Below are 60,948 nucleotides of genomic sequence, written 5' to 3' on the forward strand. Positions count from 1 at the left end.
CCTGCCACTCCTCCGACAAGGTGACCATGTGTGGGTCAAGGACATCCTTGAGAGAGGCACAGTGGTGTCAAATGCAGGCACTCCAAGATCCTACAATGTGGAGACACCTAGGGGCACGTTGCGAAGAAACAGGTACCATCTCTCGCCCACCCCTATTGCACCAGCAACATGCACCGACTTACCTGAGGATGGTGCATCCACTGCGGTGAACACACCTGTCACACCTGCAAATCCTTGTGACTCGGGGCAGCAGACACCAGTAAAAGAAGGACCTGTCCCTTCCAGAGTGAGAGTACCACCAGTGTACCTAAAAGACTATGACTGTACCTAAAAGACTAAGTCCATGACTGAAGAGAAAAGAGAAAGTGATGTACAAATGTTGTAAATGTTGTTGATGCTTGTTAGAGTATCTATTTGTTGAAATTGAAAATGCAACTGTTTACATTTGACATGATTTCATAGTTCCAGTAAGACTGACATAAAGGTTAAAAGTTTATGAGATTAACATAAAACAGTCTTAGTTTAAAAACCTGTTTGCTTGAAAAGATGCAAGTGTTTAGTTTAACTCTCAAGAGGAGTGAAAGAAATAATTAATGTTTTATTAACAGGAGTCATTTTCTAAGACAGCATCCTTAAGTCAGAAAGGGGATGTAGTATTAGAGGTAATACGGTAATACGTTGGAACGTTCTGTATACATGTAACCTAGGCAACGAGTGGCGGAAGCCATTAAAAGAACGGAGTTCATACCATGCAGTCACGTCTCTACGAGTCTCCTTGATATCTTAATATGTGTTGCAAGGCCAACTGAACAAAGAGGATGTCTCCTTTGAGAATGAATGAATAATTCCTCCTGACTGTGTAGAATCTGTATACTGGACTTTCAATGATTAAATATGTACTGCACATAAAACCTTTGACCTTTACAACAGTTAACATCGTCGCCCTGACTGCAGTTAAACATTTATTTTTGTGCTTGGGATTTTATGATACGATAAGATAAGATAAACTTTATTGTCCCACGTGGAAATTCTTTGGGGCTCCAAGCCACTATAAAGCCACTATAAAGCCACTATAAAGCCACTATAAAGCCACTATAATCACACATTACACTTGCCAGCATTAACAAGCCACATGCAACCATAGAACATAGATCATACATACACTCATGCATAAACATGCTTAAATACACATGTCGACAATAGTTACAGTTTAAATAATAGTTGTTTATTTTTTAACAGCGGTTAGCCGCTATCGTTGTAGGAGCTTAACTGCCACTAAATGTCTGTATTTTGTGGTTGACAACCGGGGGGTTGATGGGTAAATAACCTGATGCATTGTGGTTGTTGTTGGGCTGATAGAGGGAGCAGAGATCCAAATATCTGTTTATCTGAACAGTGATATAAATAACGAAGCTCTAGCTGTAGGCCACAGAACAACTCACTGACTCTACTGCAACATTATACTTCCTGTTAACATCTCCCAAAGCATTATGGGAACAGAAGCATAACATAACAATGATTGGCCCCTGGTGTAAATGTTTTCTTGGGCCCTCTCTTGGACACACAACCTCTCCAGACAAATGGAAAGCAGCCGAAGAGTTAAATTCATCTATTCTCATCTCAGAGTCCGCCTCTGACATCTTCTAACCAATGAGAGCTAATGTTTACGTTACTATAGGTTCAAATCCCTGATCACAAAGAGGAAGCTTCACTCATCTATTAGAAGATCAGATAATCACTTTCCTCCATCTTCTTTGTTTTTGCTGACTCACTTCTCCCTCTTTGATCAATGATTAATATGGTAATAACAGCAGCAGCTAACAGATCAATAGACTGAAAGGTTTCAGCTCCTCTTCAGACGGTGTATTATTCTGTTCAGACTCAGTTAAACTCGGTCCTACCATCTCAGACTGCAACTTTACATTTATTATCTCCTTGTTGGCATTTACTCTGCACTACTGGATATTTCAATCATGACATATAGAAGATTACAATTTATTATCATATGATGACCTGTGTAGTCACATGCAGTACATACAGTTCTTATCTTTAACATATACAACACGTACAACAGTCATCATCACAGTGACTGCAGTTAAACATTTATTTCCTCACACTGGGAGATTCTGGAATTCTTTCGTTTTTTAACGGCTGGCATCAGCGTTCTCAGTGACTGTTGGAAAAGATAAGATAAGATAAGATAAGATAAGATAAACCTTTGTTGAAGCCAAGAGGGGAAGTTCAGATGGAAGGAGGTATACATAGTATACACACACACACACATATATACAGCTCTGGAAAAAATTAAGAGACCACTTCAAAATGTTTCTCTGGTTATACTATTTATTGGTATGTGTTTGAGTAAAATGAAACTACTGACAACATTTCTCCCAAATTTCAAATAAAAATATTGTCATTTAGAGCATTTATTTGCAGAAAATGACAACTGGTCAAAATAACAACAAAGATGCATTGAATAATGCAAAGAAAACAAGTTCATATTAATTTTTAAACAACACAATAATAATGTTTTAACTTAGGAAGAGTTCAGATCCATATTTGGTGGAATACCCTTGATTTACATTCACAGCTTTCATGCGTCTTGGCGTGCTCTCCAGTCTTCACATTGCTGTTGGGTGACTTTATGCCACTCCTGGCGCAAAAATTCCAGCAGCTTGGCTTTGTTTGATGGCTTGTGACCATCCATCTTCCTCTTGATCACATTCCAGAGGTTTTCCATGGGATTCAGGTCTGGATTCAGGTCTGGCCATGACAGGGTCCTGATCTGCTGGTCCTTCATCCACACCTTCACTGACCTGGCTGTGTGGCATGGAGCATTGTCCTGCTGGAGAAAACACTCCTCAGAGTTGGGGAACATTGTCAGAGCAGAAGGAAGCAAGTTTTCTTCCAGGACAACTTTGTACTTGACTTGATTCATGCGCCCTTCACAAAGACAAATCTGCCCCATTCCAGCCTTGCTGAAGCTCCCCAGATCATCACCGATCCTCCACCAAGTTTCACAGTAGGTGCGAGACACTGTGGCTTGTAGGCCTCTCCAGGTCTCCGTCTAACCATCAGAGAAGATGACCTGACTCCAGTCCTCTATGGTCCGATCCTTATGGTCTTATGCAAACCTCAGCCTGTCTCTTCTTTGCTTCTCGTTGATGAAGCGCTTTTTTCTAGCTTTGCAGACTTCAGCCCGGCCCCTAGGAGCCTGTTTCTAACTGTCCTCGCCGTGACCTTCACCCCAGCTGCCGTTTGCCTTTCTTTTTGGAGGTCACTTAATGTCATCCTACGGTTGTTGAGTGACATTGGAATGAGTTGGCGTCATCCCGGTGAGTGGAGAGTCGTTTTGGTCCTCTGCCGGTCTGTAGCTTTGTTGTCCCTAACGTCTGCTGCTGGACCGTGTTCTTATGAACCGCCGTCTTTGACATGTTAAGGATGGAAGCATCCACTTCCTGTTTAGAGATTAAACTTTCACCCAGCTGACTGTCCGATCCTCTACCTGTCAGTGGATCACAAACCTTCTGACAGACCGGAGGTAGCAGGTGAGGCTGGGGAATCACATCCAGCACCCTGACAATCAGTCCTGGAGTCCCTCAGGGATGTGTGCTCTCCCCACTGCTCTTCTCCCTCTACACCAACGACTGAACTTCAGGACACTCGTCTGTTAAGCTCCTGAAGTTTGCAGAGGACACGACGGTCATCGTCCTCATACCTGTTAAAAACTTCTCCCCTCTGGTAGACGCTGCAGAACACTGTTCACCAAAACTACCAGACCCAAGATCAGTTTCTTTCCACAGGCTGATGAACACCGAACACCAGGCACATAGTGTCAATAAACCTAAACAACCACTACCTGTGAATTATACATTATTTATATCTACAAATTAAAAGAGTATATAACTCCTGCACACTGTATACAACACTGTACACTGACATGTATACACTGTCTATAGACATACTGCATATAACCACCCACACACACACTGTCAGTTTATTTATTTATTCAAACATAAAATCTCATTACATTTCAGGACTAAACAGTGCCTCTGTTTATGTCAAAGTGTTATTAAATTAAAGATAATAATAAGTTTGAATCTTTAGTTCAAACTTCTTCAGTCGTTCAGGACGCTGGGACTCGATGTGCAGTGAGAGGACGCCCCCTGCTGGATGAACAACACCAGAGTCTGTGTCTCAAATCTATAACTGTACACACAATGTACTAAATACTGATCATATAGTAAACTCTCTCAGCAGCTGGTATACAAACAACCAACTTTATCACTTTAGAGTTAACAACATGTTGTGTTTAAAGTCACAGAGCTCACTTAAAACTGAGTGTGTTCTATTTATAGTTCCATAACTTTATTTATAAAGCATGTAGTGACAAGCTGAGAGATCCAGTTCAAAGTGCTGATGTGCAGCTTTCACACAGCATCTCATTCGTTTGTACAACATCAAACATTTATTGGTCTGATTAAAGGGCATTAACATTATTTATGTGTTCATATCTTTACTTTGCACTACTCAGTGACTTCTTCTGCACAGACCACTCTGGTTAACACTTCCTATGATCACCAGACTCTTATAAACATCAGACTACAAGTTACTCAGTGTATATCTATCCAAACCGGCTGGGAGAGATCCTGACCACTAACGAGGGCCAAAACAAAGGAAGCAGAGACACAAAGACAAGTTGGGGAAGATTCTCTGGAGTTGGAACAGACCGAGGACCCGGAAACACTGCACAGCTCTGCCCAGTATCCTGCTGGTCCATGTCCAGCCATCAGTGTCCTGGTCCGGCTCTGAGACCACAGCCAATAAGGGAAGCACACGTGAGGGATGAACTAACATATCGACAAATGTAAAGAACATGTGAATTCTAACAAAGGATACCAGCAGAGAAACATGCTGTCAGGTTAACTAAGGCAGTGAAACATAAAGAATACAGCAAATCAAATGTCCAACGTCCAATTATCTTTGAAAGCAGCCAACGGCCCCGAACAGTTTGACCTGTGTGATTCATCTGCACACAGTGAGCTGGTAACAGGGGTCTTAAAGTGTGGACTCTCCACATGGTACCAGAGGACTGGTTATGCTGTCAGTCAGTCGGTTTAACACCTGTGCAGACAAACATGAGGAAACGTTTGACCCTCGGTCACTCTGGATGATCTTTGGTATTGTAGAAGAACATGTTCTGTCTTTAAATTGTATTAACTGTATTCTTTTATATTGTCTTTGTATTCCTGCCCGTTCTCTCTGTTACAGTAACCTCTGTGAGTAGAGAGCTCAGGCCAACCCTGTAAGAGCTTTGATTCCATAAAACAGGTTTGTATCGATATTGATCAGATTAACTGATATTGAACAGTTTCATTGATATTGATCAGTTTCATTGATATTGATCAGATTAACTGATATTGATCAGTTTTCTTGATATTGAACAGTTTTCTTGATATTGATCAGTTTCACTGATATTGATCATGAGCGAATAGTCAGTTTCTACTGACGCAGTGTTGATTGTTCAGTGTGACAGCAGCAGGAAGGAAGGAGCTCCGGTTTCTCTCAGCCTGTCACTGGAGGAGAACTTTATAGAGCCTGCATGCATCGTCACAACAGCTACATGGGGTTACATTTTAGTTGCACTTTTTGTAGTCCTTCTTTGTTGTAGTTTGGCCATGGCAGACCGATGTCAGTGACATCCACCGTCACTTCATAATTACTTAATTTAGTGAAAGTGGAGTCGTATTCTCGAAGCACATTGGTTCCTAACTCCTCATGAATTCTTGTTCCCATCTTTCCTTGACCCCATGACGTTTTTCCATCGAGGTCAAGGAGAAGTGTTTAGGAAAGGACGTTAGGTCATTTTTTGACTTTCCAACTGCAGCCTTAGTCTCTTCTTTTCTGAAGAAGAAGAAGTCAAAGTACTTATACATCAGAGTAAAATACCGTGTTTCAACAGAGTAATGTAACATCAGAAGTATAGAGTGACAGTAGTCCTGATGCAGAGTGGACCCTGTTCTATTATTATATGTTTCCATTATTATATTATTGTCATGTGAATGTTGTAGCTGCTGCAGATGGAGCTAACGCTAACTCCTTATTCTACTGTTTACTAGCTGAATCAGCAGTAAAGCATCATTCAGATTGATGCCTTGTTGTTGCATGACTCTAACTTACAAAGTAATGTTTGCACAAAGACGTCACAAATGATTCCTCAGTTCCTCTTAACTCTGGGTTTTTATTTCTTTATATTATGAATGTAATATTCATCTATGCTGACATGTAAAGTTTATCTGTAGACTTCTATACTTACAGTATTACCTAGAGGTTTTACTAACTGTTTGACGCCCCCTGGTGGACACAACCTTTAATGAACCAGTAGAAGGAAACATTCCTTCCCAGTCACTCTAACGTTCAGTATGAATCCCACACACACTGGTTTTATAAATGAGACTCAAGAACATTCACATATGTGACTGGTTTCTGTAGCTGAGAGTAAACAGGAGGAGGAGTCCACAGAGAAACATCTGGAAGAAGAATAAAGTTTACAAGAAGGACAATAACAAAGATAAACTAAAGTATCAAAGCAGCCAGGAGACAGATTGTATATTTTTCTTTAATAACTTTACAACAAGGTACAAATGGGCTCCACTCCTCTGAAGGCTTCGTGGAAGTTCACTGTAAAACAAGGACGTTTGAATCAGTGAGGTTTCCCTCTGCATTCAGAGCTCACAAACAGGACGTTTACTGTTTATAAGGACACAACTAGCTTTAATCAAAGGACGAGGGCTCAGCTAAAGAGTCGGGACACGTGTGATGACACTCCAATGAGAGTGAACACTGAGGTTGAATCAATCTTTGGCCTCAGTCGTGGTGATTGAAATGATGGAGATGTGAACATGAAAGCAGCAGCGTTTGGAAGCTGCTGGAGGATCAGTGAGATGTCCATCATTTGTCAGCAGACACAAGTAAACCATGTGAAGCTGTGAAGGTTGAGGGGAAACCTCAGCGTCTGAGGAACAGTACAGAAAACGGCCAGCGGAGGGCGCCGACACCAGCAGTGTGTCCGAGCTTTAAAAAGAAAGTTTACCTTCTCTGAAAGAAAGTCACAATTCAAATGAAGTTCATGACACACCTTTGAGTCAGAATCACATGTGATCCTCTGAGTCTCATGAGGAATGTCAGGCTTTGCTTTAACACCGTCTCTGTCTCCTTCATTTGTTAGAAAACAGAGTCCTGAAGATAACCTTTTTATTTTAGCGGTAGTTAAAATCAGAAACGAAATAATGTCGCTGAAAATATTCTAAATATTCTAAATATTAAACTCATTAAGCTCGGTGTCCTGCAGAAAGTCTCAGTGTGGTGGATGAGGGGACATTTGGCCCCGTTGGCAGCTTGTTCATACCAAATATTTTTTGTACAAGTGCACACACACACACACACACACACACACACACACACACACACACACACACACACACACACACACACACACACACACACACACACACACACACACACACACACACACACACACAGAGGTTGTAAACAAAAGCTCTGTTGTTTTTTTTATCAAAGAGAGGAGTATAAAACTGCACGTTTGTGAAAAAGCTCTCTGGAGTGACAACTGCATCAGAAAAAAAGGAACAGAAACATAAAAAAGAGCTTTAGGAGTCCTGAGTTGATCAAACATAAACCCCGTATGACAGAAACACGCTAGAGGAAAAAGCAGCATCTCCTTGTGAAGTGTGAAGTTGTACTTTTTGAAGATGATAGAACGTGAGGACTTTTCAAACATTAAATGAAGAAACGGCTGAAATGAAAACCTGAAAATGCTCCAGATGAACTCCAAAGAGCATCGGCTGTTAGGAAGGACACGCTTTCAGGCCATCATCACGTCCTTCATGTAAACTTCAACCTTGGATTTATTTGTAGGTGTAAAGAGACGTGAACACACCAGTACGACCACAGTGTTCTACTGGCGGCCACTGGGACACTTGTAGGGTTCTAGTACCTTTGCTCAAAGGCACCTTGGCGGTTGCTACTGAGAAATAAGTTACTGTCTTTTATTTCTGGTAACAAAAAGGCTTCTCTAACTCAAACATTACTGGTGAATAAATAACTGTTGTTTTTTCATAATTTTCATAAAAACTTTTTTTTTTTTTTTTTTTTAAATTGGCTTCAAGCGAGTTGAATTTTTCTTAAATCAGGCGGAGCTGATAAAAAATAAAAAAAGGAGGAAAAGAAACGTAAAAACGACCGGCTGGCTCTGGATCAGTTTATTTGTGTCTGTGTGGACTTTGAGGAGAAGTGAGGTTTTCACAATAAAAGTCTGAGGTCCGGATGCACAAACAGCATGTTGAGGCAGAGCTCACACATTCCACATGGCTGCAGTGTGAATGTTTACCGGACCGCAGACCACATGAAACCAGAGCTGAGCCACTGGGAGTTTAAAAACCAGAATGATAGAAAAAACTGTTTCTCTTCAGATGGAAAATGCAACGTCTGAGTGGATCTTTGAATGTCCACCACCTTGTTGGGATGTTCAGTATGTAAAGAGCCCTTCAGGTGCAGCGGGAACAACGAGGACTGTGAGCTGCATTGCCTCTGGAACGCTGCGTCAAACAGCCTGAAGAGGTCCAACCATCCAGGATTTCACAAGAAAGAAAAAGTGAAAGTCTGAAATAATAACTCTGTATTTCCTGTCTGATCCGTCTGTCGTTTTCTTTATCAAAAGTGCTTGTTTGATGGTTTTGATGACTCAAATGAAATCCGGTGGTTTGAAGGTCAGACCGCCGTCTCGCTGGTCTCCACCACAACAAACAGACTGGGGAGTAGCACCATCCAGCGACTAACCGCTGGAAACATCTGGACGTGGGCTGGTTAATGTGAGACACTTCGGCTTCCGGTCTAAAAGTAATGAGACCGGCATGAAGGGAGGCGGTCCGGATGTCCAGAGAGCTGGACCCGCCTTTGTGGCCTCCACGGCTCCGGATCACGTGACTGACGGGCTTCATGCAGGTCTCCCAGCAGCGTCTACCGGCGGGGCTGGAGGCGGGAATGACGAGGCAAAGAGGAGGGGCTGGAGGAGGATGATGCTGGGGAGCAGGGCGACATGGAGGCCAGGGAGGCCGAGGCAGCGGCGTCCTCCGCCTCCTCCAGCTCCCCCACTCCTCCTCCTCCATGGAGCTCCTGGCTGACGCTGGACTGCAGGGCGGCCGGGGTCAGCCACTCTTTGGGCAGGCAGCTCTGGAGGAACGGCACGCAGGAGCTGAAGTAGGCCAGGCGGTTGACCCAGCGAGGGATCTCCCTCCCACACAGGATCTGAGGGGAGAAAGAAGAATGAGTTCTCATAACAGATCACAAGACTCTACAGTTTAACCCTCTGAACCCTGAAAGCTTTTCCTTAAACAATCGCCAAAACTAAACCGTTAATCACAGACAGCAGCTGTGGAAAAACAACATTCTCCTCAGATTTCCGAGGGTGTTTGAACACATCATGTGTGACGAACGCTTCCGTCTGAGAAAGAACCCTAAAGGAAGCCCTACATGGTGATCCGTCATCAGAAACATTTTATTCTACATGGACATTTGAAGCAACCAGATTCTGTAAAAAACATTAAATTCTGAGCTCCTCAGTGAAACTATGAAGTTATGATTGATTCATCTGAGACCAACAGTCATGTGACAACAAATCTGTGAAACTGTGACTGAACTGCTGCTGAACACAGAGCAGAGAGGAGATGAGAGGCTGTTCAAATGTAAATCATTTAATATATATAACACGTAGAGCCTCCGCAGGAAGCACAATCATACTCTGTTATATTTTCTGTAACTAAGCAACCGATCTCCTTCCTGTTTACGACGGCATGCACATGCCCAGTGTGCGTGAATGTTCATGTGACGTGTGTGGGGGCATGTTGTGTACGGAGATCAACGTGTTAGTGTGGATGAACCTTAAAACAAACGGTCACCATCTACACATTTTACTCTTCTTCCTGGTTTGTTAGTGTTTTCTAGTTTTGTCTTTTTTCATGTACAGCTGAGCCTCTGAGGAATATATTTGAAACAGTGAATGCATAACTGGCAAATACATCCTTCATAAAGCTACCCAATGTTTGTTGTGTGGCCTGGGTTCCTTTAAACAGACCACCATGGATGTTCAGGCAGCAGCTCCGTCACTTATCTCCGTCTGTGCTCCTGCAGCATAATGCAGCGAGCAGCTTCCAAGACACTCAGCGTTTCCCAGTCAAAGGGTTTAATTGTGCTTTTATCAAAACAAGCTGCTGACGAGCTGCTTTTTCAAAAAGCAAAGGGAGAAGTGGGCACGTGGATTTGGTTTTGACCACAAAAAAAGGTCTTACAAATCAGCTGAGTTAGCGCTCTGTGTGGCGTCACATGCAGCCGGCTGATGATACAAGAATGAATACTTTGTAACTAAGGCAACCTTCACATTAATACAATATAAACTTAACTGTATATTAAAATATGGGATGCAACTAAGTACATGTATGATACTCTAGTACTGTACTTAAGGTGGCCCTATTATGCTTTTCCACTTTTTCCCTCTTCTTTAGTGTGTTATATATATTTCTGTACATGTAAAAGGTCCGTAGAGTGTAAAACCTGTCCACGCCAAAAAGGAGTTACCCTCCCCCTCAGAAGCTCCTGAAACGGCTCCATTGAATTCTCTCCTTCACTTCTGTAACTTTATGAGGTCACAATGTAACTTTATGAGGTCACAATGTAACTTTATGAGGTCACAAAGTAAATTCATGAGGTCATAATGTAACTTTATGAAGTCACAATGTAACTTTATGAGGTCATAATGTAACTTTATGAGGTCATAATGTAACTTTATGAAGTCATAGTGTAACTTTATGAGGTCACAATGTAACTTTATGAAGTCATAGTGTAACTTTATGAGGTCACAATGTAACTTTATGAGGTCACAATGTAACTTTATGAGGTCACAAAGTAACTTCATGAGGTCATAATGTAACTTTATGAGGTCATAATGTTACAGAAGTCACGTAAAACTCCTTCCGGGTAGTTTGGCCCTCAAAAAACAAAAGAGAGAGACGGAGCTGAATCTCTGGAGGAAGAGAAACATTGACCAATGACAACAGAGCGGGCTAGCTGACCAATCAGAGCAGACTGGAGGGAGGAGCTACAACGGAGCGTTTCAGAGAGAGGGTGAGAAGAGGTGCTGCAGGACAGCCAGGATGAGAAAACAAGGAGGATTATGGGCATTAACGCATGTAAACATGTTGTAACTGGAACTGGAGATAAAAATATGCACCTGAAAAAGAGCTTAACAGGGCCTGTTTTAAAGTTACTAGAAGGAACTTTCATTTTGTGTTAATTTTGGCGGCCCCTGTGGTTCAAAGTGTGTAGTCTCTCTTTAGAATTTTTTCTACCAGAGTGTACGCCATTAGGCAAAAGTTTCTACACTAGATGTCTATCTGATAATGGGGCGGCTGTGGCACATGAGGTAGAGCGCTTGTCCCGTAACCACAAGGTTGGTGGTTCAAACCCCTCTACCGGCAACATGCCGAGGTGTCCTTGAGCGAGACACCTAACCCCAAGTTGCTCCCCGGGCGCTTCATTGCAGCCCACTGCTCCTCCGGGATGGGTTAAATGCAGAGAAATAATTTCCCCATTGTGGGACTAATAAAGGATTGATTATTATTATTATTATTAATGCTGTAGCTAAATTTAAAGAAGCGATTTCTTCAGGGTTTTATTCAGTACCATTGCTCAATATAACAGAGGACTCCTACGCTAACTTTAGTCCGTCTCAGATTGACCATCTTGTCGATAGTGCTGCATGCTCACTGAATGACACTAGACTCTATAGCTCCTCTAAAAAAGAAGCTAATAAAAGAAAGGAGGTTTGCTCCATGGTATAATCCTCAAACCCGCGATTTAAAGCAAATATCGCAAAAACTTGAAAGGATATGGCGTTCCACCAATGTGGATGAAGCGCGGTTAGTCTGGCGAGACAGTCTTAAAATATATAAGAAGGCACTCCGTAATGCTAGAGCAGCCTATTATTCAGCATTAATAGATTTAAATAAGAACAACCCTAGGGTTCTCTTCAGCACTGTAGCCAGGCTGACAGAGAGTCACAGCTCTGTTGAGCCGTGTATTCCTATAAACCTCAGTAGTAGTGACTTCATGAACTTCTTTAATGATAAGATTCTAACTATTAGAGAAAAAATGTATAATCTACTGCCCTCAACCAGTACCCATCGATCCACAGCTGTAGAACCTGAAATATATTTAGATGGCTTTTCTCCCATCGACCTTCAACAATTGACTTTAACTATTTCTAAGTCTAAACCTTCCACCTGTCTCTTAGACCCGATTCCGACTAGGCTGCTTAAGGAGGTTTTACCTTTAATTAGCAATTCTTTATTAGAAATGATCAATCTGTCTTTACTAACGGGCCATGTACCACAGGCCTTCAAACTAGCTGTAATTAAACCTCTTCTTAAGAAACCTACTCTAGATCCAGAGGTGTTGGCTAACTATAGACTATATCTAACTATAGACCTATATCTAACTATAGACTATATCTAACCTTAGACCTATATCTAACTATAGACCTATATCTAACTATAGACTATATCTAACTATAGACTATATCTAACTATAGACCTATATCTAACTATAGACCTATATCTAACCTTAGACCTATATCTAACTATAGACCTATATCTAACTATAGACCTATATCTAACCTTAGACCTATATCTAACTATAGACCTATATCTAACTATAGACCTATATCTAACTATAGACCTATATCTAACCTTAGACCTATATCTAACTATAGACTATATCTAACTATAGACCTATATCTAACTATAGACTATATCTAACTATAGACCTATATCTAACTATAGACTATATCTAACTATAGACTATATCTAACTATAGACCTATATCTAACTATAGACTATATCTAACTATAGACCTATATCTAACTATAGACTATATCTAACCTTCCGTTCCTCTCTAAGATCCTTGAGAAAGCAGTAGCAAATCAGCTCTGTGACTTTATGCATAACAATAGTTTATTTGAGGATTTTCAGTCAGGATTTAGAGTGAATCATAGCAGAGACGGCACTGGTGAAAATTACCAATGACCTTCTAATAGCTTCAGACAAAGGACTGTACTTGTATTGTTAGACCTTAGTGCTGCATTTGATACCATTGATCACCAAATCCTATTACAGAGATTGGAGCATCTTATAGGCATTAAAGGAACCGCACTTAGCTGGTTTAAGTTGTATTTATCAGACCGATCTCAGTTTGTATATGTAAACAATGAAAGCTCGATGAAAACCAGGGTTAGTCACGGAGTTCTACAGGGGTCTGTTCTTGGACCTATTTTATTAACCTTATATATGCTTCCCTTGGGAAATATTATCAGAAAACACTCAGTAAACTTTCATTGTTATGCAGATGATACCCAGTTATATCTATCAATTAAGCCAGACGAAACTAACCAGTTCTCTAAACTTCAAGCATGTCTTACGGACATAAAAACCTGGATGACCTGTAACTTCTTAATGTTAAACTCTGAAAAAACAGAAGTTATTCTACTAGGCCCAGATCACCTTCGAAATCAATTATCTAACGATATAGTTTCTCTAGATGGCATTGCTCTAGCATCCAGCACTACCGTTAAGAACCTTGGAGTTATCTTTGATCAGGATCTGTCTTTTAACTCTTATATAAAACAGATCTCAAGGACAGCCTTTTTTCATTTACGTAACATTGCGAAAATCAGGCAAATCCTGTCTCAAAGTGATGCAGAAAAACTAGTTCATGCATTTGTTACCTCTAGACTAGATTACTGTAACTCCTTATTATCAGGCTGCTCTAATAGGTCTCTTAGATCTTTACAGTTGATCCAGAATGCTGCAGCACGTGTTCTAACAAAAACTAAGAAAGGAGATCACATTACTCCAGTATTAGCTTCTCTGCACTGGCTCCCTGTTAAATCAAGAATAGAATTTAAAATTCTTTTACTTACCTACAAAGCTCTAACTGGCCAGGCACCGTCTTATCTTAAGGAACTTATAGTTCCATATTACCCAACTAGAGAGCTGCGCTCAATCAATGCAGGGTTACTTGTGGTTCCTAGAGTATATAAAAGTAGGATGGGAGCCAGAGCCTTCAGTTATCAGGCTCCTCTTCTGTGGAACCAGGTTCCAGTTTCAGTCTGGGGGGCAGGCACACTCACCACTTTTAAGAGCAGGCTTAAGACCTTCCTTTTTGATAGCGCTTATAGTTAGGGCTGGTTCAGGTTTATAGTTAGGGCTGGTTCAGGTTCTCCTTGGTCCAGCCCCTAGATATGCTGCTATATGCTTAGACAGCTGGGGGACTACCTAGGATACACTGAGCTCCTCTCTCCTCTTCTCTCCCTCCTTCTTTATGTATTAATCTCCTATTTATGCACATTACTGATTTTGCTTCTTCCCTGGAGTTCTTGTGCTTTCTCGCCTCGCAGGTTCCCAGGAATCGGGGTTATATTTGGACTGTCATCGTGCCACCTGCTGAGGCCCTGCTGACACCCACTACTACTACCACTATCATTATTAGTCACATTACTATTATTATTGCCTGTACTATTACGCTTATTAGCTTTGCTTCTACCCTGGAGTCTTTGTGCTTTCTCGCTTCGCAGGCTTCTATAAATCGTGGCTGTACCTGGACGTGCATCCTGCTACGGCCCTGCTGACACCGACTGCTACCACCATTATTATTACTAGTCACATTACTATTACTATTACCTGTGCCATTAAGTATTTTAGCTTTACTTCCACCCTGAAGCCCTTTTTGCTTTCTCGCTCTGCAGGTTTCCATGAGTCGTTGTGGTACCTGGACCGTAGTCGTGCCTCCTGCTGTGAGCCGACTGACACCCACTGCTACTTCGATTATTATTATTATTAATCACATTACTATCCCTATTTTCATAATTCTACTGTAATAATTGCTGCTGTTATTATAAGTAGTCTTATTATATGAATCATTTATGTCATATACATTGAATGTGTTGTATCTCTGTTATGCTGTTCATTCTGTACACATGACATCTATTGCATTCTGTCCATCCTGGGAGAAGGATCCCTCCTCTGTCGTTCTCCCAGAGGTTTCTTCCTTTTTTCTCCCTGTTAAAGGGGTTTTTAGGGGAGTTTTTCCTGTGCCGATGTGAGGGAAGGACAGAGGATGTGAGGGAAGGACAGAGGATGTCGCATGTGTACAGATTGTAAAGCCCTCTGAGGCAAATTTGTAATTTGTGATTCTGGGCTATACAAAATAAACTGAATTGAATTGAATAGTGTTTCTGAGCACCAGAGTCCCTTTAAAAAAACCTCTAATTTTACTGCAGCAGGGTCTTCAATACGGCCTGGTAAACTAGACGGGGTCCGTGTTTTGCGGACATTGCCGGGGTGAAGTAAAGTTGAAAAGTTTAATATAATTTCCTGTGTCACTTCTTCACAGTTTGGATTTCTCCTGCTGAAAGATCTTGTAGTGACTTCCTTTTTTCCGGTCAGTCATGTGACGTGAAAACCACAATGATCTCATGATTACAAGACAGCACGCCATGTGGTTTCAACAGTTCAGCAATCTGACCACTCTGAAAGTTGTTGCTTTCACAACTGACATTCAGAGTTCTGATGAAATGGGTTTTTGTTCACATTTTTTCTTAGTGATTTAAATTCTTCATGTACAAAACAATTTGGGGTTTGGCAAAGTCGGTCACTCACTGTAACACCAGATAATCTACTTACATAACGAGACAGAGCCAAAGTGTCGATCTGTGTTTCAAGACGACGGCTGACTTCAGAGTCGCGCACATCAGATGTTCTCTCTGGAGAATGAATCGTTACGCTTGATCTCTTGAAGCTGCAACAACCAGCCGACGTGTCCAATCGTGTTCTCTTCAGCCTGACTTTAAGTCAACCTCCCTTATTAATGAGGTAACGGCAAACATGAGAATGAAATCCCTCTGGAGTCGGCTGTGTGTTTGTTTCTCCATATTATATGTTTATGTTTCAATTAATGTGTCATCATATCCATGTGATGCATTTATTTTTGTCCACCTTTGTGTGAATATCTCCATTTTCAACTCTGTATCTTTACATGTGGTACATCTGTGTTTGTGTAGCATCAGCGTATGTTGTGTGCGTATGTGTGTGTTGGTTTGTTTGCCAGCTGGCGCTACATGTCTGGGCTTGTATCAGTGTGTCTTAATCCCCAGCTCAGTGCTAGTTGCTAACTGTAAGACTCCTTTCTCAGTAGTCACACCAGGATAAGCTGATTGAAACACACACACACACACACACACACACACACACACACACACACACACACACACACACACACACACACACACACACACACACACACACACACACACACACACACACATTCCTGTCAATGTATCAATGTGAGAGCCAGAGACATTCACATGGGGAGTGAGGACCACCCGTTCTGCTATACCTAAGAGACAAATTAATGTTGCATTTCAGCACTAGGTGGCTCCCCGACTCCCATTTGCATCTTAGTTTCTTTAAAAAACATAGCGAAAAATCGCAAATAATCAGCTTGAATTCCAGTTGGAGTGAAGACCTTTACCTAGGGGCGCTGTTGAGTTTGTTTCTGGCCAGAATATTTTAGCAACCTTCTTTCTTTGGGCTTTCTTTGCTTCATTTTATGTTTATGTACAAATAATGGTAAAATAAATCAGTCTGGAAGTGTTTGAAAAGAGTTGCACAGCTAGTTCAATCGCAAACACTACAAAGATAAAAAAAAGAAATAATTATTAAACTTTTTGTTTTTTGTATTAGTGTGTGTGTGTGTGTGTGTGTGTGTGTGTGTGTGTGTGTGTGTGTGTGTGTGTGTGTGTGTGTGTGTGTGTGTGAACCTACCTCTGACAGTGCCGAGGAGAAGTGATTGCAGTTCTTGTGCATGAGGTGGTAGGCGTTGCCTTTGTACTCCTTCCCCATCTCCTCCACGATCCGCTCCACGTCCTCCTCCGTGAAGTCTGTGCTGCCCAAGACGATGGCTTCTCTGCAGAGACAGTCGGGGGAAAAGGTGGGGAGGCAGGTGTTAATTGATATAATTATATATCTCACTGACGAAACATCAAAAACGACTTCTGAGCATTGTGGTTAAACCTTTTTTGAGGAATCAACGGGCCTCGTTCAAGAACGACTCGTACAAGCAGATTTGTTTAAAAGTTATTTTGCTGAGCAGATATATACCTTTGTTTCCTTCCCGATACCTGAACTTGTGTATCGACGTTACCCATCACAGTGTCAATAAAGTTTTAATGACGATCGTTCTCCTCCAATATTCAGTAAAACATGAGATCAGGACTTCATTTATGCTTCTCTAGTCTCTGATCTCTGATGATGTTACATTGTAAACAACCAATCTGTGTTTAAACCAACAGGAGAGCTAGTAACCACTCACCTCAGCACCACTAACGGCCAACAAACGGAGGTTCATTTCAGTTACATTATGATGCGTTCAGGTTCTGTTCAGTTAAAATGAGTATTAGTTGAAGGTAAATTATAATGTTATCATGATGTGTTCACATGTAATCTGTAAAATGTAGTGTTGGTGATAAACTAGAATAAATCCAGTAGTTTGAAGGAGCTGTTTTCACATAAATATAAAATAGATATTAAGTATTTAATATTGGACAAACAGGTTCGTCTCCTCAAAAGTTAAAAAGAAAAAATGATCTTGATGTAATTGTTTTTACACTGACGGAGCGTTTGATTCTCTTTGCATTTGGCAAAGAGACAAACAACAGCGGAGACATTTGTCCCAGATGATCCATATTTGTGGTTTAGTGGCCTGCATGGAGACAGCAAGTGTGTGTGTGTGTGTGTGTATATATGTGTGTGTGTGTGTGTGTGTGTGTGTGTGTGTGTATGTGTGTGTATGTGTGTAAGTGTGTGTATGTGTGTGTGTGTGTATGTGTGTGTGTGTGTGTATATGTGTGTGTGTGTGTGTGTGTGTGTGTGTGTGTGTGTGTGTGTATGTGTGTGTATGTGTGTAAGTGTGTGTATGTGTGTGTATGTGTGTGTGTGTGTGTGTGTGTGTGTGTGTGTGTGTGTGTGTGTGTGTGTATGTGTGTATGTGTGTATGTGTGTGTGTGTGTGTGTGTGTGTGTGTGTGTGTGTGTGTGTGTGTGTGTGTGTGTGTGTGTGTGTGCAGTCGCTGTCTGGAGCCACAGGGCAGATCAACTAGAGCAGAAGTAATTCACAGCAGCACAGGAGCTCAAACACAGAGAACCATGAGCGGAGTCATGAAAACGTATTGAACCGACTGGATGCTCTGCTGCCTCACCACCACAACAGACATGAATTCAAATATATAACATAAAATAAAATAATGCAAATGATGAGGGAGAAATATCACACATTTACAAGCTCTTTTGATTTCTCTTTTAACTCTCTGGAATCTCACAGATGGTTGTATACTGTTGGGATTTCATGCACCTTGTTTTTCTTCAACTTATTTAAAATAAGGTAAAAAAATGATAATAAACATTAAACAATGTGCTGTTTATGGTCTCCAGCTCAAATCGGCAGTGATGAAAACACGAGACCCGGGTGGACAGGATCATTTTAGTTCCTTTTCCAGCTCGATGATATTTGACAAATCAATATATAATAAATTAAATCAACCAGGATTTGGACAATTATTACAATTTATTAACCTCCAGACTCCAGTCAGTCATTTTAACTCGCTGATCATCAAAACAGTCTTGTTGGTCTTTTCACTGTTCCAACAATCACCAACTCTGGTTTGTTTGAAATAGAACTTAAATTAACAGAGTTAGATGTGAAAATAAATGATATGCTCTCCTCCAAAGACACCAGGCTCCACTGACAAAAACATGATTTGTACCTTGCTGATCTCTCAAACTGGACAGAAACAAAATAAAACGTGTTTGTCTTTCCACTGCTCCAAAAAAAACAATCCGGTTTGGTCAAAAAAAAAAAAAAAATAAGAAATTCACAGTTTGAGATGTAAAAAAAAAACCATCCATCATATGCTCTCCTCAAAGCCACTCGACTCCATTGACAGATAAGGTAATTCATCTCTCTGATCATTGTAAAACAATCAAACTTGACAGAAATTAAATAAAACTTGTTAGTCTTTCCATTGTTCCAACAATCACCAACTCTGGTTTGACAGTTCGAAGATAGATTAAATAACAGATATAAAATAAAAGTAACCACCGTAACATTTTCAACGTTTACTAATTCAGTTTTTTGACAATTTTGTGGCATTGAACATACGAGAAAGGCAATGAGAAAGGAGTCTACTGGCTTTATTAAGTGGGTTTTCCTCTTTGTTAAAAAACACATTTGGTTGGAATAAGTTACATATTTAATAGTCAAGCTGCACAGTCACAGTAGTTCATGACTGGCTGACTAGATTACTCATTAGTATTCATGCAGCAGGCGACTCACCTTTACACGCTACCTTCTGCTGTAGATGTGTGATACATGCAGCAGGTCAGTAATCAGACTCCTCCTGACCTTGTTTATTTATTCTGACTGTATTACTGTTTTTTTTTTAGTTTTAAGTTTAAGTAAAGAAGCATCTCTAGGTGCAGTTATCTCTACTTCCATCCTAATGTTCTAAAGTCTCACTGGCTATAGAGCTCAGTAGCTGAAGTACTGATAACCTGTTGGGAAACAGAGAACACACCTGTGATTCTGTGCATTCCAACACCAAACGTCTCCCACTTACTTGAACTTAAATGTCTCGCCGAGTTCGGTTGCATCGCCGGGTGTAATCTCAAAGATCCCTGAGAATGGGTACGGGTGTCCGCCGTAGGCAAACTCTAAAACACACATAAAAAAACAAAACGTTTCTCAAACTAAAAAGGTCTGTCCGTGCCAACGTAAATAATGCTTAGCTTGACGTTTGTATTATGAAGCATCCACAGGAAGTCATCTGCTGTGTGTGTGTGGTGTCATATTTCTTACCTCTTCCATAGATCTCGATCCCTGAGTGAAAGACTCCGATGCCCAGAGTGCTGGTGAACTCATTGATCCAGTACTGAAGACGGGGAGAGAGACAGAAACACACACTCAACGTAAAGTCTTCTGTTTTTGTATTTAAAAACAAATAAAGTTAAGTATGTAGTAAAAACAAAATGAACGGTATGTCTCTGAAACTAACATAATCTACTCTATATCTTTATATGTCACATGGAGCTTCTTTGAAGAAACAAAGTATTTACACTAATCTGAAGTGTTATCTGCTTTTATCTAATTATTACATTAGTAGTAAGTTAATAAAAAAGTAGTGCACAAACAAAGTCACTAACCATTATGATGTTTTTTTCTTTTCTTTAAGACAAATAACTAAGCTGAGCAAATGTTAAGCAGATTAAGTCTACAACTAATAATAATTTTCATTTTAATTAACCCTTTAGCATATAAAATGTCAGAAAGTTCCCACAGATCAAAGAGAAGTTTTCAATTTGCAAAGCTTCAACATCAATGTTGTTTATAGTCTTTGATTTGTACATGAATGTTACCTGGCTTTTAGTGTAGAGAAAATAATTCAAATAATTTTTCTCCTAAAAAGCAACAGCTGGTATCACTAAAAAAAATAAAATGTAATAGTGTTAAAATTCTGAAAATTAATTAATATTTGGGAATTATGTTCAGGACCTCAGTAAAAGCGGAAAATAATATTAACATGTAATTTTATGGCAATTTATTTGAAACGGAGGTTCATGGGTTAATTATCTGTTGATTGACTAATTGATTGTTTCTGCACTAAAGAAGACTACAAAATAGGTGAATATATATAATATTTGTCTATTAATATGTGTATGAATCTGACAGGTATGAATCTGACCTTTACTTTGGAAGCATCTCTGAGGAGGCAATGAGAGCCTCTAAACACACCATCAACAAAAACACAGGGCCACATTCAGGACACAAAATAAATCAATAACTGCAGCAGCAGTGACGTCGCGTGATTGGCCGGTCTGTTGCTAGGCAGAGCTCGTTAGGGCGAAAAAGATGAGTGATCACAGAGGACGGAGTAGAATGTGAGCTTTGATTTGACGTTCAAAGATGACAAAAAATCTGTAAAAATCAGCTGCTTTTTCTTCACCAGCTGCACACAAACAGACGCACATCGTCATTCCAATGTTTGACGTCCTAAACCATGAAATGTATGAAAGTATAATCAACAATGAAATGTTGTTGTCCGCCTCATCAGAGAAATAAATGACGAATAAATGCAGTCATTTCTACAACATCTCACCCTGAACACATCATAATGTAACTCAACTGAACCTCTGTTCTTTTAAACTTTCGAAGAGACGAACCTGTTTGTCCATTACTTAATATCTATTTTATATTAATGTATGTAATACTATACTAATACTAGTTTATCACCAACACTACATTTTACAGAACACATCATGATAACGTTATTATTTACCTTCAGCCAATACTCATTTTCACTGAGCAGAGCCTGAATGCACCATAATGTAACTGAACTGAACCTCTGTTTGTTAGCCGTTAGCGGTGCTGCTACTGTTACTAGCTCTCCTCCTGTTAGCCGTTAGCGGTGCTGCTAACGTTAATAGCTCTCCTCCTGTTATCCGTTAGCGGCGCTGCCAACGTTACTAGCTCTCCTCCTGTTAGCTGTTAGCGGTGCTGCTAACGTTACTAGCTCACCTCCTGTTAGCGGTGCTGCTACTGTTACTAGCTCTCCTCCTGTTAGCCGTTAGCGGTGCTGCTACCGTTACTAGCTCTCCTCCTGTTAGCCGTTAGAGGTGCTGCTAACGTTACTAGCTCTCCTCCTGTTAGCCGTTAGAGGTGCTGCTACCGTTACTAGCTCTCCTCCTGTTAGCCGTTAGAGGTGCTGCTAACGTTACTAGCTCTCCTCCTGTTAGCCGTTAGAGGTGCTGCTAACGTTACTAGCTCTCCTCCTGTTAGCCGTTAGAGGTGCTGCTACTGTTACTAGCTCTCCTCCTGTTATCCGTTAGCGGTGCTGCCAACGTTACTCTCTCTCCTCCTGTTAGCGGTGCTGCTAACGTTACTAGCTCTCCTGTTAGCCGTTAGCAGTGCTGCTAACTTTACAGCTCTCCTCCTGTTATCCGTTAGCGGTGCTGCTAACGTTACTAGCTCTCCTCCTGTTATCTGTTAACGGTGCTGCTAATGTTACTAGCTCTCCTCCTGTTATCCGTTAGCGGTGCTGCTAATGTTACTAGCTCTCCTCCTGTTAGCCGTTAGCGGTGCTGCTAACGTTAATAGCTCTCCTCCTGTTATCCGTTAGCGGCGCTGCCAACGTTACTAGCTCTCCTCCTGTTATCTGTTAGCGGTGCTGCTAACGTTACTAGCTCTCCTCCTGTTAGCGGTGCTGCTACTATTACTAGCTCTCCTCCTGTTAGCGGTGCTGCTACTGTTACTAGCTCTCCTCCTGTTAGCCGTTAGCGGTGCTGCTAACGTTACTAGCTCTCCTCCTGTTAGCCGTTAGAGGTGCTGCTAACGTTACTAGCTCTCCTCCTGTTAGCGGTGCTGCTAACGTTACTAGCTCTCCTCCTGTTAGCCGTTAGCGGTGCTGCTAACGTTACTAGCTCTCCTGTTGGTTGAAACACAGACTGGTTGTTTACAATGTAACATTATCAGAGATCAGAGACTAGAGCATAAATGAAGTCCTGATCTCATGTTTTACTGAATATTGGAAGATAACGATCGTCAGTAGAACTTTATTGACACTGTGACGGGTAACGTTAGACAGTGGATTTAATCCGTGAGGGGGATCAGTATGGATCACTGATTGGCAACGGTCCGTTACACCACTATTGATTAGACAGTAGCTGATTACTGACTTATCTACTCTTGACATACGTTATGAACTAGAAGGTCCTCAAGCAGAGCTGGAATCATGACTGTATCTACGCGACGCTGTTAAACCACACACACACACACACACACACACACACACACACACACACACACACACACACACACACACACACACACACACACACACACACACACACACACACACACACACACACACACACACAATGCACATAATGCCGTCTCATTAAAGCTGCCTGCTAAAGCACTCAGAGCTGGACAGGAAATCCACTTAGCCGAGACGGGGAGGACGGAGGGGAGGACGGACACATGGGGGAGATTCAGATATTCCTCCAGATATTCCTCCCTTCTATGATCCTCGGACACAAAGGGGAGTTTGTCCTTTTGAGTAAATGTACCAACACTGTCTCACAGCAGTTTGTGGAATAGTTAATTTACTCTGAAACAATTTGTTTGTGTTTTTTGGTCTCCCTCTGAATGTTTTTGGATATTATAAAGTAGTTGCTCCGACTGTTCTTTAGTCACATGGATGCATTTAATGCACGTCTCCACCACGATAAAATCTGTATGAAATGTGCCAAATAAATAAAGATTATTAGTAATATTATTATTATTAAATTCCTCTGTTGCAAAGACTTTTATTTATTTTATCTGAAAAAGGAAGGTTTTCGGTTTTGATGTATTTTTAAATGTACAGCACTTTGAGCTACATGGTTTGTATGAAATGTGCTAAATAAATAAAGATTATTATTATTACTAGAGCGTCTGTGGCGTAGTGGAGAGCAAGGTAGTTCTCCAATCAGAGGGTCGGTGGTTCGATACCCGGCTTCTGCAGTCGATGTGTCCTTGGGCAAGACACTTAACCCCAAGTTGCTCCTGAAGGCCATCGGTGTGGACTGGATGATGAATGTTAGTTAGAGTCTGATGGTGGCACCTTGATGGTAGCCTGTCATCAGTGTGTGAATGGGTGAATGATATGTAACATACTACTGACTGTAAGTCGCTTTGGATAAAAGCCTCTGCTAAATGACTCTAATGTAATGTAATACTATTATTATTAAATTCCTCTGTTGGAAAGACTATTTTTATTTATTTTATCTGTAAAAGATGGGTTTTCTGTTTTTATTTATTTTTAAAATGTACAGCACTTTGAGCTTCTATTATTATTATTATTATTATTATATTCCTCTGTTGCAAAGACTTTTATTTATTTTATCTGAAAAAGGAAGGTTTTCGGTTTTGATGTATTTTTAAATGTACAGCACTTTGAGCTACATAGTCTGTTTGAAATGTGTTGTATAAATAAAGATTATTATTATTAATATTATTATTAAAGTAGAGGAATGAATGTACGTACTGCAGCCATCACCTCTCTGTCTGCAATAAACGCTAGAACGCCACCGCAAACTAGCCAGAGCCTCGTTCCCACAGCAGCACACACACACACAAACACACACCAACACCAAAAACATGCACGCACAAGCACAAACCCACAAAATACCTTTGAAATGTGCACACTCATTCTTCCTGTTACACAAACACAGCTGAAGATTCAAGCTACATGTGTGTGTGTGATACGTAGCGTTAGCAGGCCTTTGCATGTTAGTGTGCCAAGGCCCTGCAACCATGTGAGACGGAGATGAAAAGCTCTTCAGTCTTTACCGAGAAGAAACCAAATGTGTGTCACTAGTCAAGTGGAAAACATGAGGAAGTGAAAGAAAGAGGGGGAGGGAGGAAGGGTAGGAGACAAGGGCGAAAGGAAAGGAGAGGAGAGTGAATCTATGGGTGAGTAAGTTTGGAACTATAGATAATGTTCACCGCACTACTTTATTCTTCATTAATGACTCGTTCGCTCTGTTTGATTCACTTAATGACCTTTTTAACCTTTGACCTCAGGTCTGTGACCGTCAGCTAAAAGGAAACACGACAGCAATAAAATCTGATGAGACATCGACGTTGAACAGGAGAGAGAAAGAGGAGATTAAGAGATGAGCTCTCTGGTGTCTTCTGGACTTTCACATATTTTGTATTTGGGGGCAAACGCCTGCTGAGCGTTTACGGCAAGTTTTGATCAAATGTCCACGTGCATCCTCCCAAAAACAATGGCTCCGCTTGTGTTATGACCTCTAACGGGACGTTCCACAGGGAATCCATATCAATCAATGATTCATCACCGGGTCGGTCAGTGACTCACTCACTCACTGCTGCACGGCGACAACAGTGACTCAAATACCGAACAAAGAGACGCACATTTGGATCCGTGTAGAAATGCATTCTGGGTGTAACGGCTACTTTACTTTCACATCCACTTTGGTGGTTTTAGCGGAAGTTTGTTTCGGGAGTCCCGTGTTTTCCTGTTTGTGAGCTGGATTCCTGTATGCATTATTAGAAAAGGAAACACTTAAAGAAACGGTGAAACCTCGGGTCACTTATTCTGCTTATAACAGCAGCTTAAGGAAGTCTAACCACCAATCCTGACTATGGAAAACCCAACATTGTCAGTGTTACATGTGTGAACCAGTGTGATGTGATTCCACTGTCAAGTCACAGCTTTAAACTGTTAAATTCGTATTAGAAAGTTATTCCTATTAGTTTGTTGCACTTATTATATTCCTATTAGTTTGTTTCACTTATTGTATTCGTATTAGTTTGTTTCTATACTTTTGCTCTGGTTTATGCTTTAAGATGCTTGTTTAAGAAAGGAGATGCACTGATGACTTCTGGTGACTAGTAGTTCTCTTGAATACCTATGTTGAATACACTTCCTGTAAGTCGCTTTGGATAAAAGCGTCTGACTGTAAAATGTAATGTAATGTAATGTAATGTAATAATGTAATGTAATATAATAATGTAATGTTATGTTACTGTACTGTAATGTTATGTACTGTAATGTAATAATGTAATGTATGTAATGTAATATAATAATGTAATGTAATGTAATGTAATAATGTAATGTAATATAATATAATAATGTAATGTTATGTACTGTAATGTTATGTACTGTACTGTAATGTAATGTAATGTAATAATGTAATGTAATATAATATAATAATGTAATGTTATGTACTGTAATGTTATGTACTGTACTGTAATGTAATAATGTAATGTAATAATGTAATGTAATGTAATAATGTAATATAATGTAATGTAATAATGTAATGTACTGTAATGTAATGACTGTAATGTAATGTAATAATGTAATGTAATATAATGTAATGTAATGTACTGTAATGTAATAATGTAATGTAATGTACTGTAAATCTTCTTTACCTAGATTCCTGTTTTTACACATGTGTAAAGACATGTATGTCTTCTGGTGCTGCATGGAGTGAGTTGCAGTGAAAACACCAACAAACCTGTTTCAAACATTATCTGAGTGGAGAAAAGCTCTTAATGTCAAGAAAAAGGTCATTTGCAGAGGATTCTGTCTCCTGCTGCTTTGTCCCATTGTGCATTTTGCTGCAAGACTGAGAAAGAATACATGAAATTGCATTAAAATAAAGCAAAGTGTGGTGTTGTGAGTGTGTGCCGAATTGAAGAGTGGTTCACAATCATCTGATAATTCATTTTAAAACACCTGATCATGTGCTTTTAATAACTGCCGAGTCACATGAAGCCTTCTGGGTCATGGAGTCTGGTGCAGCATGTGAGGATCTGCTAAATAAAGTCACAAAAGAGTAAAAAAACATGCTTTCTTCTGTCTCTTCTGCAGTCTTACCATATCATACACGTTCAGGATGACCGGCTCGTTTGCCATCCCTCGCACCCGGCTGTCCTCCCCCGTTAAGCCTCTTCTTCTCTGCAGGGTCTTCCTCCCTCCTTCCTCCGGAGCCCCCCCCCCACACGGAGCAGCTGCAGCCGACAGACGAGCCTCTCCGCCCGGATCAGCTACCGAGGTCGAGCCGGGGAACGCGCTCTGCTGGGAGGAGAGATGTTCTGCACAAAATACAACTCATCTCCCAGACGGAGCAGCAGAGCAGAGCTGCTGCAGGAAACAGGGTCCACACGGGCAGGAAGACTTCTTTCTCCCGTCTGAGCGAGCTGACGGCGGGCAGGATGCAGAGAGACGACGAGTCCGCGCTCGACTGGTCAGCCTGAGGCCGCAAAGCATCATGGGAGATGTAGTGTCAGAGCGAGAAACATGCATTACCCTGTTCAGCTGTAGTTTATCCATACAAGAAATACAAATAAATACAAAAACATACAAGAAATACAAAACAATACAAAAAATACAAAGAAATAAAAAATACAACAAAAAAATACAAAAAAAATACAAAAAAATACAAAATAAATACAAAGAAATACAAAAACATACAAAAGAAATACAAAGAAATACAAAAAAATACAAAAAAATACAAAAAAATACAAAAAAATACAAAAAATACAAAAGAATACAAAAAAATACAAAAGAAATACAAAAAATACAAAAGAAATACAAAAAAATACAAAAAAATACAAAGAAATACAAAAGAAATACAAAAACAATACAACAAAATACAAATGTAGTCATGAATGTGATTATTGGATAAAGCCAGGTTCAAAAATAGCATTATTGGGGATGTAGTGTTTGAGTTAGAAAACAGCTTTTCACAACTGAAACTAAACACAAAAGGGAAAACTATGCATTAAAAAAATGTTTACCCTGTTCACCTGTAGTTTATCCATACAAAAATACAAAAACATACAAAAAATACAAAAACAATACATAAAAATACAAAATAAATACAAAATAAATACAACAAAATAAATACAAAAAAAACAAAATACAATAAAAAACAAAATAAATACAAAAACAATACAACAAAATAAATACAAAAACAATACAACAAAATACAAAAAAATACAAAAAATACAAAAAAATACAAAAAAATACAACAAAAACAAAATAAATACAAAAACAATACAACAAAATAAATACAAAAACAATACATAAAAATACAAAAGAAATACAAAGAAATACAAAAAATACAAAAGAAATACAACAAAAATACAAAATAAATACAAAAACAATACAACAAAATACAAAATAAATACAAAAACAATACAACAAAATACAAAAAAATACAAAAAAATACAAAAACAATACAAAATAAATACAACAAAAATACAACAAAATACAAAAAAATACAACAAAATACAAAAACAATAGAACTCACACGGGGCAGGACAGACTGCTCAGGAAACAAATCCACTCCCGTCTGAGCGAGCTGACGGCGGGCAGGATGCAGAGAGACGACGAGTCCGCGCTCGACTGGTCAGCCTGAGGCCGCAAAGCATCATGGGAGATGTAGTGTCAGAGCGAGAAGCAGCTGAAACTACACACAAAACTATGCATTAAAAGAATGTTTTACCCTGTTCAGCTGTTGTTTATCCATAAAACAATACAAAGAAATACAAAAACATACAAGAAATACAAAAAATACAAAAGAAATACAAAAAATACAAAGAAATACAAAAACATACAAGAAATACAAAAAATACAAAAACAATACAAAAAAATACAAAAAATACAAAAGAAATACAAAAAAATACAAAAAAATACAAAAAAATACAACAAAATACAAAAAAATACAAAAACATACAAGAAATACAAAGAAATACAAAAAAATACAAAAAAATACAAAAAAATACAAAAAAATACAAAAAATACAAAAAAATACAAAAAAAATACAAAAAAATACAAAGAAATACAAAAAAATACAAAAAAATACAAAAAATACAAAGAAATACAACAAAATACAAAATAAATACAAAAACAATACAACAAAATACAAAATAAATACAAAAACAATACAACAAAATACAAAACAATACAAACAAATACAAAAGAATACAAGAAATACAAAAGAAATACAAAAGAAATACAAAAGAATTACAAAAAAATACAAAACAATACAAAGAAATACAAAAGAAATACAAAACAATACAAAGAAATACAAAGAAATACAAAATAATACAAAAAAATACAAAAGAAATACAAATAAATACAAATGTAGTCATGAATGTGATTATTGGATAAAGCCAGGTTCAAAAATAGCATTATTGGGGATGTAGTGTTTGAGTTAGAAAACAGCTTTTCACAACTGAAACTAAACACAAAAGGGAAAACTATGCATTAAAAAAATGTTTACCCTGTTCACCTGCAGTTTATCCATACAAAAATACAAAAGATTCCAAAGAAATACAAATAGATACAACAAAATACAAAAAAATACAAAAACAATACAACAAAATACAAAATAAATACAAAAACAATACAACAAAATCCATCCATCCATCCATCCATTTTCCGTAACCTGCTTATCCAGTTAAGGGTCGCAGGGGTGCTGGAGCCGATCTCAGCTGTCAATGGGCGAAGGCAGGGTTCACCTGGACAGGTCACAACAAAATACAAAAAAATACAAAAGCATACAAAAAAAATACAAAAGAAATACAAATGTAGTCATGAATGTGATTATTGGATAAAGCCAGGTTCAAAAATAGCATCATGGGGGATGTAGTGTTTGAGTTAAAAAACAGCTTCTATCACATAAAAGGGGAAACTACACTACGTAGCCAAATGTATGTGGACACACTTTAGTGTACATTTGTTCTAAGACTGGTTTTAATGGTTTAGACCCCTTAGAGGGAAAATTGAGTCATTTTTTAAATGGAGAAACTACAGGTGAACAGGGTAAAAAAATAAAACTAACAGGAATTAACACGAAACCTCCCCAGTTCATTACTTACCTTAGGCAATATTTTTTTGTATTATAAGTTTTCTTTAATGTTATGTTTACATATGCAAATGAGGCAGTATCTTACTAAATATTAGTTCATTTTCATAAATTCCAGAACATGAATGTGATTATTGGATAAAGCCAGGTTCAAAATGATTGTTTCATTTTGTGGACATATTAGAATAAAATGTTTTAACAGAGGGGATTTAGGATATCTGTTTATGTCACTTCATTAATCAGAAAATACTGTAAACAGCAATAAAAAAATCTATTTCCTCCATGTTTTCAGTAATATAATGTTGTATAAATCAGTCTATGAATGATATCTGAACAAACCCCTCTGTAGAAACCTTCAGAATATAGAGAGGAATGAAGCTGTAAAGTTTGGTGTATGTAAGAGCTACTGAAGTGGAGATTTATGGATCAGAGTCTGAGAAAAAACTCATTTAGAGAAAACGTCCTTTAAAGATATGTTTAGTTAAATTACATACATGTTGAAGACTCTACAGGTGAATAGGGTAAAAAAATAACTAATAGATATCAACATGAAACTTCACCAGTTGATTACTGACATTAAGACAAATGTTTTTTGTATTACAAGTTTTCTGAAATGTTTTGTTTAAATATGCAAATGAGGCATTATCTAATGGTAACTTTTAGTGAATTTAGGAGAAATCTATTGATGCAAAAAGACAAAGTAGTAAAATAAATCTTTCCACCAGTCTGAAAGACGATGTGAAATAGAAGCTAAATAGACCAGTGGATGAAAAGTGATGGCCTTGAGTTGGAATGAGATGTTTAAAGGGCGATCCATTATTTATTTAAAGTTTTTTTTATCATTTTGTATGTTCCCAGTGGAGTTCCTTATGTATTCATATCCAAACATTCACATTTTGGACGAAGTACGTATGTTTTAGCGTCTAAATGTTATTCTAAATATTCTAAATATAACGTACACTTAAACTGATATTGATTCTTTTAGGTGTCTAAAATACATTTAGCTATTGCTCTTTTTCACAGCTGCTTCAACGAGCCGTCAGACAGTCTAGTTATATCGCTCTCTTCAAAGCCACCAGACTCCATTCACAAAAACAGTCATTTTACCTCACAGAACACAAGAGACCGAATAAAACTCCCATTTTAAAAAACTGAACTCACCTTTTCAGATATATTTTAATCTTGTTTATATCAGGTAGGACCAGCGTTCACATCATTCATACCTCGACATGCAAATGAACAACAGTTCATGATTAAGACTTGGTCCCTCTTTTAATCCATCATGGACCTTTTCTTCAGTTTTTGTTGCAGAAATTGAATCAGAGTAGAAATTCCCAATAACACAGTCTCTAACTCCTCTGATCCGGACTCACGAGCCGTCCTGGTCGTTCTCTCCCAGCAGCTCCTCCAGCGCCTCCTGGTAGGAGAACTCCTGCAGAGAGGAGTTCATCTGGTCCATCAGGTCTTCCCCCAGCAGGAAGCTCCGGACGTCGTGCACCGTCATGCCGATGCGGTGGTCCGTGATGCGGTCCTGGGCGAAGTTGTAGGTGCGAATCTTCTCTGATCTGCCTTTGGTGCCAATCTGGAGGAGGAGGAGGAGGAGGAGGAGGAGGAGGAGGAGGAGGAGGAGGAGGAGGAGTATTTTACATCATTAAATGTCTCCAACTATATTTTAAATCATATTAAATGTCTCCACCTGTACTTTATATCATATTAAATGGAATTAAACATGTAATTTTATTTTTACCTGTTTTTTACATATTAAAATCATATTAAATGTCTCCACCTGTAATTTATATCATATTAAATGTCTCCACCTGTAATTTACACCATATTAAATGTCTCCACCTGTAATTTATATCATATTAAATGTCTCCACCTGTACTTTACGCTGGTTGTAGCGTCTGCTCGTCTCCTCCTCCAGCTTCCTGCTGTAGAGTTTTGCTCTCAGAGCCTTCATGGCTTTCTCCTTGTTCTTTATTTGGGAGCGTTCCTGCTGGCACTCAGCCACCACGCCTAACAAACACACACAAGTGTTAGAATAGCATTCTTATGAGGGCAGCTGAACATCACTTCACATCCTCTCTGTGAGAGAGACAGACCTGTGGGCAGATGGAGGATTCGGACTGCACTGTCTGTGGTGTTGACGTGTTGACCTCCGGCTCCACTCGCTCTCTTGGTTTCTATCCTCAGGTCCTTGGAGTTTATCGTGAAAGAGATCTGAGAGGAAACACAAACATCTGAATGAACATCAGATGAGCAGAATATTCATCATACACACAGAATAAACCAAAATAAAAGACCTTTCTTTCAGATTTTTCTGTCTGTTTCCAGAATATTCATCATACACACAGATTGTTTTTATGTTGTTTTATATAAAAATGCTGCACAAGCAGGTTGAGAGTGCAGGTAACATTTGAGTAGTGCAGGCAAACTAAAATAATCTTCTCTAACTTGTCATATTCCATTTTATTTTAACAGGAAATGCATCATATTAAAGAAATACAGCACCCTAAAAACACCATCTCTCTTTGAATTCTTCTAAGTTTTCCTCTCACGCCTCCAGGGTGAACGGAGAATCAAAGGAACAAAGAAAAGTCTTGATGAATTGACGTAAATGGAACTAGTAAAAACAAATTCATAAAGATTTTCTCTGTTATTTGATTCTTCTTGAGGCATAAGAGAAAAACGAGTCTGTTGGAAATGTTTGGATGTGTTTTGACTTTTGATTTCACTTCTTTTACCCTCAAGGCTGCCATTATAAAGAAGATTTTGTTCTTAGTGACTCGCCTGGTAAAATAAAGGTGAAATAAAAATAAAAAGACTTCCTTAAAGGAAACAAAATGCCCTTAGAGTGTTTCTTTCTGTCTGTAGTCTGTGAGGACTCCTGTACCTCAGTGGGTTGGGGCAGCACGGCCACCGTCATGGTGCTGGTGTGCATCCTGCTCTGTTTCTCAGTCCGGGGAACCCTCTGAACCCGATGGACTCCGGCCTCAAACTTCATCCTCTTGTAGCTCTGAGGGCCGCTGATGCTGGCCGAGGCGTGACGCAGTCCACCTTAGTACGAGTACAACCACGTTACTGTCACATCCGAGGCACAGCAAGAGTTCTCACTTGTATTTGGAGTCAGTTATTCAGAAATAGTGATAGAAAAACTCACACAGCTTCATCTAATTATTGACCCTTCCCTACTTTCAGTCACTACTTCAATTAATAAAATGTGTGTTTGTCCACTCTAACTCTCAATCCTTCTCATAAGGAAACAACTAATTCACTCTGGAAAGTTTCTGGGAAGTTCAGAGAGTCAAAACAACAGAAAATTGTTAAAATGAGCTGCTCTTTCTAAGGTAACAAAAACACAACGACTCTTAAGTGTCAGGTTATTATACACTCATGAAAAACGTTAATGTTTTATTCCATTTCTGCCAATATATCCACCTAAATCCTTCACACTGCTCCTTTAACATGAGTCCAATTTGCTCTTAATCAGAAAAGGAATCAAAGTCATCAAAGATTTCCATCTAAATAAACGTCTGTTAAGTCTCCATCTGTCTCTGAATGAAGTAACACAATGGGGATTGAGTCTCTGGCTCACTGATAAAAGTATTACAACATGTATATATTTGCAGTGTTATTAACTGGGTGTTATTAACTGGGTGTTTTTGGCTACAATCACATTAAAATGGTTTGTCATTTTATTTAAAAAAAGGTCAGTTTATCTGCAGCAAAGAAAAGCCACAAATGGAGCCGGACTCTGTTTGATTTTCTAATGTTTTAAGACATAATGAGGAGGATGTGTGACCTCTGACCTATTTCGCTGGTCATGTGCTCCAGGATGTCGAAGGACCAGCCGTGGTGCTGAGCGTAGCCTTGATACATGTCGAACACCTTCAGAGGAGACGAGACAAGAGGTGAACACACAGACGATGCTTCATCTCTCCTCTTCTTCAAACACTCTTTGATCCTTCGTTTATTATTCTCTCTCTGAATGAATATGTAAAGTAGTGAATGTTATGAGGAAGTACTTCCAGACCTCATCAGTGAACAGCATGGCCTCCTGACCTCCGACCCCGGCTGTCACCTCCAGGACCAGGTCGCTCAGATCTGCCTCCTCCTCCGGGAGCAGCAGGTCCAGGATCTGATCAGAGAAGCAGGTTTTTATTTGACAGAGAGGTAAAAAATAAATAAAAACATCAAGCATTAGTTTGCTGTTACACGTTCTTCTGTTCCGTCAAAATGAAGAGTTCCAGTTCTACCCTTTGTCTGAGGTCTTGAATATCTTGCAGACATCCTTCATGTTCCAGCTCCGCCAGTTCTCGGAGGGCCGGATCTTCATCTTTGAGAACAAAAAAAAAAAGTAAACTGGAGTCGATCGAAATGACGATTAACTCTCTACCGTCAGAAAGTTTGCCAAAATGTTCATACATTTTATACATCCATCCTTTTAAAGGTTTCATATAGTTAGAATTGATTAATAGTATAAAGCTGAGATATGAATACTGTGAAAGAATCAAAACACTAAATCCATGTAGTCCATCACAGCTATATATACGTAACATAGAAAGCATTTCACAGTTTTAAACATTTAAAAGTGTCCCAGTTTATTTACGGTCGCCAGCTGACAGGAAGTAAACATGGACCCAAGCTGTTGCCTAGCAATAAAAAACTCCCTTAAAAAGAGTTAAAACTGAGAATATTAAGCAAGATATAAAAAACCCAACGTACAAGTATGAACCTGGAAATGAGCACGATATGTCTCCTTTAATATCTCTGATTGTTCTGGACTGTTTCATAGTCAAAGTTGATTTCTGCATCATTGTGAAGTACATTTATGTGTCAGGGACTTCAATCACACGATTCGCCCAAAAACATGGATTCTTATCTGGTTAATTTGAGTGTTTGAATCCTGACAACCTCCTCCTCTCTTTCCTGACTGACTGACCAAGCTGTTCGGAGGACGCAGGACGTCCTGGAGGAGCTGAGAGACGTCTGATGCCAACGTTAGCTTAGCTTGTTTCTCTCTGATAACTAAAGATCCAGACGTCCAAGGACTAAAATCCTTCATCTGGTTAAAAAACAACAAATATATTAAAATTGTGTTGGAATAAATGGATAAAAAGTCAGTTTATGATCAGCTTCTGTCTGACAAACAGAACACAATGACGTCACTGACAGGTGAACAAATGAAACGCACCGTTACCTTCATGATAATTACAGATTTCTCTGTTTGAACACTGTTGGAATCATTTGTGATAATGTAAGAATATAACTTAGGTTCAGTCGTTTTAGACACTTTAATGTGGAAAAGTCACATATTTTACCTTTAAACACAAGTGTACCAGATCTTACTTCAGTACTCATGAATGAAGGTTGATGGAAACGGTCTCTTGTTGCAGAATAAATGGAACTGTGCCTTCATAATCAGAGACTAACCGCCTGATACTCTCATTCAGGTCTCACCTCTCAGCAGCGTCTCGTTCTCGGCCATCTCTCTCTGTTTGTTGTCCAGCTCCCTGATGCTCTGGATGAGAGGAGCCAGCAGGGTCACTCTGGTCCTCTTGGCCCTCAGCTCCTCCTCACTGCTCTGCTCCTCCGTCACGCCGCTGTTGGCCGCGTTCAAACACTCACTGTACTCCGTCTCCATCTTCTCCAGGTACTCCTGCAGGGACCTCTTGGCAAAGAGCTCGTCCACCGACAGCAGCCTGGCCACCATCAGAGGCGTGCCGGTGTGAACGGTTCTTGTGGTTCTGCCGCAGTGATTGTTGGCGTGTTTGAGGAACGTTTGTCTGATGAGGTTTGGTGGTTTTTGAAAAGGAGGAACCCACAGACTAGAGACACACTGCGTTCCTCTCCTAAGAAGGTTTACGGCTCTTCTGTACGCCATCGTGGAAGCAGGTCTGACTGGATGACTCACTGTGTGGCAGAACAAACAGATCCAGATATGACTTGGCTTTGGCACATGTTCCTTTCTAGTCCGGAAGGAACATTCCACCAAATTCCATTCAGAAATATGATACTTTTATATGTTTTTATGTCCAACAAAAATATTTCCTGCTATAATTGCTATATTGAGGAATATCTTGCATCCAATGGAGTCCTTCTTGAATTCGGCTTGTGTGTGTCTCCTGACAAGCAGTCTTTTATTTTGATAGTTTCACTTCTTTAAAAGGTTCAAGTTGCCAAAAACCACAAACTGATTTTTGTGTTTTTTTCTGCAGAAGTCGACAATTTAATTTAGTTTAATTAATAATAAAATAAAATAAAAGATGCTGTTGCTATTAAGGGCTGGATTTCAACCCATTTACCAAAATAAAAGCATGTGAGAGAGTAAACAACCCACTGATGGATTCTATCTCAACAATAAGATCTTTACATGAATAAATAACTTCTCTCCTTCCTTCATCCTGTGAGCAGAGACGTCTGTGTGTTGATAACGAAAGAAGAATGTCTACAAACGGATTGTCAACGCGAGTTATAAACATTTAGCTCCTTCCCCACCTTCTGAAGGGCGCAGACATGTTGGATACCACACGCATGCGCAGTGGGTAACGCTTCTTCTTCTGCAGACGAAATGACTGCAGGCTGCAGGCACATGGGAGAATGTTAACTGTAGGATAAGGCTTTTGATTATAATGTGGGTATTTGTTTGAGTCTGTATTAGGCTGTGCTGTATTATGTATTGTATTTATTATGATTTATTTTATCTGAGACAGTCCTAAGTGTCTGAAGTTAAGACACATTTAATTTAATCATTTATAGGTTGACCTGCTTTTGAATGGTAATATGTGCATTGAGTAGAAATCCTTCAACCTCCAGACTGAATTAAAAATCACAGACCAGAATCAGAAATGGTTTATGACCAAGTATGTTTTGCACATACAAAAAAATTTGACTTGGTGATTAGTGCATGACAAAAAATGACATGATTAAAAATATAAATGGAGAAAAGAATATGATAAACAAACAATATAGGTGTAAAATACGTCTGTTATTAAAGTCTTAAGTGTCTATTTAACATTATATTTCATTCATAACCTGTACTACTGCCACGGGTCTGCTGTTTGTCTTTTTGTTTTTGGTCATTTCAACAAAAACACAATTTGATTTAAGAACATGCACAGTGTTAGTCCGATGTCAACAAAGAATACAGTTGACTCAGGGTGCCTCTTCATACCAGAGCCTCTGGGTAAAGGGAGGATTTAGAGGATATTTTAATTTCACTGGTGCATACATTGCATTATGAAGAGCAGGCAGTGAGGCTCTTGGGGGCATTTAATTAGCATTATGCACTTCAGTATGCAAAGCTGTTAGGCGTCATTGCTCAGAAAGTGTCCCCTCCCCGTCCCTACATACACATCACTCTGTCTCAAATAGTTTTCTTATCTCCGTTTCACTTGGTTGTGCATTCTGGAGCATCAATATATTAAAAACACCCTATTACAGTTTGCCTTGGATGAGAATGTGGTCCCCTTGTCCTTTAAACCTGTGTTACAAAACATAAAGCAAGACAGTTGAAAGTAAAATGCAGAAGGTACTGTATCCAAGCTAAGCTATGGCATCCTGCAACTCCCCCCCGTCTGGTTTCAATGAAAGAGCCCCTTCACACATTCCAGGCAGAGGTGTGAACTGACCTGTCCTGTGAATGGTCGGTCTTTAAGCTCCTCTACTCAAACAGTGGGATTCCTGACAGAAAGTTAAAATGCACAGCAACACAAAAAGAGCTGAAACTCCTTATAAAGCTCCAGAAAGGCAAAGGGCGTGCTTTAAAGGAAACGGTAGCGGTGAAATACTAACTTATTTACTGTTTTTAAAGTGTATTCCACATGAAAACAATCACTTTACCATGAACTGCCTTTGCAAAATTAGGTAATATACAGTAGCAGTCAAAAGTCTGGACACACCTTCTCATTCAACTACTTTGAAGAATGTAAAATATAAAACATATTCTGGTTTGTTGAGCATTTGTTTGTTTACCACATAATTCCATATGTGTTCCTTCATAGTTTGGATGTCTTCAATATTAATCTACAATGTAGAAAAAAATAAAGAAAAACCATTGAATGAGAAGGTGTGTCCAAAGTTTTGACTGGTAATATAAATATAACTTGGATTTGTGATTGTTCACCATATAACCATATGCTCCCCAGTAGACCACATGACACTAAAAACCTCTGCAATAAAAAACACACTGTGCAATACAATAGTTATAATAGTTTCTGTCTGTACATATAATATTTCAGTTACTGTGGATTCTTTACTGTTTTTATATTGCTCATTTGCTTATTTTTGATCTTGTTTTTTTTTACTATGTCTCTTGTTTGCACTATCCTCTATGCTGCTGTAATCCTATACATTTAAAAAAAGGATTATCTTATCATATCTTATATAACACATCTTCAATATCCCTCTTCATATCGAGTTGTGACCTAATATTATGTTTAATATCTCTGTCTGTGTAGTTGTATAGTATGTGTATTTATTGTCTGTGTAGTTGTATAGTATGTGTATTTATTGTCTGTGTAGTTGTATAGTATGTGTATTTATTGTCTGTGTAGTTGTATAGTATGTGTATTTATTGTCTGTGTAGTTGTATAGTATGTGTATTTATTGTCTGTGTAGTTGTATAGTATGTGTATTTATTGTCTGTGTAGTTGTATAGTATGTGTATTTATTGTCTGTGTAGTTGTATAGTATGTGTATTTATTGTCTGTGTAGTTGTATAGTATGTGTATTTATTGTCTGTGTAGTTGTATAGTATGTGTATTTATTGTCTGTGTAGTTGTATAGTATGTGTATTTATTGTCTGTGTAGTTGTATAGTATGTGTATTTATTGTCTGTGTAGTTGTATAGTATGTGTATTTATTGTCTGTGTAGTTGTATAGTATGTGTATTTATTGTCTGTGTAGTTGTATAGTATGTGTATTTATTGTCTGTGTGTTGTATAGTTGTATTTATAGTTGTATAGTATGTGTATTTATTGTCTGTGTAGTTGTATAGTATGTGTATTTATTGTCTGTGTAGTTGTATAGTATGTGTATTTATTGTCTGTGTCTGTGTAGTTGAGCTGCTGCAACACTTGAATTTCCCCCATGATGATCAATAAAGGAATATATATAATATCTTCACATACTCCAACACGGAACGTTTATGTCGGGTTAGTCTCTGTTTCACATCGGGTGGGAAACACCGGGGGGACTACGTCGACTTGCGCGCTGACGTCACCGCACAGTCTCGGCTCCCATTGGTCGCCGGTTTAAAGAGACGACCGCCCGCCTCGCTGTGATTGGTCGAGAGGCTTCTGCGCACGGATTTCAAACAGACGCAGCGACGGACTCGTTGCGGAGCATTTGAAGCGGGACGTCGGTGCTGAACGTCTGAACGGAGGGAACGAGAGTCTGTCTGTTGATAAACCACGTCCACACCGCGCAGGTAGCAGCTTTACCTCACACACACTCATCTAACAATGCTAACGTTAGCTCTTAGCATGAGCTTCTGCTAGCAACGTGAGCTAGCCGCAGCTAGCCTCGGAAGCTAGCTCTCCACTGCACGCTCCCTGCATGCAGGTAATCCACCTCAATGAGGTTAATTAACGTGTTGTGTTTAATGTTTGACGTCCTGAGAGTGTTGTGCATGACATACAGACAGTGTGACGTCATGCATTACGCGTTTAAAGCAGTCTGGAGGGTTTTTATACGTCACAGGCTGCGAGTCCGCCAAATCCAGCTGCGACGCGCCAAAAAACACTTTTTTTTTGAAAATCTGTGAGTGAGAATAGTTTCAGTCTGCAGACAGTTTATGAGACCAGGGTGGCAGCAGTGCGTGAGTGTTATCTATGCGGGTAATGTGGCATTATGAGTGAGTTTGCTTGATTCACATTCTGAGTTTAAAACTTGTTTGTTTCTCTTTTTTTTTTGTTGCAGAAATCTACAACCCCGGTGTTTATGTCCCACTGTGAGAAGGCCAGCATGAAGTACCCACGCTATGAAGCCACCAGTGTGGAGAAGAGCTCACCAGCTGCAGAGTCCAGGGTGTTCCACCTGAAAGCTTCCCCAGTGAAGCAGCCCCCCCCCACCATCAAACCCCAGTGTGACCCTGCAGGAGTGACCACCGCCTTGTTCTCGCTCAACGACAACACCAGAGCGGTCCACAACAAGGAGAACAGCACCGACGGGACCCTGGAGGACGGCTTTGAGGACAGCGGCTATCTGTCTCTGCAAAACAGTCAACTGGATGAGCATCACGGGGAGGAAGAGGAGGAGGGGAAACCAGCTGTTGCACATCAAGAAAAGACAACATCTCCCTCCAAATGTCCAGGGAGGACAGACTGCCCCCGTCCAGTGTCTCTGGAAGCGTCCACCCCCGTGGATCGCCATAAGAGGAGGACAGCCACACGCTCCCTGTCCTCCACGCCGGCCGACCGCCACAAGGACCCCAACCTGCCCATACTCATGTTCCAGCGGGCCGTGTGCGAGGAGCTGACCAAGAGCTACCAGAGGAACAAGAGGTGGGATTTATCTCCTGTTGTGTTTGTATTCAGAGGAGGAGGAGGAGGAGGAGGAGGAGGAGAGTGATCAAGCATCCGTCTGCCTGTGGGACATCTTAATATCAAACCTGTTAGAGTTTGTTTTCCATCTATGTTTAATCGATTTCACTGTTGGTTTATTAAACACAGAATGGTTTTGAGGCCAAAACACTTTTCCCCCCCTCCATGTTAAGCATAAGGACAGAAACCATAAACATCCACTATTCCCTTCTGTAAAAATGTTAACAAATCCTACCAGAATCAAAACTAGACTGAAAAACCTGAGATAGATGTTGTGCTTCTCAGTGCAGTGAAGCTCCACTGAGTTTAAATCCTAGTTTCAGTGGTACTTTATAGGTCTAGAATGATTATTAATAATAAGTAGGTGAGTAACGATTGTGTTCCCGTGTCTCAGGTATGACTGGAGCGTCGTCACAAAGGTAGCAGACGACCATCTCTTGGATCGGGTCATCGGAGGCAAGATGGGCTGCGAGTACGTCGACGTGTTTCCATGTCTGCTGTCCAGAAGCATGAGGTGCATCCTGACCCACATCCTGTCTCTGCTGGGAGACCTGGACCTCATCAGGTAGACTACATTTATAATGATAGTGTTAATATTATCAGCCTCCAAACACAACCAGCAACTGATGTAAACAATAACACTTAACTTGTGTCTTCAGGAGAGCAAATAGGTTACATCACAGTTTATACTTTTTTATAACAAAAAGCAAAACAGATGAAGGTCAAATTTAAACCATCATAAAACGGTTCAACAGATGAAACGATAAAACTAATTTATACAATAAGATCAGACATAGAAATGATATAAAATAATAATAACGATAGAGAGAAAGGTGTTTGTGTGGAAGCTCTCTCTTCTTAGTTCCTGTATTCATCATGTTTTCCCCGTTTGTCTCCTCACAGCTGTAAGAGAGTGAGTCGGACCTGGAGGAAGATCATCTGTGAAGATTCAGCAGCTCGGAGCCGATGTCAGAGAGCCGAGCAGGAACTCAGGGTGAGCAAACGTTCGTTTCTGTCATGACAAACATTTGGCACGATTTTTCAAACATCTTCCGATCTTGCAAATACAAAGCATGTAGAAAAGACAAGAGCTATTAGATATCTTCTGATTATCTCAGTAAAGAGCTTTTTATTCTCTCCAGATATGTTTCACACGTAAACAGCCATCTCAATCTGTTTATCATCCATATTTACAAAGTCAATATCTATTTTTTAATCTTACTAAACAACGTATCATGCTGTTCGCAGTAAATAAGGTCAGTAAAAAACTAAATGGAGCTCATTTTCCACATTGGACAGACTTCAACAGTCCAAAGTCTAAACCGCAGATCTCAATGAGCTCATAGAGATCTGCTGTTTAGACAAATTATACACAACATAATTCTGCATATTTATCATGGTGAAAATCATCGGCTCAGGTTCAGTCAACACAAACGCACACAGGTGTCATGAAGCCAAACCTCATGTGTGTCATGAAGCAGTGAGTTACACCCCCTCTTGCTGCTCTTGGCTTCCATAACTCTGTTCACGTCCTAACGTTTCCTTTTTGAACTCCTCTAGGAGTCGAGCAGCTCTCTGAGACAGAAGGGCTGTGGGCTGACGAGAGACGTCTCTGTGTCCAGGGTGGTGCTGTCCTGCATGCAGACGCTGGCCTCCTCGAGTACTCCATCCTCCTCCCCCGGCTGCAGGCTCATCAGACAGGCTGCTGTCTCTCAGAAGAGCGGCACGCCGAACCCCCGGTTTTCCCGCCACAGTGAATACGTTCAGGTGAGCCCAGTTATGATTTAAACTACAGTGAGCTTTATAAACAGTACTATGAATGTGTTTATTTGTACCGAATGGTTTAATACAAATAAGATAATCCTTTATTAGTCCCACAGCGGGGACATTTGCAGGTTTACAGCAGCAGAGAGGACAGTACAAACAAGAGACATAAGTAAAACAAGATTAAACAAGTATTCTAAGTAATCACACAGTAAAGAACAGTTTTGAGCAGGAGCTGCTGTAATAGGCTGCCACTGGTGCGGCGCCATCTTGTGTATTGTTACACCCCCTATTATATGTATATATATTTTTATTTATTTATTACAAAAGCAAACAATTCGTTGGAATATAACGCTCTCACGGTGGAGCCACTGCACCAGACTGTAAAGCCAGAGTAGAGAATCTGTTACTCTGACAACAGGTGGCTGGAGGTCAAAGGTTACAGTTACCTCCCCACTGAATGTATGTCTTCAGACACGCCCCTTAAGAGTCACACCAGCCAGGATTTGACCCCAAAGATGACAGAAGTAGTGGAGGTTGGAGCTAATGTAACTATTCCTGTGAGTAGTGGTGATGCAGCTATATAGATGGTTCTGTTGGCAGATCTCTGGCCTCCTCTCAGATCAGACAGTTGTGATCTTCTACAGAAGCACAACTGCAGCCCACATGTTGGAGACTAAACAGGAGTTAATGCAGCTTTCTGTACGAAAATAACTTCTCTAATGATGTTAGTTTTAATAAATGAAATATTTTAAAATGAAGGATAATTCTCCCGCATTTCTACTTTTTCTTTTTCTTTAAACCTTCTTCTGTGTTGTGACATCTCTCACATCATAGTATGTTTTACTCTCTGGACTTTAACAAACATGTGTTGTTGTTTTGTTCCAGGCTGCCAGCGGTCTGAAGCAGCACGAGTCTCTCCGTCCCTGCAGACGCTGTGGCTCTCCGGCGACTCATTCTCTGGAGGTCCAGCGGGCCACGTGCACGCGGCTCAGCTGCCAATTCGACTTCTGCACCTGCTGCCGGGAGGCCTTCCACGGCTCGACGCCCTGCAGGGTGGTGCAGCAGCGACCCCGCCTCACCACGCCAAAGACCACCCCGGTCCTGCCGGGAGGCACTCGCAGCAAGAGGAACCTCCGGCGCCTGTGACGGAGCCGGACCTCCGGGTTTTATTCTGGTTTTAACTGGACACTGAAGCACTTGAGCTCCCTGAAGTCAGTGAACGCTGCTGGACAATCAACCAGAGAGCGCCGTCGGCTGAACACGCTGTCGTCTGCGAGCGACAAACACTTCCTGTGCCGAAAACAGAAAGAAAAAGAACACTGAACGCTTTAAATTGTACAATTTTATTATATTTTAAAATGAAATGGATGTCGATATATATTGTGGCTTTTTAAATAGTTTTGTATATTGTTTTTTTTTTAATAAATGTTGCTCTAAAGAGGTCTTTAAATGTTCACATTTACTGTATTTCCTGTAAATAGACGTTTCATAAAACTCATCTGGTGTTTTTGTGATTCTTTAACATTTCTCTCAGAAACTTCAGTTTAGAGAAACAATAGGACATGAAGTACGAGTTTAACTTCCCCATCAGAGGTGACCGATGTCTAGTAATGATGGACCTCTACAGTTAAACACTTGATGCCAGTTTTATGCAGCCGAGGAAAAAGTGATTTCTCATTGAAGGAATGACGGAGAATATAACAATCTTTATGTCTTTGCTTTATTTAGAGGCTTAAGGATTATCACAGGATATGAAAGTAAAGATTATACTCTTAGACACCGAGGAGCATCTTGATGGTTAGGATGTTATTAAACCATTTAAACGTAAAGGGAAAAATTAAGTCATTTGCTTTTACATTTTCTCTCCATTGACTTGGTAAACTTCTGCAAAATGTTTTAACACTGAAAATACATTCACAGGCAGAAACTACAAAAACAACCTAGTAGAAAGAAAACATCCAAAATACACATTTATGTTTTTATTTATTACTTTGTCTGTTTACGTCTGTAGATTTCTCCTAAATTCACCAAAAGTTACCATTAGATAATGCCTCATTTGCATATTTAAACATAACATTTTCAGAAAACTTCTAATACAAAAATAACAGTCTCAATGTCGGTAATCAGCTGGTGAAGTTTCATGTTGATATCTATTAGTTATTTTTTTACCCTATTCACCTGTAGAGTCTTCAACATGTATGTAATTTAACTAAACATATCTTTAAAGGACGTTTTCTCTAAATGAGTTTTTTCTCAGACTCTGATCCATAAATCTCCACTTCAGTAGCTCTTACATACACCAAACTTTACAGCTTCATTCCTCTCTATATTCTGAAGGTTTCTACAGAGGGGTTTGTTCAGATATCATTCATAGACGGATTTATACAACATTTATTACTGAAAACATGGAGGAAATGGGTTTTTTTAATGTCTATTGACATTATTTTCTGATTTATGGAGTAATACAAAGAGATATCATAAATTCTCTCTGTAAAACCTTAACATTTATATTCTGGAAATGTATGAACATCTGCTTATATTGAATAAGATAATGCCTAATTTGCATATTTAAACCTAATATTAATGAAAATAATCAACTGGGAAAGTTTCATTGTTATATTTATTAGTTAATTTATTTAAGTGTAGTGTTTTTTTATTTATTTATGGTTCTTTTATCACTACTTTACTAAGAAAATGTTGATTAAAAAATAAAAGCAGCATATTTTCAATCTAGCTTCTAATGAAAAGAAATATGTTGTTTGAGAAAAGTAGGAACGTCCGTGATGAAAAAGCTTTTTTGTTGTTTTACCGTCTGAAAGAAGATTTTTATGACTTTTGTTTATAGACACGAGCCTTTGATCTGATATGAATGAACGATGTAGAGAATCATGTTCCTCAGCAGAGGGCAGCGTTGTCTGTTTTCACTGTTCAGCCACAGACTGTTAATTAATTAAGACTGTTACTGTTTAATAATATATTATCATAAAATATGTCAGAACACAGAAATAAACTATTTCACTGTCAATAATTAGTCAGAAATACTCATTAAATTATCATTCTATCTGTATTGTTTTTACACAAGCAGCGATTTAAATAATGTTTCACATACAAAAACATAGATAAATATATATCAGTAGAATTATTGAATCACTGAAAATAATGTGATAAATAAATAAGTAAAGGTCCTTATGTTCCTGCTGGTTTTCTTTCATCCTTATGAAACATGAATTAAACTACACTCTATGTGATATTAAAAATATCTGTACCACCAAATAATTAAATAATTTCCTAAAAATGTATTAAAACTCAATAATGCAATAACATTACCTGACTAAATCTGTAATGACAACATTGGGAATATATATCTATATCTATATATTTTTTTATTATATATTTAAAAACTATAATTAGTGATTGGATCCCTATTAAAGTAAAAACAAATCATAACGTTTCTAGTTTTAAATGTACTAAAGTATTAAAAGTCAAGTTTTTTCTCTTTTGAATGAAGACATTTCATGAGATCAGACGGAGCAAAGAAAAATAATTATATAATTAATAAAATAATTGAATGGAGGTTGAATCGACTTTACATTTCCGTTAATTTTTTTAACTTTACACATAATTACATTATCAGTCAAAATAATGACATCATCAGTTTATGAAAAGACAAAAAAAAATACCTCAAAGGAATTGAATTATCAGTCAAATGTTATTATTAATCAGGACTTTATTATCACAAGTTTGGGTTTTATTACATTTTCAGGAAGTTATTAATTTACTAGTTCCTACAGAAACACGAGCAGATTATTAGAGACAAAGAGAAACTTTTCTTTCAGAAAATCGTGGCACAAAAGTCTGAAGATTTCAGTGAATTTAGCTTGAAGTCGGTTCCTGAAGAGGAATCAAACCCTAAAAGTTGTTCACGTTGTGTTTAAAATCTCTCTCTTTTATTATAATAACTGTCAAACACTCTCAGCATGCTTTTATTGTAATTTATGATTCCTTATAAGCTGCACCAACTTGTAATTTAATAAAATAAAAGCGTGTCACTGCATATTAGCCCGTTTATTATCAGTTTGCTTTGATTTTGACATTTTAAAAGCATTTTTCATCACCAAGAATCTGCCCTGAGCTCTGGGAAAACACCCATTTAAAACAAACTCCTGTGTAAAGATAAAAATAGTCTGTTTCCCTTTGAAAAGAGAAGTTAGTTTGAGGCCGTCGTCACGGGTTGAGGAGGGTTATGAGGCTGTGAATAGCTTCGCTGACATTAGATCGTTACCTCTGACATTTGCAGGGTGACCCATTTGTCTCTCTCTCTCTTGTTGTTGTGATGACGCATACAAACAGCAGTCAGCTTCGTTCACGTGTCAGCTCGAGCAGCGGAATCGTCTCTGGTCAAAACAACAAATAAAACCCTCAGAAAACACGTTAAATACTCCAGTTTAGTCTTTTATTTACACAGGCTGTCACTTGTTTCTACCACCTTCAGGAGAAGCACTCGTTTCCTTTAGAGGTTCTGCAGAAGAAAATAGGAGATCTGTGATATTTAACTCTTCTGAAACATACCTGTTCACCTGCTCCAACAGATAGGGGGCAGTATATCACCTCTACTACCAGCTCCATACAATCTACATTTACACGTCAGAGTTTGACATTTGGCTGTTGCCATCTTGTTTTTTTGCAACCAGTGAACAGGAAGTGACCATATATGGAGTGAGGAGGAGTGACGTAGAGACGCCGTATACGTCTCTGGTGTCGACCTGTCAATCAGTGTGTAGCCCCGCCCTAAAGCATCCCCTGCTTTATGGTCTGTTTGACTCTAAATGGAGCATCATTTACTAAATGAACATCATGCTGTATTGAAGAAGACTTGAAACTAGAGATTGAGACCATAAACTCATGTTTACAATGTTTACTGAGGGAATAAATCAAGAGAGAAGTAGAGTCATTTTCTCATAGACTTCTATACAACCAGAGGAGTCGCCCCCTGGTGGACAGCAGAGAGAATGCAGCTTTAAGACATGAAGCAGTGGATTCACTTTTCAGAACCAGAGGTTGCTGCCTGCTATAAACGGACCATCGGCTCAGCTCTACGTCTTCGTCCTCTCATGTTGGACTCTCCGGGTTATAAGAAGTATTACAATACAGCACGTACGGCGGCTACCTGGTTAGCATGCTAACTTCTTTAGAAATCTCTGCAACACATTTACAGAGATCTGTAAAGGAGAGAGCAAAATGTCAGGATGATGGAACTGAACCGTTTTGTAAAACGTCCGAGCTGCTGATGAATCTCCGCTGTGGCCTTTCACTCCCTCGGAGACTCATGATCATTTATCGGGCAGATTTATTGATCGGCTGCTGCACCGAGACACAATCAGGACTGCTGCTAATTGTAGAAGCCATTAGAGCCGGCTGCCACATGAGAGAGTTAATAAAGAGGAGTTTTACAGGACATCTTGTCACCTATAATTAAATAATATAAACCAGTGTTTTATGTCATTATTTTTGAGTGTTTTGTTGTCATCATGGTGAATCCATCTTTCTTTTTTTCCACCTTCTTTTCTTAGTGTTTAAGTTCACTCTTTCTCTGCATCTTTTTTTTTTGCATAAATAGCTCATTTCAGCCGGGGGACAGAGGACGAGGGTTGGTGTGTGACAGGGACGCATCCGGTGTGTGTGTGTGTGTGTGTGTGTGTGTGTGTGTGTGTGTGTGTGTGTGTGTGTGTGTGTGTGTGTGTGTGTGTGTGTTCTTCAGGTTGATGATCCTGATGCGCAGTGACTTCCGCATGTCAATCGGCCTCGTGTCACCAAAGTTGAACTGTAAAAGCCCTGAAACGAAGCCGTCACTGGAGGGAAATGAAGCAGGAAGTGAATCCAGTCGGAGGCTGAGGAGGGAAAAATGAAGCCTGAACACATGTGCCACTTGGAGTTATGTAAATGTCTTAAACAGCTACTTTCCACTCCCTGTTTTTCCTGTCTGTGCAGAATAAGTTCCTAATTAAAGGAGGTTATGTAAGAGAATATGAGTCTCGGTACTGTCCAAACCTCCGTCCTCTAATAAAGTTTGGTACACTTTTGATCAGACCTTTGGTGTGAGAGCTGCTGGCTGTCCTCCAGGGTTTATATTAATATTAGTCGAATATTCATTTTCATTGGTCATGTAAACAGCTTAGTACGAATATTGGTTTCTTTATGAATAAGGGGGAAAACAGAATATTTTGGTGCATGTAAACGTAGTCAGTGAAACCAGCAGTCAGATGAGTTTTATAACAAGTTTCAATGTAGGGAGCTCAGCACACACACACACACACACACACACACACACAGACACACACACACACACACACACACACACACACACACACACACACACACACACACACACACACACACACACACACAGACACACACACACACACACACACACACACACACACACACACACACACACACACACACACACACACACACACACACACACACACGGTGTTTGGTGTGTTGAAAGGCTGCAGCCCTCTCTCTCTGTCTATTTTTACTCTGTTTGGTCCATTAAGATCCGCAGTGATGAGAGTTAATGAGTGAAGCCTCTCCACAAAGCACGCAGTAATCACAAATGTCCAGGAGAGTGGACACACACACACACACACACACACACACACACACACACACACACACACACACACACACACACACACACACACACACACACACACGTAACACACTACGTTTAGCTTATATCTTACTCATACTTAAAATCATACAGCTGGATGTGGCGGAGGGCAAAGAGCAGTTTTATATAATCTTTTTTTACCATGAAAACGTCCTCAGAATTACCGAGATAATTATCTTGTTAATTAAGAAAAAACAGGGCAAAGTGAATGCATTATGCCTCGATACTTAACTGCTGATTAAAAAAATAGGCAACTAAATAGAAGGAATAATTATCAGCGGTAGCATATTTCTATATACCATTTATCTGAAGAGTGTCAGTCAGTGTCCTCTTGTGCAAAGTGCTGGTCCTGATGGATTATAATAATAATCAAATCAATATTTAAATGTTCCATCCATCCATTATCCATAGTGGACAGAGATAATAGCGCCACCATGAGGTTCACATTTGTGCTTGATTCACCTCCATGTAGATCTGTGGCACTAAAAGACAAAAGTAAAGAAGCGACATTAAGGTACATGTTTTCTTTTTGCATATCACATAAAAGCAGAATAGATTTATGTGTATTATTGCAAAAAATAAATACCAAATGTAAAATGTTTCCTTAAAACTATTTTCTATTTTCAGCTAACTAGCAGATGTTATCATGCTAAGACGCTACACTGTCGTCATATTAGCATTGTCACTGTGTGCATGTTAGCATTTAGCTCAAAGTAGCATGGCTCTGGACTCTCAGTTTTATTTAACCACATGTGAAATCAAACCCTCGGACTGCGAGCGGTGAAATCGACGTGAGCGAACGCTGAATCAGCGAAGTCTGCGGTGGCCTCAGAGAGACACCGTGGGTTCTAATCATAAGGCCGTCTGCTGGGGATCCGGCCCTGCAGAACATTGCTTATGACATTTATGAGTCAAGGATCCGCTGCCATTTTGACACTTGTAAACAGAGTGAGTCACGACAGAGGAAATGAGCAACAAGGTTTCAACTTAACACCAGAATTCAGGCATCTGGAGGAGGAAACCCTCTCCGTATGAAATGTGATGAATTCTATGGAATAGCTGGCTGTTTTTCAAGGATCATTTATTGTCATTATGCAACACGGGGATCAACTGGAATTCAGTTGGAGCCCGTTTTCAACACAACACATGAGAAACAAAACCAAATAAAAATAATAGTACATTCCTTTCATGTCGAGCATTGTTTGGGATTTAATAATAATCATCAATCCTTTATTAGTCCCACAACGGGGGCATTTACAATTCTCTGCATTTAACCCATCCCTCAGGAGCAGTGGGCTGCTAAGAAGCACCATAAGGAACGCAAACAGCAGCAGAAACACACTGTGACTTGTTTCTGGATATTAAAGGTAACATAAAGAGCATTACTCCACTGAAACGTAGAATAAGAGGTTACAAACAATGAAAAGATACAATATTGACCATTGATCAGGATCTTTGATGCTGACTAGCTGAACTACAACTACACTCGAGTGTTAAATAACTGCAATGGAAACTTTGTTCACTGCTCCAGTGAATAGGACGGACCTTAAATAGAACCGTTTGGCTCAGCTAGCCAGAGAGCTAACGTTATGCTAGCAGGATTCAAAGTCAACAACAAACAGAAAATCTAATTGGACCACGTGTTTAATAACAAGGCTAGCTATCCAGTCATGTTATTATCCTTTAATCAATATTGTATTAGCATAACGCTAGCATAAAGCTTAAGCATGTGAACATGAACCAGGAAGTCTAAAGACCACAACGTTGATGTTTTTGTGATGTAACTTTTTCTGAACATAACTAACTTCCGTTTCCTGTGAGGACGGAAGTTTATCTTGAAAATACTGTGTGCAGGGTAACCAGCAGATAAAGACGGGAACTCTGTATGAAATCACACAAAAAATGAGGAGTAACTTTTTCGTAACATATCAAAGGAATCGTTGAAAGAAGTTTGTTGCAGCTGATAGAAATTAACGTAAAAGTCACAGAACATGACCTCAACTTCAAACTATGAAAGAGAGAAGACAGGAAACATGTTTTCAGTGCCTTTAAGTTGTGAAGAACGGGAACGAGTCGTCCATTTACACTTGGACTTGTTTCGTCAGCTGCATGTCTCTGGTAAAGAGACACGAGAAGCCATTACAGAGCTGAGAAGTCTGCTAATGGTGTGAAAGATGACTTCATGGCTGAAGTGGCTCCTCTCAGACCTGTAGTCATCACACGACGTCCATTAGCAGCTATGTGACATACTTCCTCTAACACTGTGAAGGCCGGCTGAGAAGGAATCCAAGGTGTTATATGACGTTGATTCTGAAGGTTTTAAGGAGGCTGTTACTACGGAAACATGGAGGAATCACTATTTACCATTAGCACTGTTTACTGGATGCACCGGCTGTATCAACAAAGTCTCAAGGCAGTCCATTAAACAGGCATGAAATGCAGCCTATTGGTGTTGTGTTCAGGGACACGAGTTGTCCGTCTTTTGAGTGTCGCTCAGCAAAACTTGTTCTTTTACGTTACAAGTTTTGACAACAAAACCAGTTCTTTGGGTTTCGTTAAAAAACATCATGGTTGGGCTCAAAATAACTACGTACAGTAAAGTTTATGTGTCAAACAGGAAAAATCATAATTGACTTTCCATTGGATAAGTTTCATGCTGAGAGACACAAAAAATCCAGACAATTCATGACTTTTTTACAAACTGCCAAGATACTGAGTCAGCTGACAACATCTTCTCCGGATAAGCTGACGATATTCAATATTTTGTTGTATTTTGTATGTCTTTAAATACATCTTCAGGTCAGGTGTATGTACTTTATCTAAATATTATATTAATTAGCCACTGTTGTTTTTAATAAACTTTATCAACAAGAGGAAGAAGCTGTGTTTCTTCTGGACTTTTCACTTGCCGATTACTACACATTTGGCGCATTAGAAATTTTCTCATGGGATTTGTTGATAATAATAAGAAATATAGTAAACACCCACCAATTTAAAATGTTATCAGCCGAGTGAATGGCCGTTATCAGTCACTAATGCATCAGACTGGTCAAACTGCACCGACCACGCTCTGAAAGTCAAACTTAACATTGTGATTTAAAACAAAACAACTTTTGGGTTTCACAATCCCTTTAATTCTTAAAAGAAAAAACTCCCATTACAGATTTCTACAATCCATATGTTACTCGTTCCAGATATCCATAATGTCATTTTGAATATCCAAAATACATTTCAGATCATGCTACTTACGACAAGATGTGACTTTCTTCATGTGCAAAATCATCTTCTAAATTGGCAAACATCATACGTGTAATTCATGGCAACAATTCAAACAAATTCACCATTGACTGCCATACACATTTTTTACAACACTACAATTGTTGATATCTAGAATAAAGTAAAACTACATAGTCGCTGTCCATGGTGCTGAAGTTGTCAAACAATCAATTTGCTGTGTCTCCTGCAGCTCATTTCTTCTTCTCCACCTCACATTTCCTTCCAAGAGACCGTCATAAAGAAGTTTTTCTCAAATCTTGATGTTTTTTTATTGGAAACAGCATGACAGAGGTTCTACTGGTGCAGGAGACGAGATGAATAAAGCATGTACGGTGACATGCGCTGCCTTTACAACTCATTTTAATGGTTATCTTTTGTTTCTATAAGATTCAACAAAGTACAAAATATACTGTGAGAACATTACCTACATATTTGTGACTGTTCATATCTGTTTGGGGATATTAAAGTACTGGCTGACAAAGCTTCACAGTATCCTGCTGTACTGGGAAAGCTGGCAATCTGGTCAAAGAGTTTGTATGACAACAACAAAAGAGGCATTTTAAGGAAAATAAACCTCTGTGTGAACTCAGTGTTTTCATGTCAGTGTTAATGAACTTCACGTCAGTCAGCTGACACCCATGGGGAAGAAGTGAAGGTCGCTTTGTGCTAATATATGTCAACCTGTCGCATCCTTCTATATGATCACATGGCACTAATGGCTTTTTTTTAATTAGCTGACTTTGGAGAGCAATGCATGTTTTAAAACAATAAAAAAATGCTGAATTATTACAATTTAAATAATACACATTGCAGTTAATGTGTTTGTATGATATTGATTGTTTGATATTCTCCTTTAAACGGCTACTGAACACCCAAAATACATTTAAGTGGAGACATTAAGTGTCTCATTATGGTTTAAATGCTGCTTTTCACTCGAAAAAAGTTATTTTAAGGGAAAAAGCTTAAACTATTAACCATCAGCAGCTAAACTTCTACATTCAAAAACCCAAACTTAAAGTCCAGTCGTCAAACAATCAGGCAGACAAAAAGACTCAGCTTTGAAAAATAAACCAATATCTTTTATTTGGTGAGTGGTGTACATCACTAAATGCGCTAAAGGCAGGTCTATGCTCAGTTATAATGTCTTTGCTCTACATATGGAATAGTATAAAGTGATTAAATGCTTCTGTGTCCCTTTTCTTCTTGATCCTGTGTCTCCTGTTCTTATCATGAAATTACCACATTTAGATTCTCTAAAACAAGTCAGCACTCCGATCATGAACGCACCATTTAAAATATTAATTTGAATTTAACTCAACAGGTGTTCTTTGGAAAATTGTCCCAATTTGTTGTCCAATGTGTAAAAGAACAATGAATCTATAGAAAGTTAGCATCATAATGAAACACAATTGGCAATTTTGATTTTCATGTATTTGTATTCAACACTTGTATTCAACACTTAACACAAAGCCAATTCTGTTAGAATTCTCGATTGGAAGTTAACAGAACTATTGGTTGGCAAAATGAATCAGACTCTGATCAGACAGTGTTCCTTTACATCTAATTGGACACATGTTTGACTGAAAGCTAACAGAGTAGTAGATACACTGAAAACTAAATAGACAAATAAAAACATATTTTTCCCTTCAGTTCAACAGGTCAAATGTTTAAATGAAAGTTAATGGGATGGATTTCACTTGGAATTAATGGAACAATTGTTCAGTTACAACCGAAGTTCACAAATGTTGGTCCCAATAGATTCACTTAAATTCAATGGAAATATTACTCTACTGAAAGTAAATGCTGTTCCATTGACGTTCAATAGTTCAAATGTTTAAATGAAAGTTGATGGGTCAATTTTCAATCAAATTTAATAGAGCAGCAACTCCATTAAAAGTTATTTGGCAAAATGGTTCCTCTTACGGTTGACAAAAGTTTTCCATTAAATTCCATTTGATGTGTTTTCTTACAAAAGTAAACGGGTCAAATTAAGTTTATAGTACAGTTTGTTCCACCTTTTTTTTCTGAAAGTCAATGGTTCTAGCGTTCCTCTTTAGATTAGTTGGAAACGTTCCCGATTGGAAGTTAATGGAACTTTTGTGAGTGAGAATTCAATCAGACATATTTTCCATTCAGAGTTTACTGATCACATAAAGCTCAAGTTACAGTAGATCCACTGCAAATCAATGGGAAAGGTTCAATATTTAAAGTAAATGCTGTTCTATTGACATCCAATGGGTTGAATTTTGAACTGGAAGTCAACAGGACAAATTTCACTCAAATGTAATGGGAGAGTGGCTCCTTTAAATAATAATGAGAGAAACGGTTTAAATGGAAGTTAATGGAACAACAGTGATCTTAAAGGAAAGTAAATGTGGTATTTCTGTTTTACTGCTGTTTATTCAAACACTGATTGATCAAACTACACGTGGACACGCATGTTGCTCAGTGCGGCCCAAAGAGTGTCTTTAGTGTTGTATATGTACATATAAATATATACAGTGTAAACATGTACTGTGTGGATGAATAGATACATGACCACATGGGAGAACACATCTTCATCATTGGCTGATTTGACTTTGGAATGTCCTTTTGGATTAATACTGTGTGTTGTTTTTTTGGAATGGGCGGTTTCATGAGGATGACTTGAGGTATTCACTCCAACACGGACTCCTCCTCAAAGTGGCTGCAGAAAGACAGGAGAGGAAAGACAATGGACAGAGAGGACGGTTATTGATCTAGAACTGGAAACGGACAATCCTGAAGTATTCATACGGTAACATATATTTCTTTTTTTCTGGAGCAAGGTTATTTTTCTGAGCTTTTGCACAGCAAATAAAGGGATGAACCAATCACGATTATAGACTATAGTGTACAACAAAGAGGCTCCACAGTCAGAGCTAAGTAGGAAAACTTTGTTACTTCTTTGAGTCTTGACAAAGGCAGAGCAGACCAGATCCACTCTTTCCATTCTTACCTTTCACAATAAAAGCCCCTGGACAAATACACTGTAACTGTTTAGCAGAGGGAACTCACATCCACTCAGAGCGTTTCGCTGAAAGGAAACTTAATAAAAAGCTATAGTAGCTTAGCAACTGACAAAGCAGACAGCTAGCAGCTAGCGACCTGAGCGGACACCCACCTGTCTTTCAAAGAGACCACGCCCTCAATTATGCATAACTTTAGGCCTTAATATAAATGAAATAGGTGAGTTAAATAAAAAACCACATCTGTACAGTTGTCATGAACAGTGATATTAGCTACAGGGACTTAAAAAGAAAATTTGTACTAGGCTGTACACGTGTTTATTTCTGCTGTTAAATTGTTTATTTTGACATGGCGTGTGTGTGTGTGTGTGTGTGTGTGTGTGTGTGTGTGTGTGTGAGTTGTGTGTGTGTGTGTGTGTGTGTGTGTGTGTGTGTGTGTGCATGTGTGTGTGTGTGTGTGTGTGTGTGTGTGTGTGTGTGTGTGTGTGTGTGTGTGTGTGTGTGTGTGTGTGTGTGTGTGTGTGTGTGTGTGTGTGTGTGTGTGTGTGTGTGTGTGTGTGTGTGTGTGTGTGTGTGTGTGTGTGTGTGTGTGTGTGTGTAGCGTTCCTACCAGCTGAAAGTTGTTGAGGAGCTGATCTACGTTGATGTCATCGTAGTTTTCCTGGAAGGTGTTGGGTTCGTCCCTGGACTCCTCCGGGTCGCTGGCTCCAGGATCTTCTAGGCTGTGTGAAGAAAGTCAATATGAAAAAGATTTATTCCAAAACATTTCATTTATACAAAGACCTGAAATTCTACAAAACAATATAACAGAACATCTGACGGAGGAAAAAGGTGATGCATGTTATTTCCTAATCATACATTAAAATGCATTTTCTGTAAATGTATAGTTTCAAACTTCTCTTGTTGCTTTATGGTTTAGTGTCACTACACAGTTCATGAAGCAACAGGTGGCTCAATGGTGACTTCGTCCACTTCTTATGTACAGTTTAAAGTTAATGCTTTGCATGAGTGTATCTTAATAACATTTCAAACAAAAACTGAGCTCAAGAGATTCAGTTTAGATTTAAATCAGAACGTATGATGTTGTCAGTAAAACCAAATGGTACATGAACTCCTTCTGGTTCTTCCAATGAGTCCTAATGTGGTTTATGTTGCAGTGGATGGAGGGAGGTCTGGTGTCTACCTTCTCTTCCCCGTTAAGACTGAGTTCAGGTACTTCTTGACGGCCATCTGTTTGCGGAAGCGGCTGTAGTTGTCTGTAAAGATGGCGTCTGAGTGGCGCTTCACTGGCTCCTCCATCAGCTCATCACTGCAGAGAGAAGAGATGTTAGAGGAACAAAGTGATTCACTGTGTCTGTCCTCTGTGTGCGGATCCTCCTGCTGTAGAACACACATGTAATGAAACCGTAATTAACCTTTAAATGTGTTTGGTCAATTACAAAATGCTTCACCAGGCAGGTCGGCTCTTTTCATTGCAAATGTCACAAAGTCGTCTGGTGTCAAACTGTCGACGCTGCAGAAAACACATCACCTGTTTAATGATCTCATTTTTGCAAAAAGTTTCCTTTGACATAAATGTTAGAAAATATGTTTTTTACAAATTTCTCAAAAACGTTTATGATTTCACGTATGCTGCTAATGAAATATGAAATTTATTAAGAACATAATTAACTTCATGCCTTTATGAGTTTTTAAGCACATTTCTGAATAAAAAAAAAAAGCATTGCTAAACTACATATTTCAAATATATATTGTGTTTTCTTTGAATTTATGTGAGTTAAAAAAAGACAAATACATTTCTGTATTCTGTCTCTTTTAACATAATTTCAGACTTTATTCTTCTACATCCATTAACATCTTTTATACTCTTTACTGTCAACTTTTCACGCATAATCTGTCCACTACAAGAAGTCCTCGTGGCTTCGGTCCTCATGAGACATATTGGTCTCATGGTTCCTTTTTTTTGTGCATCAGGAGGAGGCTGATTTCGGCTTCTTTATCCGCTTCTTTCACACTTTTATTCTATTTTCAAAAGATAGAATTAACGTTTTATGAATCTGAGAGGAGGTTTAATTTTGTTTTATCTCTAGTTTTTAATTCTGTCCAGTTCTGACGGTTCAAACCAGCCGCTTTTAAAGGTAATAACCCGGCAATAACTGTCAGGTGAACAGGCTTTAGTCTCTTATTGAACAGACAAACAGAATGAAAGAGAAGCCAGATTCAGCCTCCTCCGGGCCCTCCGGACGGGTAAAGGTCACCTACCTGACCCGCTTCCCGATCAGAGACTCCAGGTACCTCCGCGCTGACAGCTGCCCGAGCAGTTTGCTGTACCCGCTGGTGAACAGACCGTCCGCGTGCCTGGTCGGCCTGCAGAGCATCACGGACACATGAACACTCCTTTATACACATTATCACTCCTTTATACACATTATCACTCCTTTATACACATTATCACTCCTTTATACACATTAACACTCCTTTATACACATTAACACTCCTTTATACACATTATCACTCCTTTATATACATTAACACTCCTTTATATACATTACACTCCTTATTAACCCTCCTTTATATACATTAACACTCCTTTATACACATGCACACTCCTTTATACACATTAACACTCCTTTATACACATGCACTCTCCTTTATACACATTAACCCTCCTTTATACACATTAACTCTCCTTTATACATATTAACCCTCCTTTATATACATTAACTCTCCTTTATACACATTACACTCCTTTATATACATTAACACTCCTTTATACACATGCACACTCCTTTATATACACACTCTCCTTTATACACATGCACACTCCTTTATATACATTAACACTCCTTTATACACATTAACACTCCTTTATACACATTAACTCTCCTTTATACACATAACTCTCCTTTATACACATGCACACTCCTTTATATACATTAACACTCCTTTATACACATTAACTCTCCTTTATACACATTAACTCTCCTTTATACACATTAACTCTCCTTTATACACATTAACTCTCCTTTATATACATATTAACCCTCCTTTATATATATTAACACTCCTTTATATACATTAACCCTCCTTTATATACATTAACTCTCCTTTATATACATTAACCCTCTGCTCTCCTTTATACATTCAAACGGCAGATATACATCACCGGAGCGCAGCGGCTCCAGTGATCATGTTAATAACAGGATGGAGGAGATGATGTTAATAACAGGATGGAGGAGATGATGTTAATAACAGGATGGAGGAGATGATGTTAATAACAGGATGGAGGAGATGATGTTAATAACAGGATGGAGGAGATGATGTTAATAACAGGATGGAGGAGATGATGTTAATAACAGGATGGAGGAGATGATGTTAATAACAGGATGGATGATGTTAATAACAGGATGGAGGAGATGATGTTAATAACAGGATGGAGGAGATGATGTTAATAACAGGATGGAGGAGATGATGTTAATAACAGGATGGAGGAGATGATGTTAATAACAGGATGGAGGAGATGATGTTAATAACAGGATGGAGGAGATGATGTTAATAACAGGATGGAGGAGATGATGTTGAATAACAGGATGGAGGAGATGATGTTAATAACAGGATGGAGGAGATGATGTTAATAACAGGATGGAGGAGATGATGTTAATAACAGGATGGAGGAGATGATAACAGGATGGAGGAGATGATGTTAATAACAGGATGGAGGAGATGATGTTAATAACAGGATGGAGGAGATGATGTTAATAACAGGATGGAGGAGATGATGTTAATAACAGGATGGAGGAGATGATGTTAATAACAGGATGGAGGAGATGATGTTAATAACAGGATGGAGGAGATGATGTTAATAACAGGATGGAGGAGATGATGTTAATAACAGGATGGAGGAGATGATGTTAATAACAGGATGGAGGAGATGATGTTGATAACAGGATGGAGTCTCTTACCTCATGGATGTGTAGGGCAGACCCAGAGTCCGGGAGTACAACACGCTGCACAGGGCTATGAGGAACAGCAGCTGGGGGCCGGTCCGCTGTAACATCGCTTTACACCTGAGGATGGAGAGTGAACACCGTGAGGACACCGGGTCGAGTCCCTCCAGTCTCCCGGCGGAGAGCAGCCTGTCCTCTGAGGAAGCGGTGTAATTACGCACTGCTGGAGGACAAACCTTCCTCCTCCTCCTCCTCCTCCTCCTCCTCTGTCCCACAGAGACACGTTCACTGTGTTCAGCTTCTACACAAACCTCTTATTCCTCAAATGACAAATATATGTCCTCCATAAAGAAATCCAAATAAATGTAAAGGAATGTAAAAAAAAAAAAGCATCTGTTTGTCGATTAGAGCAAATTTATTTTCTTTAAAATTACTTTTTATCTATTGAATCGTTTTATCCGATACTTTGTTCTAATGAAACTCATTTTAGTCAACCACTATTAACAAAAAAAGACAAATAACATGTCAGATTATATAAATCCAACACCAGTATTCACACCTTATATTATATTTCAGTCACTAAGCTCTCCGGCTCTCTGATCTCTCGGTTGATGGTGAAGGAAAGAAAATAACTCCGGTGCGTCATTACGCACGGCGCGGATCCACTAAACATCTGGTTAATTCTGTTTCCACCACAAACCAAAGGAAAACTGTCGAACCTGCTGCTCGCATTGTTCACAAAAAGTAATTTATATTTTGTATAAATCGGTCATTTAGAAAGACAGATCCAAAAACCCTGTCTGGAGCAGGAGAAACAACAAAGTTCAGAGAGTCCGAACACAGAGAGCAGCATCTAAAGGGAAAGATGTCTGAGTAGATGGATGAAATCTTACATGTGTTCTGGATGAAGATGTCTGAGTAGATGGATGGAATCTTACATGTGTTCTGGATGAAGATGTCTGAGTAGATGGATGAAATCTTACATGTGTTCTGGATGAAGATGTCTGAGTAGATGTATGGAATCTTACATGTGTTCTGGATGAAGATGTCTGAGTAGATGTATGGAATCTTACATGTGTTCTGGATGAAGATGTCTGAGTAGATGTATGGAATCTTACATGTGTTCTGGATGAAGATGTCTGAGTAGATGTATGGAATCTTACATGTGTTCTGGATGAAGATGTCTGATGTATGAATCTTACATGTGTTCTGGATGAAGATGTCTGAGTAGATGTATGGAATCTTACATGTGTTCTGGATGAAGATGTCTGAGTAGATGTATGGAATCTTACATGTGTTCTGGATGAAGATGTCTGCGTGTTGTCCTGGTCCTGGTCTGGAGCTGCTGTTGTATCTCCACTGGGTCTGGTGCGTCCTGACTCTCCTTCTCTTCGCCCTCAGCTCTGCTCTGTTTTATACACCTGGATGTTGGTGATGGAGCGTGAGGGGACTTCAGATTCGATCAGGGCCTGAGACGTCAGTAGGTCGCTGCTTCCGTCACCGGTCGTGCTCACGGTCGGAACCAAACAGGCCTCTGGAGAAATTAGCGGGGCGTTTTTCTTCTTCTTCTTCTAATGAATCGTATGAAAAGCAACTTTTTCTCCAGAGTTGACGGCGCTGACTCATCGGATCATTGTCCCCGGGGGTCCATCTGAAAGGGCCCAGAACCGGTAGATTAGGTCCAAACTGGTCTGATTCATTATTATTATTATTATTATATTGCATATACTGCTGGAGAACTCTATAAACCATGACCTTCACACCAGGTTCTCTCTTTGTCACCACAACAAAGCATGTCCAATGTTTCCTTTTTTGAAATGCATTAATTCAGTGAATTCTCCTTTTCACTGCAAAACACAAAATGCTCCTCACAGTCATCATTCAACAGTGAAAGTGTGACATGTTCATGAGATCCTTAAACTCTCTGCCGTCTCAGTGATAAGCTGTCACTGAAGCCTCTTATTAAAAGTATAAAATGTGAACGTAATTGAAACATTTGTTAAATATCAAATCGTCAAATGAAGAACCAAGATGTGGAGCTTTGATAACGTTTTCTCTCCAGCTTCATGAATCAGAACGAAGGTGATGACAGGTTGATCTTAGTGACCCCTCAGAGGACCTGATCTATACC

General features: G+C 39.3%; 4 protein-coding genes across 6 annotated transcripts; 1 reads left to right on the forward strand and 3 right to left on the reverse strand.

The window, feature by feature from the left end:
* Positions 1 to 6,637: 6,637 nt before the first annotated feature.
* LOC129092262 (deubiquitinase DESI2) lies at positions 6,638 to 26,849 on the reverse strand. The gene is made up of 5 exons (XM_054600137.1): positions 26,626 to 26,849; positions 20,040 to 20,112; positions 19,801 to 19,894; positions 16,953 to 17,094; positions 6,638 to 9,327 (listed from the first exon to the last, which is right to left on the reverse strand). Exons 1-5 carry the CDS (start codon positions 26,662 to 26,664, stop codon positions 9,040 to 9,042), a joined length of 636 nt encoding a protein of 211 aa, XP_054456112.1. The 5' UTR covers positions 26,665 to 26,849; the 3' UTR covers positions 6,638 to 9,039.
* A 3,964-nt stretch (positions 26,850 to 30,813) lies between these two features.
* Positions 30,814 to 36,205, reverse strand: mtrf1l (mitochondrial translational release factor 1-like). Of its 2 annotated transcripts, none has more exons than XM_054600434.1 (9): positions 36,122 to 36,205; positions 35,084 to 35,536; positions 33,880 to 33,959; positions 33,657 to 33,761; positions 33,433 to 33,511; positions 32,517 to 32,680; positions 31,726 to 31,843; positions 31,503 to 31,639; positions 30,814 to 31,205 (listed from the first exon to the last, which is right to left on the reverse strand). In XM_054600434.1, the coding sequence occupies exons 2-9, from the start codon at positions 35,505 to 35,507 to the stop codon at positions 30,993 to 30,995; spliced, it is 1,320 nt and encodes a 439-aa protein (XP_054456409.1). In that variant the 5' UTR covers positions 35,508 to 35,536; positions 36,122 to 36,205; the 3' UTR covers positions 30,814 to 30,992. The 2 variants fall into 2 exon arrangements, with proteins under 2 accessions (XP_054456409.1, XP_054456410.1); XM_054600435.1 differs by lacking the exon at positions 36,122 to 36,205 and adding an exon at positions 35,997 to 36,003 and having other exon boundaries at positions 35,084 to 35,592.
* A 2,712-nt stretch (positions 36,206 to 38,917) lies between these two features.
* On the forward strand, positions 38,918 to 43,342 carry fbxo5 (F-box protein 5). 2 transcript variants are annotated; one of them, XM_054600532.1, is made up of 6 exons: positions 38,918 to 39,053; positions 39,545 to 40,128; positions 40,562 to 40,732; positions 41,071 to 41,161; positions 41,728 to 41,934; positions 42,820 to 43,340. In XM_054600532.1, exons 2-6 carry the CDS (start codon positions 39,566 to 39,568, stop codon positions 43,078 to 43,080), a joined length of 1,293 nt encoding a protein of 430 aa, XP_054456507.1. In that variant the 5' UTR covers positions 38,918 to 39,053; positions 39,545 to 39,565; the 3' UTR covers positions 43,081 to 43,340. The 2 variants fall into 2 exon arrangements, with proteins under 2 accessions (XP_054456507.1, XP_054456506.1); XM_054600531.1 differs by lacking the exon at positions 38,918 to 39,053 and adding an exon at positions 39,079 to 39,187 and having other exon boundaries at positions 42,820 to 43,342.
* Positions 43,343 to 54,508: 11,166 nt separating this feature from the next.
* Positions 54,509 to 59,447, reverse strand: vip (vasoactive intestinal peptide). Its single transcript, XM_054600633.1, has 6 exons — positions 59,377 to 59,447; positions 58,833 to 58,937; positions 57,133 to 57,237; positions 56,054 to 56,179; positions 55,481 to 55,592; positions 54,509 to 54,569 (listed from the first exon to the last, which is right to left on the reverse strand). Exons 2-6 carry the CDS (start codon positions 58,925 to 58,927, stop codon positions 54,561 to 54,563), a joined length of 447 nt encoding a protein of 148 aa, XP_054456608.1. The 5' UTR covers positions 58,928 to 58,937; positions 59,377 to 59,447; the 3' UTR covers positions 54,509 to 54,560.
* Between the last annotated feature and the right edge of the window lie 1,501 nt (positions 59,448 to 60,948).

The sequence above is a fragment of the Anoplopoma fimbria genome, chromosome 6 (assembly GCF_027596085.1).
Source record: "Anoplopoma fimbria isolate UVic2021 breed Golden Eagle Sablefish chromosome 6, Afim_UVic_2022, whole genome shotgun sequence".
NCBI classification, from domain to species: Eukaryota; Metazoa; Chordata; class Actinopteri; order Perciformes; family Anoplopomatidae; genus Anoplopoma; species Anoplopoma fimbria.

Excerpts from the sequence above, each read along its gene's own strand:
- vip (XM_054600633.1), bottom strand. The coding sequence starts at position 58,927 with ATGTTACAGCGGACCGGCCCCCAGCTGCTGTTCCTCATAGCCCTGTGC. Across the intron at positions 56,180-57,132 it reads CTGATCGGGAAGCGGGTCAG|TGATGAGCTGATGGAGGAGC; the intron begins GTAGGTGACCTT and ends TTCTCTCTGCAG. Across the intron at positions 55,593-56,053 it reads GTCTTAACGGGGAAGAGAAG|CCTAGAAGATCCTGGAGCCA; the intron begins GTAGACACCAGA and ends TTCTTCACACAG.
- LOC129092262 (XM_054600137.1), bottom strand. The coding sequence starts at position 26,664 with ATGGCAAACGAGCCGGTCATCCTGAACGTGTATGATATG. Across the intron at positions 20,113-26,625 it reads TCCTGAACGTGTATGATATG|TACTGGATCAATGAGTTCAC; the intron begins GTAAGACTGCAG and ends CCCCGTCTTCAG. Across the intron at positions 9,328-16,952 it reads TCTCCTCGGCACTGTCAGAG|ATCCTGTGTGGGAGGGAGAT; the intron begins GTAGGTTCACAC and ends TTCTCCCCTCAG.
- mtrf1l (XM_054600434.1), bottom strand. The coding sequence starts at position 35,507 with ATGGCGTACAGAAGAGCCGTAAACCTTCTTAGGAGAGGAACGCAGTGT. Across the intron at positions 33,960-35,083 it reads GAACGAGACGCTGCTGAGAG|ATGAAGATCCGGCCCTCCGA; the intron begins GTGAGACCTGAA and ends TTGTTCTCAAAG. Across the intron at positions 33,512-33,656 it reads CCATGCTGTTCACTGATGAG|GTGTTCGACATGTATCAAGG; the intron begins GTCTGGAAGTAC and ends TCTCCTCTGAAG.
- fbxo5 (XM_054600531.1), top strand. Across the intron at positions 41,162-41,727 it reads GAGCCGAGCAGGAACTCAGG|GAGTCGAGCAGCTCTCTGAG; the intron begins GTGAGCAAACGT and ends GAACTCCTCTAG. Across the intron at positions 41,935-42,819 it reads GCCACAGTGAATACGTTCAG|GCTGCCAGCGGTCTGAAGCA; the intron begins GTGAGCCCAGTT and ends GTTTTGTTCCAG.